Source organism: Lolium perenne, chromosome 6 (assembly GCF_019359855.2).
Source record: "Lolium perenne isolate Kyuss_39 chromosome 6, Kyuss_2.0, whole genome shotgun sequence".
In the NCBI taxonomy this organism is placed as follows: domain Eukaryota; kingdom Viridiplantae; phylum Streptophyta; class Magnoliopsida; order Poales; family Poaceae; genus Lolium; species Lolium perenne.
Genome location: NC_067249.2, coordinates 206,204,067 through 206,276,155, shown reverse-complemented (window position 1 = coordinate 206,276,155; position 72,089 = coordinate 206,204,067). Strand labels below are relative to the sequence as shown.

General features: G+C 45.0%; 1 long non-coding RNA gene across 2 annotated transcripts; it reads right to left on the bottom strand.

Moving 5' to 3' along the window:
• Positions 1–37,821: 37,821 nt before the first annotated feature.
• Positions 37,822–41,336, bottom strand: LOC127306283 (uncharacterized). 2 transcript variants are annotated; one of them, XR_007854587.1, is made up of 3 exons: positions 40,781–41,336; positions 39,150–39,813; positions 37,822–38,076 (listed from the first exon to the last, which is right to left on the bottom strand). It is a non-coding gene; the product is annotated as an uncharacterized lncRNA (long non-coding RNA). The 2 variants fall into 2 exon arrangements; XR_007854586.1 differs by having other exon boundaries at positions 39,150–41,336.
• Positions 41,337–72,089: the final 30,753 nt, after the last annotated feature.

Genomic DNA, 72,089 nt, shown 5'->3' with positions numbered 1-72,089 from the left:
AATACGGAATATCTTCCCTAGTAAAGCGTTGAAGAGAATTTACCTCAATCATGGATGAAGGGGGAATTATCTTGCATAAATCTTCTATGGGAGGTAAGTTCTTCACATCTTCAGATTTAATACCTTTCTCCTTAAGAGATTTCTTGGCTTCCCTCATATCTTCATCATTTAATTTAATTAAACCCCTCTTCTTCAATATCGGTGTCGGGACTGGTTCTGGTGTAGTCTAATCATCATGATTCCGGCCTATTTTAGCCAATAATTCTTCAGCTTCGTCTGGAGTTCTTTTCCTGAAAACACAACCAGCACAACTATCCAAATATGCTCTAGACTCAATGGTTACTCCACTATAAAATATATCAAGTAAATCATGCTTTTCCAAATCATGTCCAGGTCGAGCTCTGATAAGAGAGCAAAATCTTGCCCAAGCTTCAGGCAATTTCTCTCCATCTTCCTGGTCAAAGCTATAAATTTTCTGCAAAGCAATATGTTGAGCACTAGCAGGAAAGTATTTCCGAAAGAAAACATCAAGCAAACCACTTGGACTATCAATAGAACCAGGAGGCAAACTATTATACCAAGTTTTAGCATCATCCTTTAATGAGAAAGGAAAAATTTTAGCAACAAAATAAGTACGCATCTTGACATCATCAGAAAACAAGCTACTCAAAGTAGAAAGTTCATTCATGTGTTCTACAGCACTTTCTTTTTCAGTACCACAAAAGGGTGTTTTCTCTACAATAGCTATATGAGATAGATCAAGAGAAAAATCATAATCCCTATCCTTAATGTTTATAGGAGATGTGGCAAATTTAGGATCAGGAGATAGCTTATATCCAACAGTATGTTGTGCAAGCAACTTTTTAATTTTTCTTGCATCAGTAGTAGCATTGCATTTATCAATAAAATCATCATCAAGTTCCACATAATCCTCATCAGGATCATCACTAGAATATTCAACAGACTCAGATGAGTTAATAGGTGTAGCAGCATTTTCATTAGGAGTTTCAGTATTTTCAATTTGTCTAGACCTAGCAATTGTAGCATCTAGAAAAGATCCCAATGAACCACTATCATCAAGCACAGCTGAAGCATCATCAAAATTATAAGAATTTTCAGATTCAGCAGAAGTACCAGCATGTGAAGCTTGTGGTGGTGAAACAAGTTGACTTATCACAGATGGCGAATCAAGAGCAGCAGAGGTACTCAGAGTTGTACCTTTTCTTGTAGTGGATTGTAATATGGCGACTTTAGGATCGCGAGATTTACCCATGATGGAGAATTTGCAGCGAACAATATCAATCCAAGTGAACTTCCAAATAAAGCTATGCTCCCCGGCAACGGTGCCAGAAAATAGTCTTGATGACCCACAAATATAGGGGATCGCAACAGTCTTCGCGGGAAGTAAAACCCAATTTATTGATTCGACACAAGGGGAGACAAAGATTACTTGAAAGCCTTAACAGCGGAGTTCTCAATTCAGCTGCACCTGGAAACAGACTTGCTCGCAAGAGTTTATCAGTAGTAACAGTTTTATAGCAGTAGCAGTGGTGAAATATCAGCAGCAGTGTAACAAAGACAGCAGTAGTGATTATAGTAAACAGCAGGATTAAAATACTGTAGGCACATGGATGGATGAACGGGCGTTGCATGGATGAGGGAAACTCATGTAACAATCAAGGCAGGGCATTTGCAGATAGTAATAAAACGGTATCCAAGTACTAATCAATCCATAGGCATGTGTTCCATATTTAGTCATACGTGCTCGCAATGAGAAACTTGCACAACATCTTTTGTCCTACCAGCCGGTGGCAGCCGGGCCTCTAGGGAATCTACTGGAAATTAAGGTACTCCTTTTGATAGAGCACCGGGGCAAAGCATTAACAATCCATGAATACATGTGATCCTCACATCACCGCCTTCCCCTCCGGTTGTCCCAATTTCTGTCACTTTGGGGCCTCGGGTTCCGGACAGCGACATGTGTATACAACTTGCAGGTAAGATCATAAAACAATGAATATCATCATGAAACAATAACATGTTCAGATCTGAGATCATGGCACTCGGGCCCTAGTGACAAGCATTAAGCATAACAAGTTGCAACAGTATCATCAAAGTACCAATTACGGACACTAGGCACTATGCCCTAACAATCTTATGCTATTACATGACCAATCTCATCCAATCCCTACCATCCCCTTCAGCCTACAGCGGGGGAATTACTCACACATGGATGGGGGAAACATGGCTGGTCGATGGAGAGGCGTCGGTGGTGATGATGGTGATGATCTCCTCCAATTCCCCGTCCCGGCAGAGTGCCAGAACGGAGTTTCTGGTCCCGAGACGGAGTTTCGCGATGGTGGCGGCGTTCTGGATGGTTTCTGGCGACTTCGACTTCCCGTCTCGCGTTTTTAGATCGAAACCCTTAAATAGTCCAAAGGGGGGCGTCAGAGGCTGGCCGAGGCGGCCTCACCATAGGGCGGCGCCCCCCCCTAGGCCGCGCCGGCCGATGGTTTGGGGGCCCTGGGCCTCCCCCAGGCCCGCCCTTCTGGCTCCGTGAAACTTCTGGGAAAATAGGCCCTTTGACATTAATTCCGGGGATTTTCCTGAAAGTTGAATTTCTGCACAAAAACTAGACACCAGGGAAATTCTGCTGAAAACAGCGTTAGTCCGTGTTAGTTGTATCCAAAATACACAAATTAGAGGCAAAACAATAGCAAAAGTGTTCGGGAAAGTAGATACGTTTTGGACGTATTAATAATCTATTGCTTGCAACTTAATACCAGAAGGGGTTCAAACGATAACCGGAAGGTGAATTATTAGTCATAGACGCAGTTGGATTACGGTTTATGTATTATGTTGTAATGCCCAAGCGAATCTCATAGTAATCATCTTGTCATGTATGGTCGTTATTTTGTCAATTGCCCAGCTGTAATGCTCACCCAACATGGTATTTATCTTTATGGAGAGACACCTCTAGTGAACTGTGGACCCCGGTCCTTTCCTTTACACTGATAAATTCAACCACAACAATCATGTTCTATTTACTTTCTGCAAGTACTATTCTCTTTAATTACTGCAAACATCTCCTTCCACTCGATACATTTAATCCTTTGTGGTCAGCAAAACCGGTGAGATTGACAACCTCACAGTAAGTTAGGGCAAAATAATTTTGTTGTGTTGTGTGCAGGTTCCACGTTGTTGCTGATGCCGATAGCGCGTCCTGCCACTAGTCAGGTAGCAACACCTTCAGAAGTCACGCCTTTCTCCTACTGGTCGATTAAATCTTGGTTTCTTACTGAGGGAAAACTTGCTTTTCTACTCATCATACCGTCCTCTTAGGGTTCCCCAACGATGTGAAGTCTACACTACGAGCACCATCACCCATCCTTGAGCAATAACTGCTTAGGATGCATCTTCAGCTCATCCATGTACAGGTTGACGACGTTCACGAAGGAGTTCTCTTTGGGTGATCCATAAGAAGGCATGGTGTTCTAAATCTGAAAACAAATTCTGACAGAAACAGATCGAAACAAAAACACGATGAGAACACGATATACAGACCTCGGGGGATCCAGGGGATTATATAGCCAAAAGTTTCGTAACAAAAGGAAGGTACTTGGAGAAACCGGGTCGAAGAGGAGCTCTGGGGCTCCCACACCATGCCTAGGCGCAGCCTGGGTCTGGCCCGTGCCTAGGGGTGGTGTGGTGCCCTCGGACACCTTCTCCTACCCGTTTTCGTCTCACATTTTCTCATATTTAAGAAAAACAACAAAAATATAAGCTGGAAAGTCTAACGCGAACTTTTTCTTACTAAAACTATTACCTATTAGAAAATAGACTCTGCAGATTCATGGATTTGCTCCTTAATAAATTCTTCCGGAGTCACCACTTGAATAATGTCAATATCTTCATTATAAGAATCTCCAGAAATATAATGTTTGAGTCTTTGTCCATTCACACTTGCATAGTATTATCCTTCAATGAGGAAATTTTTATTGCACTGGAACGATACACCTCTTCAATAATAAAAGGTCCTTCCCATTTTTAGAGTAATTTTCCTGCAAAAAATCTAAGATGAGACCTATACAATAGAACTTTCTCACCAACATGGAACTCTCTCTTAAGAATTTTCCTATCATGCCATTTCTTAATCTTCTCATTAAACAGTCATATCTAGCAAGAGTCTTCCTAAAACCACCATGAATAAAATGAGAACCTCCATCAGTCATAAGATATCTAGACACACCAAACCTAGGGAAAATAACATCCTTAAGCATTTTTAATGAGGTCTCACCATCAACACTCTTTGTAGGTATAGGTTCTACCCACTAAGTAACATAATCAACATCAACAATTATATGAGTATAACCCTTTGAAGGAGGAAAATGACCCATAAAGTCAAATCCCCAATAGTCAAATGGTTCAATAACAAGAGAATAATTCATAGGCATTTCATTGCTTCTAGAAATATTACCAACTCTTTGGCATTCATCACTACATAAAATAAACTTTCTTGCATCTTTAAAATGGGTAGGCCAATAAAAACCTGAGTGTAGAACGTTTTGTGCAGTTCTATCTCCAGCATGTTGTCCTCCATAGGCACTACCATGACATTTTCTCGATCAATATCTTTTGTTGTTCATATTCTGGAACACATCTTCGCATAATAACATCCACTCCTTCTTTATATAAGTGTGGGTCATCCCAAAAATAATGCCTCAAATCATAAAAAATTCCTTCTTTGCTGAGCTATAAATATTGGAGGCAAGTACTTGGAAACAGTAAAGTTAGCATAATCAACATACCAAGGACTCTCTAGCGAAGTTACTTTTATTGTAGCCAATTGTTCATTTGAAAAACTATCATTAATAGGAATAAGATCATAAGAAATGTTTTCCAATCTAGAAAAATTATCAGCAATAGGATTTTCATCACCCTTCCTATCTACAATATGCAAATCAAACTCTTGTAAAAATAACACCCATCTAATAAGCCTAGACTTAGCGTCTTTCTTTTCCATATGGTACCTAATAGCAGCATGATCAGTATGAATAGTAACTTCCAAATCAACAATATAAGGTCTAAACTTATCACAAGCAAATACTACAGCTAGGAATTCACAACAAGACTTAGCTTCTTCTTTCATACGTGTAAATGATCTAGAACAACAAGCATCCAATAAATCCTTGCATAGAAGTTATTAATAACAATATTACTGAGGAGCTCATGAATGGGACATTTGAGCATTAGTGACTTCAATCTCCCCCACTCTTGGGCAATACTCTCTCCATCTTGAGGCCAAAAATTATATATTTCTTCCGATCTTTATGAATCTCACTAGGAACATCTTATACCATTCCGCATATCTGCCCTTTGGTGATAAAGAGAATAGCTTCCTATTAACTTGGTCCAGTGAAATACATGCACAATTGAACAATCCACATAATTCATGTATAAAGAGTAAATGATCACCCGGATGGACAGTTCCATCTCCTAAATAGCAGTTATTCATAACACATTCAACAATTTTCATAGGTATTTTAAAAGGATCCAATTGAGCATGCGGTGCTTCATCTACTACCGTAACAGTGGTAGTAGTAATCCCAAATAGGGAGTCAAATGGAGACTTCTCCATAATAAAATAAAGTAGAAGACATAAATAAAAGCATCACTTACAGTAAAAGTTTCCTTTACTAATTCCACTCTTCAATAGCGCTTCACTCCACGGCAATGGCGCCAGAAAATAGTCTTGATGACCCACAAGTATAGGGGGTGTATCATAGTACTTTTGATAAATAAAAGTGTCGAACCCAACGAGGAACAGAAGGTGTTGACAAGCAGTTTTGATTAAGGATTTACTGTAAACACTAGCAAACAGGTTTTCAGGGGTATTTGATATTGCAAATAAATAAAGTACGAGTAAATAAAAGATAGTAATAATGATTGCAATGAGTGTCCCAATCCTTTCTAGAGCGAGGGACAAGCCGGTTGTTTTACTTATGATGACTAAACGTTCCTGAGGACACACGAGAATTTCGTCAAGTGCTTTCGCTTCACACAACTGAATAATCTTTATCGGTTTGGTAAGTGTTGCGTGGGTGAACCAATGCTAATGCACTACCCCTACCTGGACTAATTCATACTTGTGATTATACCCCTTGCAAGCATCCACAACTACAAGAAAGTAATTAAGATAAATCTAACCGCAACCTCAAACTTTGAGATCCTACACTCCCTCATGCACTGGTTTCCTAATGGGGGTTTAGGTTTCTATCAATCCTGCAACCCCACAATTAGTAGCCAAATACACGATGCATTCCCCTAGACCCTCACTTTCTTTTTCTGCTTTGCTTGTTGAGGAGGGGAGAGTAGAGTGAGAACTGTTGCGTTCCATCTATGATGTCGATGGCTGTGTCTGCTGGAGGTAGTTGGCAATGCGAGGGTACTTATGTCCTTCCTCTCTCCGTGGAGATCCAGCAAGTAATCGATCGACCCTCTTTTTTGTTGCTTTATTTGATTTCATGATATGATTCTTCCCGAATGAATGGATTTGTTTGCTTACTCAGGTTTTTGATTCTCGGGTGTACGTACTCAACAGTTCTTTCAAGGGTTTCATTTTTTATTCATGACAGCGGCATGGCCGAGCTGCGAAAGATCGGATATGGCTCTCTTTTTCCCCGTGATCAGTTTGTTTCCAATAAATGTATTTGGCTAGTAAAAAAAAGGAAACTTAGCTAGATAGGAAAATTGATTGAGTATAAAAAATCAATGAAGCTAGCTCAAGGGGAACTTGTGTAATTTTTTCCTAATGGAGCACCCCATGAAAAAAAATCAATTTGTAGTCAAAATGTTAGGTAACATATGTGCATGGACTATATTGACTTGACCCATAATTGGAGGCTAAAATTGGGCCATGTGGGCCTTCTTTCACTTCGAACCAATTCACATTTCTCCTCTTAGGGATAATGTAGATATGACTGCTCGCACGTTTAAAAAAATGCCCACATCATGTACAATTGGCTTGGGCCGTATTTGGGCTACATAAAGGCTACAAATGTTGTTGTTGGCCCACATTACACAAACGATCCTCTTCCTAGCTATTTATATCTCTCCATTCCTTGTCCTTAGGGTTTCCCCTCACCGCCGCCGTCCATCTTTGTCAAATTCTTTCACACAACGCTCCTTCTACGTACCTCGCCGAAATTTTCCACAAATCCCTCACCGTTGCTATGAAGAAGGAAAGGTTTGTTCACCCCTTTGAATTTTATTTTCATCTAGATCTAAGAGATTTGTGGATCAATGATTTCCATGTTTATTTTTTAGTTACATGTTTCCGCAATTTTGAGGTAAATAATCAGAAATTCCAAGTTTACATGCTCGAATCTTAACAATTAAAATAGGAAATCTTTGAATTTTCAAATCAAGATCATAAGTGGATATATGCAATAAAATATAGGGATTTCTATTTTCGTGCCCCTGGTTCGTTAGTTGTACTCAGTTTTCCCCAGCCTCTTAACTTTTCCTCAGTTTTCCCCTCCCTCTAGTTTGAAACCCCTCGCAGAGGCTCGGACGGGAGGGTTGCCGTCTGGTCAGAGGCCTTCCGTTACCAGTGACGGCTAGGGAGCCGCGGTGGTTTTGACTTGACCGTTGCTTTCGAAATGTGTTGACTATTGACCGGAAGAGCTGACCCAAAGCTTTCCCCTCCGCCCGAGACTGGAGGAGCTCACACACCGCCCCTCCGCCGCCACGCCATCCTGCCCACCTACCTTATGGCGTCGTCCGCCGCCGAGCCGGCCCCGCCCCCACCACCACCCCTCGGGCTCCGCCTCCACCAGATCTGGATCTACCCCTGTCCTCTTTGAAATTCCGTCTGGTGTGCCGCCTATTCCCGTCAGCCGTGGAGAAGATTGGGAATCAGAGGGATCTAACGCATGGATTCCATCTGGGTAAGCATCGTCTGCCTATGTGAATTAACATTAGGCAGTTTTTGAGCGCCAATCGTTGTTGCTCAACTAACTGCGTTGCTTTTCGAATAGGATGGATCCAGCGCTGGCTTTTCGGCTGGTGGTTAGGCTGGATTCTAGCTTTACGCGTGATTCTAAACACTGTAAGACTGGGTTTGACTTCCCTGCGGTGGTTGCAACCACCATCTCGTTAAGGGATTTCAAAGCTAACATCTACGATGAGTACCCCTGGAGCTCTTTCGATGCAGTTCATTTTGAATATTTCAACAGCCCGGAGGGAAGATTTGTTCCACTAATTTCCGAAGACAATCTGGGAATTCTTTTTGCTTTGAATGCTTCTTGCCGGTTCGGTAAAATTCGTATCCACGTGGACAGGGGCTAGGCATCATCTGGTGCTGGGGCATCATCAGGTGGTCGGGCATCATGTCTCTTTACTGCTGCTGCCTCTGCCAATAGTGTGCGCCGTGGCGCTCCTTGTAGGTCCACAGCAGCACCATCTGTCCCCAGTGCTAGTGGTAGCCAGATCGTTCGTACGGTCGATGTGGAGGACGATGCAGACATTGAGGATCAGTCTCCTCAAGATGATGATGATGAGTTGATGTTTCATGAATTGGTAGATCGATGCAGTAAGCAAGCAATGGAGGATCAATACATGGAAGATATTGCTTTTGGTGCCAGATTTGATGACAGTGATGATGAAGAGAAGAATGAGAATGATGACAGCCTCGTTTTAGCCGATTACGAAGGTGAAGACTTGCCAACAATTGAGTGGAACACGGAGAATACCCAGCTTGCAGAAGGCACCGTGTTTCAAACGATGATGGACTGCCGTAATGCAATTACTACATATCACATTCTCACTAAGAATAATTATGAGGTTATTGTTGGAGATATGCCCAAGAGGCAATAATAAAAGTGGTTATTATATATCTTTATGTGATAAATGTTTATATACCATGCTATAATTGTATTAACCGAAACATTAATACATGTGTGATATGTAAACAACAAAGAGTCCCTAGTATGCCTCTTAAACTAGCTTGTTGATTAATGGATGATTAGTTTCATAATCATGAACATTGGATGTTATTAATAACAAGATTATATCATTGTATGAATGATGTAATGGACACACCCAATTAAGCGTAGCATAAGATCACGTCATTAAGTTATTTTCTATAAGCTTTCGATACATAGTTACCTAGTCCTTATGACCATGAGATCATGTAAATCACTTATACCGGAAAGGTACTTTGATTACATCAAACGCCACTGCGTAAATGGGTGGTTATAAAGGTGGGATTAATTATCCGGAAAGTATGAGTTGAGGCATATGGATCAACAGTGGGATTTGTCCATCCCGATGACGGATATATATACTCTAGGCCCTCTCGGTGGAATGTCGTCTAATGTCTTGCAAGAATATGAATAAGTTCATAAGAGACCACATACCACGGTACGAGTAAAGAGTACTTGTCAGGAGACGAGGTTGAACAAGGTATAGAGTGATACCGATGATCAAACCTCGAACAAGTAAAATATCGCGTGACAAAGGGAATTGGTATCGTATGTGAATGGTTCATTCGATCACTGAAGTCATCGTTGAATATGTGGGAGCCATTATGGATCTCCAGATCCCGCTATTGGTTATTGGCCGGAGAGAGTACTCAACCATGTCCACATAGTTCGCGAACCGTAGGGTGACACACTTAAGGTTTGATGTTGAAATGGTAGAACTTGAATATGGAATGGAGTTCGAAGTATTGTTCGAAGTCCCGGATGGGATCCCGGACATCACGAGGAGTTCCGGAATGGTCCGGAGAATAAGATTCATATATAGGAAGTCATTTTATAAGATTTAAAATGATCCGGAAGATTTTACGGAAGGTTCTAGAAGGTTCTAGAAAAGTCTGGAAGAAATCACTAAGGAAGGAGGAGTCCCGGAGGGACTCCACCTCCCCATGGCCGGCCAACCCTAGAGGGGGGAGTCCACCTTGGACTCCACCAAGGGGGCCGGCCACCCCCCACATGGAAGGGGGGAATCCCACCCCAAGTGGGATTCCCACCTTGGGTAGGTTTCCCTACTACATGGAAGGTTTCGGGTTGGGGTCTTATTCGAAGACTTGTAGTCCAACACTTAGGGGTTCCACCTATATAATGAGGGGCCAAGGGGAGGGGGCCGGCCACCCCAAGACCACAAGGTGGCCGCACCCCTTAGTGGTCGGCGCCCCCCTATCTCAAACCCTAGCCGCCCCCTCTCTCCTCCACCACTCCCGCACGCTTAGCGAAGCTCCGCCGGAGTTCTCCACCACCACCGCCACCACGCCGTCGTGCTGCCGGATTCAAGGAGAAGCTACTACTTCCGCTGCCTGCTGGAACGGGGAGGTGGACGTCGACTTCATCAACACCGAACGTGTGACCGAGTACGGAGGTGCTGCCCGATCGTGGCACCGTGATCAAGATCTTCTACGCGCTTTTGCAAGCGGCAAGTGATCGTCTACCGCAGCAACAAGAGCCTCATCTTGTAGGCTTTGGAAATCTTCAAGGGTGAGTCTCGATCATCCCCTCGTTGCTACCGTCTTCTAGATTGCATCTTGGCTTGGATTGCGTTCTCGCGGTAGGAATTTTTTTGTTTTCTATGCAACGAATCCCTACAGTGGTATCAGAGCCGTGTCTATGCATAGATGGTTGCACGAGTAGAACACAATGGTTTTGTGGGCGTTGATGCTCTTGTTGTCTTTAGTTTGAGTACTTTGCATCTTTGTGGCACAGTGGGATGAAGCGGCTCGGACTAACTTTACATGATAGCGTTCATTAGACTTATTCCTCGTTCGACATGCAACTTGTATTGCATAAGAGGCTTTGCGGGTGTCTGTCTCTCCTACTATAGTGAAGATTCAATTTACTCTTCTATTGACAACATTAGTATCACTGTTGTGGTTCATGTTCGTAGGTAGATTAGATCTCTCTCGAAAACCCTAAACCACGTAAAATATGCAAACCAAATTAGAGACGTCTAACTTGTTTTTGCAGGGTTTGGTGATGTGGTATGGCCATAATGTGATGATGAATGTGTATGAGATGATCATTATTGTATTGTGGCAACCGGCAGGAGCCTTATGGTTGTCTTTAAAATTCATGTTGAGTAGTATTTCAAAGTAGTTGTAATAGTTGCTACATGAGGTGAACAACCATGAAGACGGCGCCATTGACCTTGACGCTACGCCGATGATGATGGAGATCATGCCCGAAGATGATGGAGATCATGTCCGTGCTTTGAAGATGAAGATCAAAGGCACAAAGACAAAAGGGCCATATCATATCACATATGAACTGCATGTGATGTTAATCCTTTTATGCATCTTATTTTGCTTAGATCGCGACGGTAGCATTATAAGATGATCCCTCACTAAAATATCAAGATAATAAAGTGTTCATCCTTAGTAGTACTGTTGCCAAGACTTGTCGTTTCGAAGCATCTCGTGATGATCGGGTGTGATAGAATCAACAAGTGCATACAACGGGTGCAAGCCACTTTTGCACATGCGGATACTAAGGTGGCCTTGACGAGCCTAGCATGTACAGACATGGTCTCGGAACACGTGATACCGAAAGGTAGAGCATGAATCATATGATTGATATGATGAACACTTTGAGTGGTGTTCGTGATGATCGGACTTAGGTGTGGTGGATTTGGTTCGTGTGATCACTAAGAAAATGCGAGGGATATTGTTTTGAGTGGGAGTTTACCTAGATTTTTAATTATGTTGAATTAAAATTTGAACTCAATTTATCATAAACTTAGTCTAAACTATTGCAAATATATGTTGTAGAGATGGCGTCCCCAATCAATTTTAACTAGTTCCTAGAGAAAGAAAAGCTTAAGAGCAATGGTAGCAACTTCACCGACTGGTTCTGTCATGTGAGGATCTTCCTCGCTGGCGGAAATCTGCAATATGTGCTTGATGCACCGCTAGGTGACCCTCCTGCAGAAACTGAAACCGAGGAAGTAAAGAATGTTTACGCAACTCGGAAAGCTCGGTACTCTCAAGTACAGTGTGCCATCCTGTGCAGTCTGGAATCCGATCTCCAAAAACGTTTTGAGCACCACGATCCTCATGAGTTGGTCAATGAGCTAAAAGCTATATTTGAGACTCATACGGCCATGGAATGCTATGAAGCATCGAAACACTTCTTCAGCTGTATGATGGAAGAAGGAAGCTCCGTTAGTGAGCACATGCTCGTTATGACCGGGCATGCGAAGAAACTCAGTAACGTGGGAATAGTGATTCCTAATAGACTGGGATTAATCGTGTCCTTCAATCACTGCCACCAAGTTACAAGAACTTTGTGATGAACTACAATATGTAGAACATGAACAAAGAGTTACCTGAACTCTTTGGCATGCTAAAAGCTGCTGAGATTGAGATCAAGAAAGAGCACCAAGTGTTGATGGTCAATAAGACCACCAGTTTCAAGAAACAGGGCAAGTCTAAGGGAAAATTCAAGAAGGGTGGCAAGAAAGCTGCCACGCCTCCTATGAAACCTAAGAACGGCCCTAAGCCTGATGCTGAGTGCTATTACTGCAAGGAGAAGGGACACTGGAAGCGTAATTGCTCCAAGTATCTGGCTGATCTGAAGAGCGGCCTTGTCAAGAAGAAGAAAGAAGGTATACCTGATATACATGTTATAGATGTTTATCTCACTGGTTCTCGTTCTAGTACCTGGGTATTTGATACTGGTTCGGTTGCTCATATTTGTAACTTGAAACAGGAACTAAAGAATAAACGAAGACTACTGAAAGATGAAGTGACGATGCGCGTTGGAAACGGATCCAAAGTCGATGTGATCGCTGTCAGCACACTTCCTCTACATCTACCTTCGGGATTAGTTTTAAGCCTAAATAATTGTTATTTTGTACCCGCGTTGAGCATGAACATTATATCTGGATCTTGTTTAATGCAAGACGGTTATTCATTCAAGTCTGAGAATAATGGTTGTTCTATTTTTATGAACAATATCTTTTATGGTCGAGCACCTGAAAAGAATGGCTTATTTCTGTTAGATCTCGATAGTAGTGATACACATATACATAACATTGATGCTAAGCGAATTAAATTGAATGATAATTCTACTTATATGTGGCAATGTCGTCTTGGTCATATTGGAGTGAAACGCATGAAGAAACTCCATACCGATGGATTACTTGAATCACTTGACTTTGAGTCACTTGATAGATGCGAAGCATGTCTAATGGGAAAAATGACTAAGACTCCATTTTCTGGTATGATGGAGCGAGCTACTGATGTGTGCGGACCAATGAGTGTAGCATCGCACGGTGGTTATCGTTATGTTCTAACCTTCACAGATGATCTGAGTAGATATGGGTATATCTATTTCATAAAACATAAATCCAAAACTTTCGAGAAGTTTAAGAAATTCCAAAGTGAAGTAGAAAATCAACGTAACAAGAAGATTAAATTTCTACGATCTGATCGCGGAGGTGAATATCTGAGTTATGAGTTTGGCATGCATTTAAAGAAATGCGGAATACTTTCACAATTGACACCGCCGGGAACACCACAACGAAACAGTGTGTCCAAACGTCGTAATCGAACTCTCTTAGATATCGTTCGTTCTATGATGTCTCTTACTGATTTGCCGTTATCATTTTGAAGTTATGCATTAGAGACGGCCGCATTCACTTTAAATAGATTACCATCAAAATCCGTAGAAACGACACCGTATGAATTATGGTTTAATAAGAAACCTAAGCTGTCGTTCCTTAAAGTTTGGGGTTGCGAAGCCTATGTAAAGAAGTTACAACCGGACAAGCTAGAACCCAAAGCGGAGAAATGCGTCTTCATAGGATACCCTAAGGAAACTATAGGGTATACTTTCTATCACAGATCCGAAGGCAAAATCTTTGTTGCTAAGAACGGAACCTTTCTTGAGAAAAATTTCTCACTAAAGAAGTGACTGGAAGAAAAGTAGAACTCGATGAGATTGATGAATCTTTACTCGTTGATCAGAGTAGCGCAGTACCGGAAGCTGTTCCTGTACCGCATACACCAGCAACAGAGGAAGCTAATGATAATGATCATGAAACTTCGAACGAGGAAACTACTGAACCTCGCAGATCGACAAGGGAACGTGCCACTCCTGATTGGTATGATCCTTGTCTAAATGTCATGATTGTGGACAACAATCATGAGGACCCTGTGACGTATGAAGAAGCGATGATGAGCCCAGATTCCAACAAATGGCAAGAAGCCATGAAATCCGAAATGGGATCCATGTATAATAACAAAGTATGGACTTTGGTAGACTTACCTGATAGCCGCAAGGCTGTCGAGAATAAACGGATCTTCAAGAGAAAAACATATGCTGATGGTAATATTACTGTCTATAAAGCTCGACTTGTCGCAAAGGGTTTCCGACAAATTCAAGGTGTTGACTACGATGAGACTTTCTCACCTGTAGCGAAGCTAAAATCTGTGAGGATTTTGTTAGCAATAGCTGCATTTTTCGATTATGAGATTTGGCAGATGGATGTCAAAACGGCGTTCCTTAATGGAGACATTGAGGAAGAGTTGTATATGGTACAACCCAAAGGTTTTGTCGATCCTAAAAATGCTGACAAAGTATGCAAACTTCAGCGTTCAATCTATGGACTGAAGCAAGCATCAAGAAGTTGGAATCGACGCTTTGATAAGGTGATCAAAGACTTCGGGTTTATACAGTGTCATGGAGAGGCCTGTATTTACAAGAAAGTGAGTGGGAGCTCTGTAGCATTCCAGATATTATATGTAGATGACATATTATTGATTGGGAATGATATAGAACTATTAAGCAGTGTAAAAGGTTATTTAAATAATAGTTTTTCAATGAAAGACCTTGGTGAAGCATCATATATATTAGGCATCAAGATTTATAGAGATAGATCAAGACGCCTAATAGGGCTATCACAGAGTACATATCTGGACAAGATTCTAAAGAAGTTTAGAATGGATGAAAGTAAGAAAGGGTTCTTACCTATGTTACTAGGCAAGATCTTGAGTAAGACTCAAGGACCGGCTACTGCAGAAGAAAGAGAAAGGATGAGTAATATCCCCTATGCCTCGGCAGTAGGATCTATCATGTATGCCATGCTATGTACTAGACCGGATATAGCACAAGCTGTTAGTTTGACTAGCAGATATCAAAGTGATCCAGGAATGGAACACTGGATAGCGGTCAAGAATATCCTGAAGTACTTGAAAAGAACTAAGGATATGTTTCTTTGTTATGGAGGTGACCAAGAACTCGTTGTAAGCGGTTACACCGATGCAAGTTGGAACACTGATCCTGATGACTCTAAGTCACAGTCTGGGTACGTGTTTATATTGAATGGTGCTGCAGTAAGCTGGGCAAGCTCGAAGCAGTGCACGGTGGCGAAGTCTTCAACAGAATCAGAGTACATAGCGGCTTCAGAGGCTTCATCAGAAGCGGTATGGATGAAGAGGTTCATTATAGAGCTCGGTGTGGTTCCTAGTGCATTGGACCCACTAGTCATCTAATGTGACAACATGGGTGCCATCGCCAATGCATAAGAACCAAGGTCACACAAGAGGCTGAAGCTGTTATCACCAGAATTTGACCGGATCAGAGGTGGGCCGTGATTAAGATGGGCTTGAAGAATATACACGGAAGATATACATGAATCGGCCTTGTACACGAAGTTTGGGCTAGTTTGCCCGTGTATCTGTAAATATAGTACGATACGTGTCGGTTAGGTAGAATTTGGCTCGTACACGGTTGGGATTATTCCCACGTTAGAAAGTCTACGGACTATAAATATGTATCTAGGGTTATTGAGAAAGACAACAATCACGTTCACAACAAACCAATCTAGGCGCATCGCCAACCCCTTGTTTCGAGGGTCTCTTCCGGGTAAGCATCATGCTGCCTAGATCGCATCTTGCGATCTAGGCAGTATACGTTTATTCGTTGTTCATGCGTTGCTCGTGCTGAAGCCTTGTTGATGGCGAGCAACGTAGTTATCATAGATGTGTTAGGGTTAGCATTGCTTTACCACGATATATGCTTTTATCCATGCTATCCCTAGACGTCTAGCCGCCTTTACACCTATCTTAGGTGTAAGGGCGGCACCTTGCTTGATCCGTGTTTAGTAGATCCGATCTGTTATGATTGCTCCTTGTTCTTCAAGGATTAGTTTAATATCTGCATAGTTAGGCCTTGCAAACGGGTTGAAGGATCCAGTAGCACGTAGGGTGTAGTTTGCTAGCCCTAGATAAGATGTTCCGGGAATCAACTCCATGTTGGTTTTTAGGCCTTATCTAGGGCTGGTTTATTATCATCTTGCGTGGCTGCCAGGCTCAATCACGTGTAGGATGTTCCGATTATGTGGTGAAAACCCTAAATCGTCGTAGGTCGTTTTAGCTTTATATTGATCAAGCAGGACCACCATGTTATCGTAGACCTCATACGAATCATGGGTGGATCGGCTCCTTGAGCCGATTCACAGGACAACCTGAGAGCCGATCGAGGCTCATATTTAATGTTTACGTGTATGCCATGCAGGAAACTAAGCGAAGCAATCCATCACCTTCCTGACCAGGTATAGGTCAGGTGGCACGCCCTTGACCAGCATCGGGACGTGCGTGCCGGAGCTTTGCGGGCCGTCGCTCGAGGGACCCAGGGCCAGCCGCAGTTCTGGGAGCCTCCCGGCTCTACGTGTTGCCCGTCGCTACTCGCCGGTGGGTTTCGGACGCCAACACATTCTGGCACGCCCGGTGGGACAGTCTTCGACATCAACCGCATCGCCATCTGCATCTGAGATGGCGGAAGATCCAGTCACGTACGAAGATCTGACTGAGGAGCTCAAGAAGAAGTATGACGATGTCAAAGCTATCTTCGAAGCCGACCTCATCGGCTCTTTCCAGAGGACCCGCTCACACGGCATCAGGTGGAAAGGGTTCTCACCTGAAGGCGCGCTCGATGGAGTGGATCTGTCTACCCCTTCAGAAGAACGCACCAGGTCTCTGCGTCAGGAGGTTAATCACATGGTAGCTCATTCGCTACACCGCCATTCTGAGAGCCTGGTGAACGCTTTGGAGCGTGTTGCGCTTCGGGTGATCCAGGAAATCATGAGACATCAGTACTCTCCATCAGGACCTGCTCTAGGGACTCACCAACGAGAGATACCGCTCCAGACCCGACCACCGCTGCCGTTCGCGCTGGCAGCACCAGAAGTGCCGAGTTCACCGGCATTCATCGTCTACAAGATCGGTGGCAATCCTAGTGATTACCAGTTCTTGTATGAGGCGCCTAAGGAGATCCCGCACGGATACACGTGCACATATGTGCTGCATCGGTGATCGGGCACTCACGAACCGCCCGCAACAAAGAGGATTGGGAACAGCAGGAGGGGCTTCTGGATCAGATCTTGAGAAGCAGGCGTGGCTAGCTAAGTATGCCACTCCAACAAATCTTCAAAGCTCAACTCCTACAGCTAGCTCAGATCTTGAGAAGCAAGCGTGGCTAGTTAAGTATGCCACTCCAACAAATCTTCAAAGCTCGACTCCTGCAGCTAGCACCGCGGATCAGATCAGTACAATCTTGAGAGACCAGTTCGGCATGGTGCCGAAAAGGAGGGCAATCGGCTATTCCAAGCCGTACCCCAATGAGTACGATTTGATCCCACTACCACCCAAATATCGGCTCCCTGAATTCTCCAAGTTTAATGGGTCAGATGGCTCCAGTTCAATCGAGCATGTGAGCCGATATTTGGCGCAGTTGGGCACGATCTCAGCATCAGACGCACTACGCGTGAGGTTCTTCGCACAGTCCCTCACAGGATCGGCTTTCGGGTGGTACACCTCGCTGCCACCAGATTCAATCCGGACTTGGAAGCAGATGGAAGAGCAGTTCCACATGCAGTATCACTCAGAGGCTTCCGAGGCTGGCATTGCCGATCTAGCACAAGTACGACAAAAGCGCGGAGAAACAGTGTCAGAATACATCCAGCGCTTCAGGACCATCAGGAACCGATGCTATTCGGCCCGTTTGACTGAAAAAGAAGCAGTCGAGTTAGCGGTGGTGGGTCTCGCATCGCCGATCAAGGATATGGCTTCCCAAGCAGAGTACGCTTCATTGGCGCATATGGTTCAGAAGCTGTCATTATATGAACATCGCCACCCAGAGTTGTACCAGGACAAGTTCAAGCGTGCGGTAGTCCTGGTTGAGACAGAGGAAGATGAAGGCTCTGCAGGAGATCAAGAGGTAGCAGTGGCTGAATGGGCTCGGGGGGCAAGCCCCGTGTCCTGCAAGTGGGTTAAGCCACAAGGTCCTCCAAGAGGGTTTGACTTCGACGTGACCAAAGCTGAGCAAATTTTCGACCTCTTACTCAAGGAGAAGCAGCTAAAGTTACCCGAAGGCCACAAGACCCCCACGGCACAGGAACTGAACGGAAAGCCATACTGCAAGTGGCATAACACGTTCACCCATACCACCAACGACTGCAGGGTGTGGCGTCAGCAGATCCAAATGGCGATAGAACAAGGGCGTCTAATTTTCAGCCAGTACGCCATGAAAGTCGACACGCACCCCTTCCCCGTCATTAACATAGTGGAGTTCGCTTACCCCGAGAGGTGCCAGCCAGGTTTCTCGTTCAGCATTAACATGGCCGGGCCTGTGCACCACCCTGGTAAGGACAGAGACGAGGGCAGCCGCTCTCGTGGTAAGGACAAAGAGGAGGCCGTTCCACGCGATCGGTCCCGGCACGATGGCAAGCGCTACATCACAGAGGGAGAAGTGAAGAATGTGCGATATCAGCGACCTCTCTCTGATCATCTCCTCAACAAATATGAGCGTCAGTACGACCAACGCCGGCGATACAATGACGACGACGAAAGAGATCGTCGGGCTAGCAGGGACGCCAGGAAAAATCGTCGGCATGATCGGGACGATGAAAAATATGAGCGCCATGCCAAGGAAAAGCCAAGAGAGCAAGATGACGTGGACAGGCACTGGGACTGTCCCTTCTTCAAACACTGCTGGGATTCAGGAATGAGCCGATTGCCCACAATCGGCAACTGCCCAGAATGTAGACAGAAGAAGAAGGGCACAGGAGACGTGTCAGTGTTCAAGCGTCTAGGACCTCTCCCATCTCGGAACAAGCAAGCTGAGTCCTCTCGGGTGGAAGATCTCGAGGAATTAGAAGACGAAGAAGAAGAATAAGAAGAAGATAAATACCACCGTCCAAGGTGGTGCCCTGATGGACTCAGCCACTCCCAAAAACGTAGGGTTCAGCTACTCCGTTGCTTGGAGGAAGCCGAAAGGTTATACCTGCATACGTTGAGGAAAGCGCGGCCTGATCTGGCCGCGAAAATTCAGCGAACTCTGGACGAGGAGGGTCGACCACAGAAGAAAGAGTGGCGCCCCAAACAGAAGAAAGCCGATGATGAGACATCGGCTGGCACAAACATGGTGTTCATCCTTCTAGCGGAGTTTTGTGCTCCTGGAACCGAAGAGGCACCTGTGGCACAACTTGACTGCGGCCCAAGGCTGGTTATCTTTGAGAAGCCACGAGAAAGAAGTTACAGACACCTGAAGGCCCTGTACTTACGAGGTTATATCAATGGGCAGCCGGTCAACAAGATGCTGGTCGACACCGGAGCGGCAGTCAACATCATGCCATACTCCATGCTACGTCGTCTGGGACGCTCTAGCTCGGATCTGATCAAGACCAACGTCACATTGAGTGACTTCAACGGCCAAGCATCAGAGGCACAAGGTGTTCTGAACGTGGATCTGACCGTAGGAAGGAAAACCATCCCTACGACATTCTTCATTGTCGATAGCAAGAGCACCTACGCTGTCCTGCTAGGGAGAGATTGGATCCACGCCAACTGTTGCATTCCATCCACGATGCATCAATGCTTAATACAGTGGGATGGAGATGAAGTAGAAATCGTCCACACAGATGACTCAGCCGAGATCTCAACGGCTGGCATGAACGTTTGGGAGACGGCAGGCCAAGAGCCACTCTCCGGCATCACTTTGGACGACTGTGAGCGCATCGACGTGACAAAAAACGGGGTGAGGCTGGTCTTATCCACCGGCCTGACCGTGTAACAAGAGCAAAGGCTATGGACCTACGTGGCAAGGCCGATCCCAGCGATCGGCCCCAAAAAATGAAAAGTGATGATCTTGTCTCAAGCATGCCACGTAGTCGTAGTGACGCACGAACAAGATGTAAACCTTCATTGAGCAATGCAATCAAAATGGGGGCCGATTCCAGCAATCGGCCCATATTATTATCCTCGCCATACGTTTTGCCTGTGTTCAGCGTCGATCTAATAGGTGACGGAAAGCTAGGGTATGGGTTTACATCGGCTGATGAGCTAGAAGAAGTCGACATTGGTCCTGGGGATAAGCCACGACCAACTTTCATCAGCAAAAAGTTAGATCCACATCTCATGAGCCAGATGATAGCTCTGTTAAAAGAATACCCAGATTGCTTTGCGTGGGATTACACAGAGATGCCTGGGTTAGACAGGAGCATCATTGGGCATCGGCTCCCTCTCAAGAAAGGATTTCGGCCATTCCAACAACGAGCACGTCCGATGAAGGCCGAAATTCTCGAAGAAGTCAAGAAGGAGATCGAGAAAATGTTAGCCGCCGGGTTCATCAGGCCATGCAGGTACGCTTAATGGATCTCCAGTATCGTACTTGTAGAGAAAAAGGACGGCCGATGGCGTGTGGCCATAGATTTCCGAGATCTCAACAGAGCCACTCCAAAGGATGAATATCCAATGCCTCTGGCAGAAACATTGATCAATGCAGCTGCTGGCCACAAGGTGTTAAGCTTCATGGATGGCAATGCCGGCTACAACCAAATCTTCATGGCTCCAGAAGATATACACAAGACTGCATTCAGAGTACCAGGATCGGTTGGCTTGTTTGAATATGTGGTCATGACTTTTGGGCTGAAGAATGCCGGTGCAACATACCAACGAGCCATGAATTACATTTTTCATGATCTGATCGGCAAGTTGGTGGAAATTTACATCGACGACGTGGTGGTTAAGTCTATCTCCGTGGAAGGACACTTGGATGATTTGCGACGCATCCTAGACTGAACACGAAAATTCGGGCTGAGAATGAATCCAAAGAAGTGTGCCTTTGGTGTGACGGCCGGTCAGTTCCTAGGTTTTTTGGTTCATGAACGAGGAATTGAGATCGGCCTGAAAAGTCAGGAGGCAGTACGTACCATGCAGCCGCCTACCACGAAGAAGGAACTCCAACGTCTTATCGGCAAGATCAACTTCGTCCGACGGTTCATCTCTAATCTGTCAGGACGAATCGAGCCGTTCATGGCATTGGTGAAGATCAAATCTGATGACGAGTTTCACTGGGGGGCAGAACAGCAGCGAGCGTTTGACGAGATTAAGCAGTATCTAACAACGCCGCCTGTGCTAGTTCCACCTCAGCAAGACAGGCCGTTCTATATCTACTTATCAGTAGCTGACACATCCATTGCTTCAGTGGTGGTGCAACTCTATGAGGGTGTTGAAAAGGTCGTTTTCTACCTCAGCAGAAGGATGTTGGATGCAGAGACAAGGTACCCTGAGGTCGAGAAGTTATGCCTCTGCCTATTCTTCACCTGCACCAAGCTTCATTACATCCTTTTGATGGCAGAAATCATCATCATATGCAAGTCAGACGTTGTCAAGCACATGCTGTCGGCTCCTATTTTGAAAGGCCGACTTGGTAAGTGGATGTTTGCGTTATCGGAATTCGATCTCCGGTATCAGCCTGCGAAAGCAGTCAAGGGACAAGCGTTGGCCGATCTCATAGCTGAACGGATCAATACTAATATAGCAGCACTATCTGTACGTGCATGGGCTATGTTCTTCGGTGGATCGGCTTGTGACGATGGTTGTGGCATCGGCATTCTGCTCGTGTCGCCTCGGGGGGCAACATATTCCTTCTCCATCAGGCTATCTACCCCTTGCACCAACAATGTCGCTGAGTATGAGGCGATACGCAAGGGAATGGAGTTGCTTTTGGAAGCCGGGGCAGAAGCGGTGGAACTTTTTGGAGACTCGAAGTTGGTGATCTCCCGGCTCACGGATGAATACAAGTGCGAGAGTGAGTCACTCCTCCCTTATTGGATGGAATACCGCGAGCTGATGGCAAAATTTCGGTACATCAACTTCAATTGGGTCCCAAGATCTCAAAATACCGAGGCCAACGAGCTCGCACAGATGGCGTCAGGCTACAAGGACATACCAGACGGGTCAGAAGTTCAGGTGCAGTTCCTGGAACAGGATGACTGGAGAGCCGATATCTTCAATTACTTGAAGGATTCGGCTCGGGGGGCACCTAAACGGATAAGGTACAAGGCCATGAAATATGTCCTTATAGGAGATGACATGTTCTACAGGACGTTGGAAGGGTTACTGCTCAAGTGCCTGGGACCAACTGAGTCTAATCGGCTCTTACACGAGGTGCATGAAGGCGCCTGTGGAACTCACCAATTGGCTCATAAGATGAAGTGGCTGATCAGGAGATCAGGGTTTTATTGGCCCACCATGCTTGAGGACTGCTTCAACTACTACAAAGGGTGCCAAGCGTGTCAGATGTTCGGGAAGATTCAGATGGTACCCGCATCAGCAATGAATCCCATCATCAAACCTTGGCCGTTTCGAGGTTGGGGCATGGATATGATCGGCAAAATTCATCCTGCGTCGAGCAAAGGCCACGAGTGGATTTTGGCTATTACGGATTACTTCACTAAATGGGTGGAGGCCGTCCCTATGAAGAAGGTAAAATCAGAAGATGTTATCAAATTTGTGAAAGAACATGTCATTCATAGGTTCTGGATTCCTCAAACCATCACGACCGATGGAGGTTCGGTCTTCATCTCTAAAGAATTCAGAAAGTTCTGCGATGACATGGGAATTAAGCTGATCCGATCATCTCCATACTATGCTCAAGCCAACGGGCAAGCTGAAGCGTCCAATCAGAGCCTGATCAAGCTGATTAAGAGGAAAATTGACGAGAACCCTAGGGTTTGGCATGAAACATTGTCAGAAGCTTTGTGGGCCTATCGCATGTCATGCCATGGAGCTATAAAAACTTCGCCATACCAGCTCGTCTATGGGCAGGAAGTCGTATTGCCTTGGGAAATTTCGGCTGGATCGAGACGTGTCACGTTTCAGAATGATCTAACAGCTGAAGAATATGCAGCCCTGATGAGTGATACTATTGAGGATGCAACGGAACTTAGACTTTGGTCCTTGGAGAAGATTAAAGAGAACAAAGCCAGGGTGGCTCGCGCATACAATAAGAAGGTGAGACCAAAGGAGTTTCAAGTTGGTGATCTAGTATGGGAAGCCGTGTTGCCATTAGGAACCAAGGATAAAGCATATGGCAAATGGTCTCCTAATTGGCACGGTCCGTACAAAGTCGATCAGGTATTGAAGGGCAATGCATACATGCTCGAGCAGCTGGACGGTGTTAAATTCCCAGTAGCCGTCAATGGTCAACACCTCAAGAAATATTTCCCAAGCATGTGGGACGATGGACAGTGAAACATGGGGGCCGATGTATAAAATCGGCCAGTAAAAAAAAATTATATGCAAATCACAGCCGATGCATAGCCATCGACTCTAGAGGAATAAGCTCAATGGAGCAGGTTAACAAATCAGTTTCAGGCCAGAGTCCATGGCATTTGAGATGATTCTCCCATTGGATTTGCTGAGGAGTTGAATCTGTGCGTTTAAGATTGGAGGATGGTGTGGACACGGATTGGACCTGTTGTGGCCTTAAATCACGTTTTTGAGTAAAAGCCGATGCCTTGCCATCGGCTCTTTGAGCGTTGACTTCGTTTGGCAATCGGCAAATTGGACGAGAGAACAAAATCAATGGAGGAATATTTTCTTCATTAATAAGGGAGATTTCTTACAAAGAAAGAGCCGATTGCTCAAAGGAGGAAGAACAAAAGAAAGGTCTATTGACCAATCTGCTACTACTACTAGACCTATACTAGTAGACGCTACCCTGCGGGCCGTCGCTGCCCTCGTCGTCGCCATCGGAGCTCTCGTCGGCGCTGCTGCCGGCGGGCTCCTCGTCGCTGCTCCCATAGCCCTCTATGGGAGCTTCCTCCTCGTCGTCGTCGTTGTCGTCGTCGTCATCCGATCCGGCGCGGAAGCGCTTCGCCGGCGGATAGTCCTCGAGGGAGTCGTCGTCGTCTTCTTCTTCCTCCTCCTCGGAGGAAGTGTAGCCGTCCCAGGAGAACGAGTCGTCCTCACTCGTCGCTTCCAGTTCCCCATCGGCAAGGAACTGGAGGTCATCGTCGCCGCTGGTCAAGGACTTGTCGTCCTCGGACCAGACGAAGGGCTCGTGGTCCTCGTTGTCCCACTCCGTTGGGGCGAGGATGTCGTGCGCCGCCAGCGAGCCCCACTCCGGCGTCGGCTCACGAGATGAAGAAGATTGGGAGGAAAGATCCGACGAGGTGGAGGAGGACGAAGAGGAGAAGGACTGGGAAGAAAGATCCGACGAGGCGGAGGAGGAAGAAGAGGAAGACATTGCCACAGGAGATGGGGAATTTTTGGGTGCCGATGGCTAGAACAGAGCAAGGGGATGAAGAGGCGAACTGTTCGGCGCGGTTAAATAAAAGGGTGTATAGTGGATGTAATGCCACAGCAGTTTCCGAGGAAGTGGTGCCAAAAGAAAAAAAACAACGGTCAAGTCACGCGGAGAAGTTGACAAGGCAAGGCATCATGATGAAGGATACTACGGCGGTTTTACCCTGCCACGACGTGACCCAACGAAGGAAAGGCAGAGTGGTTTTGGAATTATCACTTCCAAAACCAGGGGGGCATGTGTTATCACCAGAATTTGACCGGATCAGAGGTGGGCCGTGATTAAGATGGGCTTGAAGAATATACACGGAAGATATACATGAATTGGCCTTGTACACGAAGTTTGGGCTAGTTTGCCCGTGTATCTGTAAATATAGTAGGATACGTGTCGGTTAGGTAGAATTTGGCTCGTACACGGTTGGGATTATTCCCACATTAGAAAGTCTACGGACTATAAATATGTATCTAGGGTTATTGAGAAAGACAACAATCACATTCACAACAAACCAATCTAGGCGCATCGCCAACCCCTTGTTTCGAGGGTCTCTTCCGGGTAAGCATCATGCTGCCTAGATCGCATCTTGCGATCTAGGCAGTATACGTTTATTCGTTGTTCATGCGTTGCTCGTGCTGAAGCCTTGTTGATGGCGAGCAACGTAGTTATCATAGATGTGTTAGGGTTAGCATTGCTTTACCACGATATATGCTTTTATCCATGCTATCCCTAGACGTCTAGCCGCCTTTACACCTATCTTAGGTGTAAGGGCGGCACCTTGCTTGATCCGTGTTTAGTAGATCCGATCTGTTATGATTGCTCCTTGTTCTTCAAGGATTAGTTTAATATCTGCATAGTTAGGCCTTGCAAACGGGTTGAAGGATCCAGTAGCACGTAGGGTGTAGTTTGCTAGCCCTAGATAAGATGTTCCGGGAATCAACTCCATGTTGGTTTTTAGGCCTTATCTAGGGCTGGTTTATTATCATCTTGCGTGGCTGCCAGGCTCAATCACGTGTAGGATGTTCCGATTATGTGGTGAAAACCCTAAATCGTCGTAGGTCGTTTTAGCTTTATATTGATCAAGCAGGACCACCATGTTATCGTAGACCTCATACGAATCATGGGTGGATCGGCTCCTTGAGCCGATTCACAGGACAACCTGAGAGCCGATCGAGGCTCGTATTTAATGTTTACGTGTATGCCATGCAGGAAACTAAGCGAAGCAATCCATCACCTTCCTGACCAGGTATAGGTCAGGTGGCACGCCCTTGCACCAGCATCGGGACGTGCGTGCCGGAGCTTTGCGGGCCGTCGCTCGAGGGACCAGGGCCAGCCGCAGTTCTGGGAGCCTCCCGGCTCTACGTGTTGCCCGTCGCTATTAGCCGGTGGGTTTCGGACGCCAACAGAAGCATATCAAGCTGCGTTACCACTCGATTCGCGAGTACATCGAAGATGGAGAAGTAAAGATTTGCAAAGTACACACTGATCTGAATGTAGCAGATCCGTTGACTAAAGCTCTCCCTAGGGCAAAGCATGACCAACACCAGAATGCCATGGGTGTTAGGTACATTACAATGTAATCTAGATTATTGACTCTAGTGCAAGTGGGAGACTGTTGGAGATATGCCCAAGAGGCAATAATAAAAGTGGTTATTACATATCTTTATGTTTATGATAAATGTTTATATACCATGCTATAATTGTATTAACCGAAACATTAATACATGTGTGATATGTAAACAACAAAGAGTCCCTAGTATGCCTCTTAAACTAGCTTGTTGATTAATGGATGATTAGTTTCATAATCATGAACATTGGATGTTATTAATAACAAGGTTATATCATTGTATGAATGATGTAATGGACACACCCAATTAAGCGTAGCATAAGATCACGTCATTAAGTTATTTGCTATAAGCTTTCGATACATAGTTACCTAGTCCCTATGACCATGAGATAATGTAAATCACTTATACCGGAAAGGTACTTTGATTACATCAAACGCCACTGCGTAAATGGGTGGTTATAAAGGTGGGATTAAGTATCCGGAAAGTATGAGTTGAGGCATATGGATCAACAGTGGGATTTGTCCATCCCGATGACGGATAGATATACTCTGGGCCCTCTCGGTGGAATGTCGTCTAATGTCTTGCAAGCATATGAATAAGTTCATAAGAGACCACATACCACGGTACGAGTAAAGAGTACTTGTCAGGAGACGAGGTTGAACAAGGTATAGAGTGATACCGATGATCAAACCTCGAACAAGTAAAATATCGCGTGACAAAGGGAATTGGTATCGTATGTGAATGGTTCATTCGATCACTGAAATCATCGTTGAATATGTGGGAGCCATTATGGATCTCTAGATCCCGCTATTGGTTATTGGTCGGAGAGAGTACTCAACCATGTCCACATAGTTCGCGAACCGTAGGGTGACACACTTAAGGTTTGATGTTGAAATGGTAGAACTTGAATATGGAATGGAGTTCGAAGTATTGTTAGAAGTCCCGGATGGGATCCCGGACATCACGAGGAGTTCCGGAATGGTCCGGAGAATAAGATTCATATATATGAAGTCATTTTATAAGATTTAAAATGATCCGGAAGATTTTACGGAAGGTTCTAGAAGGTTCTAGAAAAGTCCAGAAGAAATCACTAAGTAAGGAGGAGTCCCGGAGGGACTCCACCTCCCCATGGCCAGCCAACCCTAGAGGGGGGAGTCCACCTTGGACTCCACCAAGGGGGCCGGCCACCCCCCCACATGGAAGGGGGGAATCCCACCCCAAGTGGGATTCCCACCTTGGGTAGGTTTCCCTACTACATGGAAGGTTTTGGGTTGGGGTCTTATTCGAAGACTTGTAGTCCAACACTTAGGGGTTCCACCTATATAATGAGGGGCCAAGGGGAGGGGGCCGGCCACCCCAAGACCACAAGGTGGCCGCACCCCTTAGTGGCCGGCGCCCCCCTCTCCCAAACCCTAGCCGCCCCCTCTCTCCTCCACCACTCCCGCACGCTTAGCGAAGCTCCACCGGAGTTCTCCACCACCACCGCCACCACGCCGTCGTGCTGCCGGATTCAAGGAGAAGCTACTACTTCCGCTGCCCGCTGGAACGGGGAGTTGGACGTCGACTTCATCAACACCGAACGTGTGACCGAGTACGGAGGTGCTTCCCGATCGTGGCACCGTGATCAAGATCTTCTACGCGCTTTTGCAAGCGGCAAGTGATCGTCTACCGCAGCAACAAGAGCCTCATCTTGTAGGCTTTGGAAATCTTCAAGGGTGAGTCTCGATCATCCCCTCGTTGCTACCGTCTTCAAGATTGCATCTTGGCTTGGATTGCGTTCTCGCGGTAGGAAATTTTTTGTTTTCTATGCAACGAATCCCTACAGTTATTAAAAGTGAGCCAGGTAGGTTCACAATTAAATGCCCATACCAAAGGTGTAGGTTTAGGCTGCATGCATCCACAATGCGCAGAAGCAGCTTGGTTCAGGTACTACGCCAACCAGTTGTGTATTTAGATCACGGTGTAAAATTTGTTATCTATTACTGACATCCCTTATCATTATGTTTCAGATAAATAAGAATAAGGAGATCCATAGGTGTCCACCTCTAGGGGGAGAGCCAGAGCTGAAAACAAAGCTAGCGAAGACTAGGTGGTTGGCAGATATAATCCTAGATTGGCTGAGCGAAAATCCTTCACTTGGTCCAACAGCACTCGTAAAAAAGGTGGTTGAGAAGTATAAAATGAAAGTACCTTACATCAGGATGTTCTATGCAAAGGAAATGGCTCTTGACAAGATCAATGGTCCATGGAATGAAAGCTTTCAGTTGCTTTACACTTTCAAAGCTGAAGTGGAGATGGCTAGTCCAGGCAGTGTTGTAGCGATAGACAAGCATACAGTTCCCTACAAATTGAAAAGAGGGAAGGTAATGCACAAGGAATGTTTTAGAAGGGCTTTTGTTTGTTTCAAAGCTTGCTGGAAAGGCTTTTTGGACGGTTGCAGGCCTTATTTGGCCATGGATGCATCAGCTCTTCATGGCAGGTTTAAAGGACAGCTAGTTGCTGCCATCAGCTTGATGGACCTAATTGGATGTTCCCTGTTGCTTATGGGGTTTTGGAGGTTGAGTCACGGAAAGTTGGACTTGGTTTCTGCAGAATTTGCGTGACCTTATAGGTCATCCACCAGGACTTGTTATCCACACAGATGCTTGCAAAGGTTTGGAGAGTGCGGTAGAAGCAGTATTCCCTGGAGTGGAGCATAGGGAATGTATGCGACACTTGGTACAGAATTTTACAAAGAAATTCAAGGGTAAAGTTTTTACTGACAACCTATGGCCAGCTTCATACACATGCAGCTCTAGGAAGCATCTGTTTCATTTGGATGTGTTGTATAAACAAAAACCTGGGGTGAAGGAGTACTTGGATGAACATCATGGTAGGGTGTGGTCAAGAAGCCAATTCAATGAAATTTGCAAGGTAGACTATGTAACAAGTAACCTTGCGGAGATTTTCAATTCAAAGGTCAAGTCATTGAAAGGGCTTATGCTGTGGCAAATATTTGATAAGATTAGGCAGATGATCATGATAAAGATCGATCTGTGTCAAAGAATTGCATCCACAAAATATGCTGGCCAGCTGATGCTCCCATCTTTGATTAAGTCTTTGCATGACAGGGCAAAACAATTGAGGATGCAATGCGTCAGAAAAGGAATGGAGGCTGAGGTAACCTACATTGATAGTCAAAACAGGCAGTGGAGGTATCCAGTGAGTTTGGTTGATAGGACATGCCATTGTAGGGGATGGTAGATCCGTGGGATACCCTGCATACACGCATTGTTTTTCATGAGTGTTATAGGGGGTGAAGATGGTGAAGTTGATCAGTATGTGTCAGAGTATTTCTCTGTTGCCAAATTTAGGGCTGCATATGCTATGAATGTTCCTACCTTGTTGGGAAAAGACCAATGGATGAAAGTCGATCCAGGCTTCAAACTGTACTCTCCAGTATTGACTAGACCGGCAGGTAGGCCGAGGAAGAATAGGATCAGAGCTAGTGCAGAGGGTGGTGCACCGATTCGAAAATGTAAGTGCAAAGGTTGTGGAATCCCTGGACACATTGCTAGGCTTTGTAAAAATGGAGTTGACCCAGCTTTTGGAATGGAAGATCAAAGTGGAGCAAAGAATGCAGAGGAGAATGAAGCAGCAATTCAACTTGAGATTGAAGCAGCAGTTCAACATGAGGAGATTGAAGCAGCAAATGCAGAGGAGATTGAAGCAGCAATTGAACATGAGGTTGAACCGATGGATCGAGAGCAGAGGGAACAGATGGATGTAGAGCTGCTTCAACCGATGAGTCTAGAGGAGAAGGAACAGTATAGTCGAGAGTGCACCGAAAGTGCTATGGCCCAGATTATTGCTAACTTCGAAGAGCAGATGGTAGAAGAAAAAGCACAAGCTTCGCAGAAGAAGAAGAACAAGAAAGAGGGCAAAAGGAAGGTAGACATCGGTAATATCCCTGGTAGGGTTACCCGGAGTAAGGTGGTGGCCCCAGCGAGTAACACCAGGAGCAAGAGAAAGATTTTATTCTGAACAACTAATTTGAATTTGTATGAACAATTTGTATTGGGGTTCCCTTTGTATTGGGGATGCCTTTGTGTTGAACAATTTTAATTTGTATGAACAATTTGAATTAGTATGAACAATTTGAATTTGTATGAACAATTTGTATTGGGGATCCCTTTGTGTTCAACAATTTGAATTTGTGTGAACAATTTGTATGCCACATTTAAGCCACATTTATCATTTTCTCTAGGGTTTAGGGTTTTAGGGTTTTAGGGTTTTAGGGTTTAGGGTTTAATTCAAAATAATTCAAAACATGGTGGAACCTTCCCATGGAGTCTTGTTATGTTACCTACAACCTAGAGAAATAATAATGGAAAAGGAAATATAGAGATATGAAGTTTTTATGCCAAAAGCTTCAAAACCACTTCCTAGTCCATGAGCTACTAGCTATGAAGATGCAGGGTTTTCTGCTCAATACACCTCCCAAATACCCACTATGCCTACAAACTTTGTCCAAATGAGTCAAAATTCGTCACACTTGTGTATCTTTGAATTGCAAACAATATTTAGTCGGCCAAAATGTAATATATTGTTCAAATAACACAATTTTACAATTTTTATGCCAAAAGCTTCAATTTTTCTTAGTCCATTTGTTATTTGGGTGCCCCTGTTTTACTTAGTGTTACTCAGTTTTCCCCCTCCGGGCCCACTTGTTTTACTCAGTCCTACTCAGTTTTGCCCTTCCGATAAACATTTCCTCACTTTTCCCCCTGTTAGTTCTACTCAGTTTTCCTAACTTGTACTCACTGGCTGATCTCTGATTGGTCGAGATGTATGTCACACGGATCTTGGTTGGTTGAAAGCTCAATGAACGCTTGCACCGTACGATCATTTATGATCGGATAGCCTGTATATCTCTCTCTACCACGATGGACGCATACGGAGACAAGAGCAGAGCACATACCTACCAACCCTGGCAGTCGCATATTCCAGTCGCATCTTCCTCTCTCCTCTTTCCTCTCTTACTCCGGCGGTCGCGGCGGCGCGGATCTAACCGTGCGTGCGGTGGCGTGCGGCGGCGCGGATCTAAGAGTGCCGGTGAAATGTCTCTCTCTGTCTCACTTTCATTTCTCTTCTTAGATCTGTTGAATGATGAAGGACAACAAGATGGCGGCCGTGCCGACAGTGGTCATCGATGCCACGAACATTGAAGCCATCACCTACAACATCGCTTTGATGGCGCAGATCCAGCATTCAATGTCGAAGGCTGTTGATGTCGCACTTCCGTTGCCCTCCTCAGATCCTTTGCTGATGAAGGACAACAAGACGGCGGCCGTGCCGACAATGGTCATCGATGCCACGAACATTGAAGCCATCGCCTACAACATCGCTTCGACGGCGCAGATCCAGCATTCAATGTCGGAGGCTGTTGATGTCTCACCTCCGGTGCCGAGAGTGCGAATCGATGCCAAGACGATTGAAGCCATCGTCTACAACCGCGCTGCAAAGCCGCCGTTCCAGCCCTCCGCAGATCCGTCGCTGATGAAGTACACCAAGACAGCGGCGGTTCCGACAGTGGTCATCGATGCCACGAACATTGAAGCCATCGCCGATAACATCGCTTCAACGGCGGATGGCGCAGATGACCACCCTCAGCCGCCCGTCGTCCCGGCCTTTCTTGCCCATCGCTGCGCGGCCGTGTTCGACGTCGCAAATTGAGATAAATTATGATAAATTTGTATTTTTCAATTTCCAATTGGGATAAAATTGTTCGAACTACTACCACCGTCTCAAAAAAAAAAGCTTCTCCACGTTCTTGATGTGTCCATGTACATCGGTATCCATGATTTGAATTCTATCCCAACTTGATTGGGAAGATATTGATATGTATTTGATCCGGAGGCTGGTACATGCTTTCACTTTTGGGATCCCTTCACTTTTATAAAATGTTCATGCATGCTAAAATTATCGCGCGCATTACATAACACAACTAGGAAATTGTACGCCAAAATACAGTGCTTAAAGCCACAACAAAATACAGTGGTTAGAGCCATCTACTGAATAACAATTCTATACTAAATCGTCTACCAGAACCACATAACTGCTAGGACAGGGATGACACCTAATAAAACTGCCCAGATGAATCTACTTTTCTCCTCTCCCATCACTTTAAGTTCATGTTCTAGATTTTCTACCACTTGATCAAATACGGCAAGATCTGTCTCAACTTTCAACTTCTCCTTGCGAATAAGCTCTGAATTCTTCTTTTCTTCCTCCACAATACGCTTCAGCTCGAATATCATCAGGTTTTTACGGGCCAATTCATCACCTAAATTGGCCACCTTCTCCTCCAAATCCATCCTCTGGCTACACCACTGGGTTGATTCATCTTGGTATGCAATGTACCATGGATCATCGGCTTGTCTGGCTAACTGTAACAATAATGGAAAAAAGAACAACTGAAATCACTCCAACAGGCCATGGCGGAACTTTCAACGGTAGTACAGAGAGCTGAAGCTAGATACCTGCACTTCCGACGAGGTAGGAGAAGTGGAACGTGGCCACGACATGATCGAATCCCCACCCTCGCCGGTGTACCCACTACGACCAGACATTGAGGACTATTTCGTACCTGCAAACTCCAATAAATTATGGGAACCGAATCGATTAGGGGGCGGGGGAGGCAGAAGCGGAGGTCTTACCAAGCTATACTACCAATTGGTGCGCGGAACAAATCCCGGTCGTCATGGGCGGTGGATCTGCTTGCGGCGGACTTTCCTGCGGTGGGTACAATGTGTGCGGATGAAACAAGTGCTAGAGCCGTGGTTGACGTGCAGCGCCGCAGTCCGTCTGACGCCGCCGGGGGACAGAGCCGGTGGCGCGACGAGGCGCCGGCGATGGCTGCTCCGTCCGACGGTGGGGAACGAGCTGCCAGCGGTTCTCCGGTCCAGCTTAAGAATAATTAATTAGCGAACTTGTTGCTTCTCTCTATGATATTCTCTAAAGACATATATCAGAGCGGCAATATGTGTATTTCCCTGAAAAATAGACGACCCCACTGGTCATTGGCTGCGGAGGCCCCATAGAGCGGCAATATATGATTTTCTCTAAATAAATAGACGACCCCACTGGTCATTGGCTGCGGCAGCCCCACAGAGCGGCAATATGTCTTTTCCTGAAAAATATACGACCCCACTGGTCATTGGCTGCGGCGGCCCCACATAATGGCAATATATGATTTTCTCTAAATAAATAGACGACCCCACTGGTCATTGGCTGCGGCAGCCCCACAGAGCGGCAATATATGTCTTTTCCTGAAAAATATACGACCCCACTGGTCATTGGCTGCGGAGGCTCCACAGAGCGGCAATATATAATTTTCTCTAAATAAATAGACGACCCCACTGGTTATTGGCTGCGGCAGCCCCACAGAGCGGCAATATATGTCTTTTCCTGAAAAATATACGACCCCACTGGTCATTGACTGCGGCAGCCTATAGAGTGGCCCCATTTGTCATTGGCAGCAACGCGTATAAAATCATGACATAAAACGGCCCACACGTCAGCGATAGATGGATGGCTGCTCCGACGTGTCTCCTGACCCTACCCGTCAGCACAAGACGGTCAGGGAGGAGCTGCCCTTGTGCGGCCCCACCCGATCAGACTAACGGTCAAGGCCTCTGACCTGACGGCTACCGGCCGTTCCAGCACTTGTGCGTGTTTCAAACTAGAGGAGAGGAAAACTGAGGAAAAACTATGGGACTGGGGAAAACTGAGTACAACTAACGAACCAGAGGCACGAAAATAGAAATCCCCAAAATATAAACCATACAGAGCGTAGTTCAATGGTAAAAATCTCCTTGCCAAGGAAAATATATGGGTTCGATTTCCTTCTGTCGCCCACTTTTAGTAAAGTATTATGATAAAGAAAAGTTTAGTTTAGTTGATCGTTCAACTACTTATTCTAAATTAAGTATTAATTAGAACTAGGTATTAGACTAGTGCAATATCACTTACTATTCTTACCCTTCTATTGCACCCACTCAAAAAAAGGGGCACTACAAAGGCGGAAAGGGTTACCTAAATCAGGTATTTACTAAGACAAACAAATTGCCTATTCACTTGAACAAACAACCGGGGGATTGTGCCTGTAATTTTATTTTATTTTTCTTTTGATTGAAAGAAAAGATGGAGAAGTGCATCATCGACAAATGGTACAATTAGGCCAGGTAATCAGATGGCCACATGATGGTTGTTTCAACTATTGGATTGCAAGCTACGCTCTGTATCAAAAACAAAACTTAAGATACTCTTCATATCATCTTGGTTGCATATAATAGAACCCTATATTAGTTGGATTTGCCGGTGTGTATTGCATCAATCTATATTTGCAGATGTGCATTGTATGCATGGGCGGGCCTAGGACTTTGACAATGGGTATTCAAAATAGAAAAATACAAATAAAATTCAAAAAAATAGGGACAAAACCAGGGCTTGAACCCAAGACTTGCTTGTGCAGGCCCACTTACTCTTTCCAACAAATAAACAGCTAGTTTGTATCAACAACTGGATTAGATTTTACACAGTATAAACGAAAATTGATAGCTCTATCGTATGATTTGAAAAAAATTGACAATTTTTTTGAGTATTCACCTGCATACCCATGAATACATGTATGCCCGCCCATGATTTCCTGTAGATGGTCGCTTGTTGTACTAATAGTGATGCTACTTTTTTGTGTGTGAGCAGATAGAATTCAATAATCATCAATGGCCACAATGGAAGGATGGAATATCCCATATGATTTGATCTTCAATGAGATCTTAATACGACTTCCCTTGAAATCATTGTTGAGATTCCGGTGTGTGTGCAAGGCTTGGCGATGTGCCATCTCTAACCGACACTTAATCGAGTCGCATAGACATCATTCTCGCTCAAAAGTTCATATAATGCGTGGTGTTTACAACATCCAAGATGGTGGTGTCTCTATCATTATCAATATAGGGAGTCTCAATGAAGAGGGTCAACTGCAGTACTACTTCAAACTACCAGCGCTGAAACATTTTGCTCCGATAAGTTCCTCCCATGATCTAATTGTCCTTATTTACGTTGACGGATACATTTTGTCTAATCCGGTAATGCAAGACTTAGTCTATCTCCCCCGTCCTACTTCTTGGGATGGTGATGATTACTTCCCACTGACAGGAGTTGGTTTTGTGTCCTCACATGGAAAATATAAAGTGATGAGCATAACACGTGACAGTGACGCTCAACATTCATGTGAGGTGTTCACCGTGGGCAAAGACAACTCATGGAGGAAAGGAAAATCACCTCCATCATCTATATGTTTTTATAGCAATACACCTTATGTTGATGGAAATTTGCATATGTTATCGGTGGATTCTAAAGAATCATGGAATGTGATGGCCATACTACAATTCAATCTTGAGAAAGAAGCATGGGATGTGATGACACTGCCAGATGAGACTAGGTGTATACAGTGGGATGTTTACCTTAGAGAAATTCAGAGTCTGCTAAGCTGCAGTTATTACGCCGAGGACAAGAGCATTGAGATATGGATGCTAAGAGATTATGCAAACAAAATCTGGTCAAAAGATTTTGTAATTGATGTCACACTCTTACAGCCAATAATGAACAGTTTCGCGAGCGTACATTTTGTGTTCCCCTTGGACGTGATGACTGATGGAAGAATCTTGCTACAGCTGAACAGTCATGATGGCCGCCGATGGTTCTACTTTGATCCGCGGGACCGAAGCTGCCAACTTGTAGACGAAAAAGCCTTATCGGCGGTTAGCTATGCGGAGAACCTTGTGCCGGTTTGTGGCTTCTAAGGTTAGCATTATAATTACGGATATGCATATTTAGTGTACTTTGTTTAAAAAACTATCTTACATCTGCTCCATTTTACAGGACTGTACCTGCTGGTGTGAAGACCTCTTCTGATGGTATTGTGAACATTGAAACCTGTGGTCTCTTGACTAAGCTTTGTTGCTATCTAAAATTTTACTAGTATTTATAGCTTTTCTGGACATGGATGTATTCATGTATTCCATGCTAATTAGTGAACTAAGTTTCTTGTACCGTTACAAATTCAATCTCAAAACAGTGGTATATTTTTCTTGTCAACTGGGTCCTTCCAGCATTAATTTCTGATTTCCCAGTAATTGCTATATGCATCGACAATTGATAAGTTTCCACTGATTGCTATATGCATTCGATAATTGATAATTAATTATCTTCCGTGGATGTTTATAGCTAAGCGGTTTACAGCACTAGGATCGCCCAAGTTACAAAACAAATGAATTTATAGGATAAGACTTGGAACTTGAATGAACTGGATATCGAAATTTTATGCCACACTGGCAGGAAGAAGCTTGCGAGTGGTCTGTGAGGGAGTTAGACGCCACGAACTGATCACCGGCTGCCGGAATCACCTGCAACGGCTTCGCGACTTGGACCACGGAGGGGTTGTAGGACTCCGTTCCGAGGCAGCTGGAGAAGCCGCGGAGGAAACAGAGGTGGTGTGGCTGCTCCGATGTGAGGACGTAAGAGAGGAAAGAGAAGGATACTACGGCAGGGAGATGAGTTTGTTCTTGGCGTCGGAGGGGAGCTGCGGCACGCCGTCAGGCCGTCTTTTCCCTTGTCCTTCTCGCTCCTCCCGTCGATTAGAACGCAATCTTGGGAGGTGACGAAGTATAGAGCTTGAGCTGGGCTCGACTCAGGTCGCCTTTGTAGCCGCGTAGGCCCAGTGAGCATGCCGGCGGCAGGAGCAGGTACGCGATTAACGTGGCTCCGGTGGCCACCACATAGTCCGCGGAGGCGATCGGCTTCGCAGCCCCGATGGCCGGCTGCGCCGCATCTGCGAAGGTCTATTGAACAGAGCAGGGTCGTCGAATCAACAACGGACCGAGCAGCCGCTGATCAATCAGGGGGTTGTCTGTGAGAACTGTTGTCAATGAAGGAAACAGAGGTGGTGTGGCTGCTTCTATTTGAGGTTGTTAGGGAGGAAATGAAATGGTGCGTACGGCACAGACATGAGCTTGTTTTCTTCGCATTGGATGGGAGCTGAGACAGGCCGTCTTTACCCTTGTCCTTAATCGAGCTCCGAACCGACGGAGGGAACCGTACCGCTAATGGGAGGACCTGGCTATGGAGGGTGCCGGAGTGAGACTACGGTTGCGATGGGGGGCAGCAGCGCGGATTTGGGTGGGCAGAAGGGTGGGGAAAAATTATACTCGACCGCCTCGATCGATAAGTAAAAATTGGAAACAGACCAGCTGAGAAGTTAAAAGTTACTCATCTAAACTGTTATGGAGTTTGTCTAGGTGCAGGTTAGAGAAGTAAAACTATTCTTTTTGGACACGTCTAGCCAGCAACCGGTGGCTGGTTAAGGAAAGGCCCAACAACACGGTAACTATTTCCGGTCCCCACCTGCCTCTCGTTATTTTCAAAAGTACGGACAGAGCCTACCCTTGGTCCCCTTTCGCCTCATAATTTTAGGCTATCCTAGGTGTAAAATTGGTACTTCGTCCAGTTGTTTTCACTTGTACTATACTAGCGTGATTTTCTCCAACAAAATTACCGCAAAATGGTACATAGCCTCCAAATCGGCAAGGAAATAGAAAAGGAAACTGCGATTAATAGTTCTCCTTTGTCGTTGTTCAAAATATCAACAATACAGAGCTATATACAAATATGCAACTTGACAATTAGTTGACAAATAACAAAGTTGGTTGAAAAATAAAAGAGAACTCTAACAATGAAGAAAGTAAAGCTCCACAATTGGCTGTTAATTGCTTCAAGAAGATCAAGCACCATCCTTGTTCTTATACAGATATCTCCTGGTCCAAAAAGCAACTACTTCCTCCTTGCTCCTATCCAGATTCATCCCAGTTCAAAAAATCAAAAGAATATGTTATGAGCATACAAAAATAAACTAAGATCTCTGGATATGCAATTTAATGAGCAAACAAGAGATCTCTGGATACTTAATAAGCATTCAAAAAAGAATCAGACATCCAAAAACACAAGTGAGATCCCTAGACATGCAACTTAATAAACAAACAAGAAACAACTAAAATCCCTAGCTTTGCAACTTACTGAGCAAAAAAAGGGACTAAGATCCTTGGATATGCAACTTATTAGTAAGCATACAAAAAAGAATCAGACATCCCAAAACACAACTAAGGTCCCTATTTTTGTAACTCAATAAGCAACAAGAAACAACTCAGATCCCAGGATATGCAACTTAATTAGCAGAAAAACACAACTAAGGTCCCTATGAATGCAACTTAATAAGCAACAAGAAACAACTCACATCCATGGATATGCAACTTAATTAGCAGAAAAACACAACTAAATTCCCTATATATGCAACTTAATAAGCAACAAGAAACAACTCAGATCCCTGCCCACCAAAATCAAAAATTACAAAATTGACATTAGTAACTTGTTTGTCCCTTGTTGAACATATAAACGCCAAAAAAAGCAAAAAAAAATGTCTTATCGTATGGTACATCTATCTAGATTAGCAATTTCATGACCAGTGTATATCACTTAGACATTACCCATAGACAACTTAGCATCAATGTTTAGACAACTCATCATCATTATTTACGCAACTTAAACATTACCTAGAAAGCAACTTAGCATCATTATTTATGCAACTTAAACATTAAACAGAAAGCAACTTCGCATCAATGTTCATGTAACTTTACATTATCTAGAAATCAACTTATTATCAGTGTTTACACAACTTAAACATTACCCAAAAAGCAACTTAGCATCAATGTTACATCAACTTTACCAGAAAACAACTTAGCATCAATGTTACATCAACTTTAGCAGAAAGCAAGTTAGCATCAATGTTTAGTCAAGTTAAACACTACTAGAAAGCAACTTAACAAAGTAGTTGCCAATAAGTTAGTTAAAATGGTAAACAACTTACGTTGGTCAGGGGCCGCGACTGGCTCGAGCTAGTGCTCGCGCTAGGTATCGGGACCGCCGCGACCGGCTCAAGCTATGCGTTGTGCTTGCTGCCACCGCCTCGAGCTAGTTGTTGTGCTCTCCCACCGCCTTACTCGAGATGGTACCAGCTGCATCACCCGGGATCCACCGCTTCTACGTACAGGATGCCAAGCTCGATCGCTCCACCAGGAACCATCTCGTCTAGGTCTTCCTGCCGTGCTTGAGCCACCATTTTCAACCAAACCATGGTGAAGTGGAAACAACATAGTCTTAAAACGATGGAATCCAAGCCATTCAACACATTACCACCGCTATCAAAGAAAATAGAAAATTAAGGACAACCAGTAGACAACTTAAGAACTAGTAGACATATTGACATTAAAGTTGAGCATCATTAGAAGGATATACTATCATGTTCGAGTGCATTCATTTTCACACAAAAGGACTGTGATACCTCACTAGATCAGCAACTTAACAATTTTCAGCGGACAACTTAGCAACAACCTATACACAACTTTACATTAAATTTCAGGTATTTTCATGGCACGCCCTGCACCAACTCAATGATAACGGGATAGGCGCATTAGATAGACTCGGAAGGACGGGGCTTGCCTGTTCCCACGAACTGCTCCCATCGGTGTTCCCTGCATACGTGGCGACCATCCAGGCAGTACATATAAGTTACAGTACAGCCCAATCATAAATGCTCCAATGCAGCCATCAGTTGGTACCATCCCCATGTCAACACAAAACCAAAGATTGTGTGCAGAATTACAGCCTTACAATACACTAATGGTACATCAGTATACAATCAACCATGTTAAGCTTTATCATCTTAAAACTACGGTGACACTGAGCTTTCATATTTCTTTTTATAGGGTCAAGGCGCTGCAGGAGTCTACCATCCCAATGGATTACATCCATACAATACATTAATGGTATACCAGCCTACAATCAATAATTTCAGTGCTAAAATCTTAAAACTTTGGTGACGCTGAGATTTGCTACTTCTGTTTATAGGGTCAAGGCACTCTAGGAGTGTACCATCCCAATGAATCGCAATCATACAGTGCACTAATGGTACAGCAGTTCAAATTCAACAATGTTAAGTTTTATCATCTTAAAACTTAAGACTTACTAAGCTTTGTTACATATTTTCATAGGGACAAAGTGATCCAGGAGTTCCGACAAATCAGAACTATACCTATTTGCAACAGACACAGTTCAACTCAGCTATGCATCCCTTAATGCAGCCAGCCATTGGTACCTCGAGGGCTAGTACAATGACAGGACAAAATCAAGCCTACTTCTATCAACAGAAGCCAACTTAATCAATGTGTTACGAGATTCATACTCTTTATGTTTTGACTTGCTAGTTCCAAGTACTTTTATAAAAACTTGTAACGAAAGGTATTCAATTGAAATTCATTGTCTTTCACCACTCTTATTGTTAATTCTGAACAAGCACATTTGTAGCATGTACACTGTACACACATCGACGGTCAGATACAGGAGCAAAATTGGTCTAAACTACTTGCATCATCAACAAAGATGAGAAGTACATATAAATCAACTATGCCCCAATCGTAATAATCAACAAAAGAAAATTACCTATGTTGTCTCCTGTGGAGGTACCGAGGTGGAGACGAAACAATTAGACGAACGCCGGCGCCGGTTCGCTTCCGGACGGAAGGAGGCACCGAACCACGGCCTGGACCGACGACGCAAGCTGGCGCCACCTCCGTTGCGCGTCTACGACCTCCATCTCCTTACTCGAAGACGGGCGCTGCTGCCGCCAGTGCAACCCCAAGAGGTTCCAGAGCAGGGGATGGATGGAGGTACGCTAGTAGGGGAAGTGTGCGGGAGGAGAGGCTGTCGAAGAGATAGAGCAAGGGCGGCGGCTGAGGGAGGGAACGGGGCCGCCGGCTGGAATAGTGAGGCGGCGACCGGAGGACATGAACGGACCAAGCTACAGAAAGGGGATGGGGGACTACAGCAATAGAAAGTAAGGGAAGGGGAACGACGCCGGAGGGAGGGAAGGAGGGCGGGGTGGGGGAGAAGGACGGTAGCCGTGACCGGAGACCATGGGATTCATCGTCTTGTCCTAGCTCGAAGGTGAAGAAAGCCGAAGCTGTTCTCGGCGTGTGGTCGGCATTGCCATGGCGTTATCGCCTCAACTGGTACTAGATGTATTATGGTTGTATTTGTCTTTTTTTTCAGGTCAGAAAACTAGCGCTAGGGAGAGGCAAAGGTAGGTACGCCTGGATGGTCGCCACGTATGCAGGGAACACCGATGGGAGCAGTTCGTGGGAACAGGGAAGCCCCATCCGACTCGGAAGAACACCACCCAAGATCATAAAACGTAGACGCACACAACTCTTGCAGCAACTTAGGAGATATGTACCTGCAACTTAGTAGACTGAAAGCTACAACTTAGATAGTTATGGAAAACACCAGGAGATGTCTACAGCTGCAACTTAGTAAGATTCACAGACCCTTCAAACCCCACTCCCATGAGCAAATTTGGGAAAGACACCACCTGAACGTGGCTACTTTTATGGGCTCGAAATAACACCACCCAAAGATCTTAAACATAGCGGTTGGCGGCGCTGATCCAGAACGGGCTGAGCGCGATGCCTCGCTCTCCGCCGCCGATCTCCCAAACATAGCGCGTGGCTAGCTCTCCGACGACGAGATCGACACCCTCCAGCGCGCGCCCGAGTTCTCCGACGACGAGCTCGGGGTGCCTCTCGTCTCAGTGAGCAAATCACCTCCTGAAACCCTATCGGCACAGCGGGGGAGAGGATGGGGAACCGAATGGGAGAAGAGAAAGATAGAGCGGCGCGTCTCCTCCTCACCCGACCCTTGCTAGGTGGGACCCTAGGTAGAAACTGTCGGGACGCGGAGCGATGCAGACGATGATGGAAACCATCCAACGGCCAGGAACCGAGGGCTCGCTGGAGCAAAATAGCACCCGTGCACTTTTTAGCATTTGGGTTCTTTTTTTACTTCTCTAACTAATTTAAGGGAATCAGCTCGAGATGTTCTCCCATGATGTAGGACACTACTAAGAAACAGGACACGCGCTCTCACATGATGTAGGACACTACTAAGAAACAGGACACACGTTGAACACTTGGGCAACTGTACCGGCTAATTAGCGCTACCCACTTGTTGATCTGAATTAATAGTTCCAACTGCGTACAAATATCCGATTGCAAATTTTAAAGGAAATGACATGCCACCATCAAGCAATGAGAGCCATCTTAAATTTCAAGGACACGAGATAGTTGGATAGGTAAGAAAGAAACCACTCTAGTCCTGGCCTCTCCACACACCCACTAGTAGAAATATGGCCTTTTGCACCGGTTGGTAATGGCCATATGCACCGGATGGCCAACCGGTGCAAACCATCCGGTGCAAAAGGCCCCCCCTTTTGCACCGGTTCGCTTACGAACCGGTGCTAAAGGGGTCTCCACGTGGCCGGCTGTGGGGCGCTCGGCGGGGGAGCTTTTGCACCGGTTCGTAATACGAACCGGTGCTAAAGGGTCTGCCGCGGCAGAAAAACGTCTCAAAACGCTGCCGCGGCAGAAAAACACTTTTTTCGAATTATTTTCTACTCCCTTTTTTTTTTTTCGGAATTTCTAATATTTTAGTTATTTCACAAGTTTAGTCTCTAACTACCCTTATCTCTAGTCCAATTACTTACTCATGCTCAAACTTCCCGCTCGGTCACCCATCCTCCCACTACTCTAGCACTAGCACGCTTAACTTCCAAGTTCCTTTCCATCCCGCATCCAAGTGCTTCGCGCGCATGTATGTGATAGTATTATCATATCAATCCTATTAACATGTCATTCGATGTCATATTTCTTTATTGTTCGAATTTCAAATAATTATTTTAATAAACCAAAGTAATGTTGTAATAATAATCTTGAATAAATAAATAAACATTAACTTTATAATTTGTATTATTTTTAATTATTTTCAATTTTTAATTTTTAATTTTTTTTTTGCCAAACCTAAAACCTAAAAATTTGAAAATCTTATAATTTGCTAAAAGTAATAGCAATCTTTATGCAGGATGCAATTATTAATTTTAATTTTAAAAAATAAAAAAATATATAATCCTAAATTTCTGGGAAAAAAGTAAAATCTTCCTGCTTTCATATTTTTATTTGGAATTTTCAAAATCTAAAAATTAGCTAACCGGGTAAACCCCGGTGAATTCGGATGTAATTTTTTCCCACGATGATTTTGATATATTATACGTTTTTTTTCGACGTCGTATGCAAAAGTTAATGCGGTTTTACCATTTTTCAAACATTTTTTGCAATAAATGTGAAAATTCAAATTTGTTAATTTTCCCTAATAGTAGGTTGCATAACATACATGAATCTCAAAAGATTTTATTTTTTGAATAATCTACCATTTTCTTTTCTATTTTACAGTGTTAAAAAAGGCGATCCAGGGGGGGGGGGTGGGGGGTGTGGAGGTGCGTGAGGAGCAGAAAAAGCCAACCCTTTTGCACCGGTTCGTGTTACGAACCGGTGCAAAAGGTCCCGCACGAACCGGTGCTAATGCCCCCTGGACGTGCAGACCGCACGAACCGGTGCTAATGACCCCTTTAGCACCGGTTCGTGCCAAATCCGGTGCAAAAGCACTTTCGAGGACAGGATAAAAGCCCTTGTTTCTACTAGTGACCGGAAGACATATCGTGATGCAGCTCTATATATTGCAGAGTACGTGCTGGTATGAGATAACCTAGAGCAGCTGTAGAGGCATCTCCTTTTCTAGTGATCCATTTCTTAGGATTTGCCTACTTGATGAACGTAGCTACGAATTATATCGTATCTGCTTAATTTCCCATGCTGGGAACGGCACGGCAGTAGAGTATTTTTCTCTAGATAGCTACGCTTGGGAGGCAGCATGAAACAAAGGCACGCCAAGATGAACAGGGGTGTTCCGTCTGCTCATGCATGGATGGCCTCTTGACTCATTCTAACGCCAAGATTAGAAGAGAAATAATTTGAAGACCTCGAAGATTTGTTAGTATTTTTTAGATTTTATTTTGTAACCGTTGGAGTCAGCTCATGTATCTCTACCATGGACTATTTGTTACTACTATGAATATATGTGGTATTGATTGTCAAAAACAAGTGTACAAATCTTCTTCTGCATACACCTGTTGCTGCCAAAACCCACCGGCGGGCAGCGACGGGCAACACCGTAGAGCCGGGAACAACCTAGCGCTGCGGCTGGCCGAGGTCCCTCCGAGCGACGGCCCGCAAAGTCTCTGGTACACACGTCCGATGCTGATGCAAGGGCGTGCCACCTGACCTATACCTGGTCAGGAAGGTTATGGAGATGCCTCGCTTAGTTTCCTGCATGGCATACACGTAAACATTAAATACGAGTCTCGATCGGCTCTCAGGTTATCCTGTGAATCGGCTCAGGGAGCCGATCCACCCATGATTCATACGAGGTGCACGAATATATGGTGGTCCTGCTTGATCAAGATAAAGCTAATGCGATCTACGACGATTTAGGGTTTTCACCGCATAATCGGATCATCCTACTCACGATTGGGCCTCGCGGCCATGCACGGTGATCGTAAGCCGATCCTAGATAGGGCCTAAAAACCAACACGAGGTTGATCCCCGGAACATCCTGCCTAGGACTAACGAACGACACCCTACGTGCCGCTGGATCCTCCAACCCTTTGTAAGGCCTAACTATTGCAGATATTAAACTAATCCTTGTCGAACAAGGAGCAACCGTAACGGATCAGATCTACTAAATAATGATCAAGCGGGGTGCCGCCCCTACACCTAAGATAGGTGTAAGGGCGGCTAGACATGCAAGGGTTGCACTACGATAGCATGTTATACGAGGAACTATGCTAACCCTAACACATCTATGATAACTACGTTGCTCGCCATCAAAAAGGCTTCAGTACGAGCAACGCATGAACAACATAAAGCCCGTGCTGCCTAGATCGCAAGATGCGATCTAGGCAGCATGTTGCTTACCGGTAGAAACCCTCGAGACGAAGGAGTTGGCGATGCGCCGAGATTGATTTGTTGGTTGAACGTTGGTTGTTTTTTATTCCATAAACCCTAGATACATATTTATAGTCCAGGGGACTTTCTAATTAGGCGTGCACCTAACCGTGCACGGGTAAAACTCCATCTAAGATACGATCTACTAAATTACAAATATATGGGCAATCTAGCCCATTTTGCATATAAGGCCGATCCACGTATTTCTTCCGTATATAACCTTTAAGCTCATCCTGATCGCGGCCCACCTCTGACTCGGTCAAATTCTGGTGATAACACATGCCCCCCTGGTTTTGGAATTGATAATTCCAAAATCACTCTGTTTTCTTTTTTCTCGTCAGGTCATGTTGTAGCAAAGCAGAACCGTCGCAGCATTTTTCATCATAATGCCCTATCCTCTCAACTTTTCTGAAAAATTTGATAGCTTCAGCACTACTTCCTTGGAGACTGCAAAGGCATTAAATCCCCATCAGGCTCCTCCTTATTTAACTGTGCCGACTGACTCGCTTTTCATTCCCCTCCTTGGGTCTTGCTATCGGCACCAAAAAACCCTCTTCCCCTGTAGCAATGTCTTCTTCTTCATCCATCTCCTCTGGCCTCTCTTTCCAATCTTCTTCCTTGAGCGAGCCGATGTCGGAGTCCGAGTGGGATTTTGACTTCCTGTCAGATGGCGACATGCCCCTGACTGATGAGGATGGCAACCTCCAGTTCCTCATGGAAAGGGAACTGAAGAGCGAAAGCGAGGATGACCTCCACTCATGGAGGAACTCCACTTCCTCTGATAATGGGGAGGAAGAGGAGGAAGAGGAGGTAAAAGAAGAAGAAGCAGAAGACAATTCCTCTTCCTCCGCTGGGTACCCGCCGGCGAAGCGCCTCCGTGCTTGGGCAGTCAGTGAAGACGATGATGACGACGAGAAGGAAGAAGCTCCGGTCGAAAGTTGGGGCAGCGGCGACGAGGAGTTCTCCGGAAGTAGCGTCGGCGGCAGCTACGACGCCGACGACGAGGGCGGCGAGGATTAGTGACATAGGATCTGTAGTATGCGAGCAATCAGCTCTTCTCTTGTTCCTCTTTCCTTGAGCAATCGGCTCTTCATTGTAAAAACTCTCCTTTATTAATGAAGAAGTATTTCCAGTCAACTTTTTCGCCGATCGTCAAAGTCAAATAATTTCCGAAAAGAGCCGATGGCATCGCACCAGTCTCTATCATAAAAACACGAGTAAGGTCGACCTAGCCGCCCCTCCAAACGGTAACTTGCAACCTCCATCTGAGAAAGCAAACTCAGATCCCCAAATCGCCGCCTGAGCAGTTCCAACTCAAGACCGACTACATCACAGATCTCAACCGCGCCGCCCCCAACTCCTTCAACGCATCCCATGGCGGAATCATCCAACACCGACGCCACGGCTTCCGGTCTGAAGGTAATCCTCAACCTCCTCTCGTCATTCGACTTGACATGGGATTAATGGCAAACACCTGGATTAATGTTCCATTCCGCTATTAATTTAGGTTTCAGACATTCTTCTGCCACATCCTTCTCTCGCAAATTCGATGTGCCTCGGTCCTCGTTCTTCCGAGAGCCCCGCCCTGTTAATTTCGTGCGAAGCTAACAGAATCCCCTTCGTGAGTCAGAACCTAGATCTGACTTCCTGGGCCGACTGCCTGCGAGCCTGGCCTAATCCTCCTGAGGGTTGGGTGGCATGGTACAATAGAGTATCCAAAACCCATTATGCCACTTGGGAAACCATAGGGATAGCCGATGCCTTGTCATTATCATTGTCTCCTCTTGAGAAGAATGAGAACATCCTGAAAACCATCGGCTACTTCGGTCCGATGCAATCGAATCTGCTTCATGTTTGGTCATGGCCCTATGACACCGACTCTGCTGGATGTGGCCATGATCACAAAGCCTAGACATTGCATCCCCCAGCCCTTCTCGCATTCAAACCGCCAAAGTCCCTTTCACTCTTTCCTCTAAAAAAGAGTGTACCAGCTGGGGCGCCTATCTCAATCGTTATATGAAAAACAAAGGGCCCGTGACAGAGAGGGAACACACAGCCTTCCTGAACTTCTGGCTGGAGCACTTCATATTCTGTGCCCCATCACTTGCCCCTACCAAGAATTACCTCTCCCTGGCCTATGAACTTGCTAAAGGCACCCAACTTGGCCTAGGCAAACTGTTTCTTGGAGAGGTCTATCGATCTCTTCAACTGATGTCTGTAAAACTATTCTCTCAAAAGACAGTCAAAACTGGCGGCCCCTGGTGGTTCATTCAGTTGTGGGCCCAACTATACTTCCAAAACCAAATCCCAGACTTCCCACCGCTGACCACCTGCACCTTTCCAGATGCTAATGGAAAGGAAATTCGATGTACCAGCTATGGCCAAGCCCTGTATGGTCTCCCAGGCAGCAGGCTGATCCCTAAGGAAGCAGCAGGGTGGTTTAAGATTTCCTTCCAAGGTTTGGACAACCCCCTGTTCCACCCTTATACTGAATCGGCAAATTTTGAAAACCCAGTCTCTTTCCGATTGGATGACTTTGCCGATGACGCCAAAGACTCCAAAGCATTTGTACTCCATCATGATTCGTCCTTGCTTCCTCCCTGTTGGCATGAGTACCTCGAACCGGATCATCAAGCCCGGTTATGAGTGTTATCAACCGGTAGTAGCAGCCCGACAGCTTGGTCTCGGACAGGTGCCTCCACACTTCTTCTTGCATCACCTGACAGCAAGTAGAGCTAAACTGCCTGACATCCTTACTGCTCAAAGGTGTTATACCTTCTTTGACGCTTTGGCCATTCCGATTCCCCGCGACCTCCGTTTCTCCTTCACTACCGACGGTTTCGAAACTTGGTGGTCTATGTGGAAGACCCACGTTTTCAGGAGGGCTCTAGGACCGTTGCTGAGAGAACTTGATGCCGAGTATGACATCCCTGCAGACCAGGTACCATCACTTAAACATTTCTTGTAACAGCATTATGGTGATTGTTTGTGACCTGACTCCATCTCCTGGCAGCAACAAGATGGTCCGGCTCCCACACAAGCCGACGGTTCCCCTTTCGAATTCCTTCCTCCGGCTGGTCGTTCTCTTACGCGAGCTCGCCACCCCTGAAGAAAGTCATAATGCAAAGTCAGCCGATTTCACCGAAATCGGCTCCCAAAAGTAAAGCATCTTCGGGGCCAGTTGCCCCCCGAGCCCTCGACTCAGGCGCGGATGGCAGTGAGGAAGGTGGCTGCCAGGAAAACCCTGAAGCGTAAAGCTCCTGCACAAGAAAGCTTGCGTGTAAGTTGGTTCAGACCCTGTCCACATTTATCCACTTTCCAAATCCTTTACAATACGCTCGTATTCTTTCCTACAGACTTCCATCGAAGAAACCTCCAGCGGGGCCGAAGAATCCAGTCAGGGGGACTCGAGCTCGGGCAATTCCGAGAGGTCTACCACCCAGAGCCAGACGGCTTCACCAGCGCCGGCTTCTAAGAAAAGGTCGATCCCTAAACCTCCGGCTCCCCAAGCCCCGACCAGATCGGGGTCACGCACGAAGCGCCGCTGCGTCAAAAGGGCTCGTAAGAACCCACGAGCCTCTCCATCAAGCCAGGAGGTCTCAAATGTAATCATCTCCCTGGTCACACTTCATGCTAACCCGTTGTCATTTGGATCGGCTAATCACTTCCTCCTGCAGACCGAAGAAACTTCTAGCGGAGATGTTGAGGAGGTACCGATGCCGTCCGCCACCCTGGACCTAGCCACCTCGACGATCGCGGCTGCCCAAGTGGCTGACCTATCCAAGTCCACAGAAAAGCCGATCGTTACTACATCGGCTGTTCCTCCTACCTTGGGAGAGGTATGCCCCTCCTCCTTGGCTCCATCAATTTCTTCATTGCATGCTAAACTCACTTTGTTTGCCTTATCAGGGTTGTGATCTCTCGAGCTTGCTGACGTTCGATCCAGAATCCATCGAACCAACTTCTTCCAAGGCAAGTGGAGAGCCGAGTCCTAGTACGGTCCATGGTCCACTCCAGCGTCTCAAAGACTTGCTTTCTTCCTCAACTGAGACCCTGATTGAAAATTCCGAGGAAGTCAAAGGCATCCTCGAGGATATCCAGCCCCATCTCCCTATGACACTGCAAGTGAAGCTCTGGCCCGCTATTACCCTGTCGGTCTTTAAGTCAAGGGTGCAATCGGCTCGACAAAGGATTACTCTTCGCCACACCCAGCTTCCACTGAGAGCCGATATTGCCGAAAAGTGTCGACGGCTCAACGAGAAGAAGGCTGCTCTGGACGCCAAGACGGACACTTCTGCCAATCGCGCCGAACTCGAGACCTTGCGCAAGGAGCTGGAGAGCCTTGAAGAGAGGGTAAGGGTGACCAAGCAACTCATCCACGACAAGGAAGCCCTTATTGCCCGTTCTCAAGATGAAGCAAAAGGCCTCACAGCCGATCTGAAGACCGATCTGGCTGAAATTGCACTCGAGCAGCCGGTGGTGACGGGTAAAGACGAGGACGACGAGGCTGAGATTGCTGAGGTAGATCGCATCCGTGTTGACGCCCTTCACGCCCTCGACGCATTTCTTCAGTAGGGCCCCCAGAGACAAATGTTCCGTTGAACTTGAGAAGTACCGATGAATCTTCGACTGTACTTGCTACATTTTTTTTTACTGGCCGATTTTCCATCAGCTCCTAATATTTCATTGCCTATGCATTTGTCTGCCTGATCATGTGCCCCCCCGAGCCGAATCTGTCAGATCACTGCAGATATCGGTTCTGCGGTTATCGGTAGGATTATTCCTGAACATCGGCTCTGCAGTCAGGACCAATGCTGATTTCCCTGAACTTGCCAGCCGATGTAACCCCCATACTCCAGTCTTCCGTCACCCGCTAGATCGACGCTGAATGCAGGCGAAGCGTATGGCTCAAAAGAGGCTTACATCTCGTCGTGTCAGCCGATGTCTCATCACCGGCTTTCCTTCGTTTGGGGTGTCATACTCCCCTTTTGCGGTCGACGCTCGTATGTGACAGGAGTGCCGTCCGCCATCTCAGATGTAGATGGCGATGTGGTTGATGTAGACGCTTGTCCCACCGGGCGTGCCAGAATGTGTTGCTGCCAAAACCCACCGGCGGGCAGCGACGGGCAACACCGTAGAGCCGGGAACAACCTAGGGCTGCGGCTGGCCGAGGTCCCTCCGAGCGACGGCCCGCAAAGCCTCTGGTACACACGTCCGATGCTGATGCAAGGGCGTGCCACCTGACCTATACCTGGTCAGGAAGGTTATGGAGATGCCTCGCTTAGTTTCCTGCATGGCATACACGTAAACATTAAATACGAGCCTCGATCGGCTCTCAGGTTATCCTGTGAATCGGCTCAGGGAGCCGATCCACCCATGATTCGTACGAGGTGCACGAATATATGGTGGTCCTGCTTGATCAAGATAAAGCTAATGCGATCTACGACGATTTAGGGTTTTCACCGCATAATCGGATCATCCTACTCACGATTGGGCCTCGCGGCCACGCACGGTGATCGTAAGCCGATCCTAGATAGGGCCTAAAAACCAACACGAGGTTGATCCCCGGAACATCCTGCCTAGGACTAACGAACGACACCCTACGTGCCGCTGGATCCTCCAACCCTTTGTAAGGCCTAACTATTGCAGATATTAAACTAATCCTTGTTGAACAAGGAGCAACCGTAACGGATCAGATCTACTAAATAATGATCAAGCGGGGTGCCGCCCCTACACCTAAGATAGGTGTAAGGGCGGCTAGACATGCAAGGGTTGCACTACGATAGCATGTTATACGAGGAACTATGCTAACCCTAACACATCTATGATAACTACGTTGCTCGCCATCAAAAAGGCTTCAGTACGAGCAACGCATGAACAACATAAAGCCCGTGCTGCCTAGATCGCAAGATGCGATGCGATCTAGGCAGCATGTTGCTTACCGGTAGAAACCCTCGAGACGAAGGAGTTGGCGATGCGCCGAGATTGATTTGTTGGTTGAACGTTGGTTGTTTTTTATTCCATAAACCCTAGATACATATTTATAGTCCAGGGGACTTTCTAATTAGGCGTGCACCTAACCGTGCACGGGTAAAACTCCATCTAAGATACGATCTACTAAATTACAGATATATGGGCAATCTAGCCCATTTTGCATATAAGGCCGATCCACGTATTTCTTCCGTATATAACCTTTAAGCTCATCCTGATCGCGGCCCACCTCTGACTCGGTCAAATTCTGGTGATAACAACACCTCAACAACATAAAGTGCTTACGAGAACAATGTGGGAAATCTTGCACACAAGGACAAAACCATCTTTTTTCGAAAATGGGCACTTTACTTTAAGTAATAGACCCGGTCTCTGCATAGCTAGGATTCACACAGCCGTATAAATATCTGTTACAAACACCAAGAAATTCGACAACAAGAATCCAAAGATCACAAAAACAAAAATAGGTAGGTGGATCCAGGCGAAGATCACGCTGCCACCCATGTTGGGAAAAAAAATCCCTCGCCGTATCCTCTAACTGTGAAGACATCTCCGTAAAGAGGTTTCAATGCTCCATCCGCTGAAGTGGCACCCATGAGCGAAGCGTAGCTGTGCACCGTTATATGACCTGCATAAGAGAGGAAAAAATATTATTGAAAATCTTGTCATTTATACATAGCCAGAGCGACCAAATAATGGCAATCGCTCCCATCCTAATAAGACGCTTAAACCTAACCTCCACACCATTGAGGCAATTACCAAATATATTGGCAAAACTACACGGTGGGTATAAGGTAGACCCTATTTGGACAGCTGACCATATAGATCTAGCAAACTTACACTGAAAGAACAAGTGTTTAATAGTCTCGTCTTGGTGGCAGAAGACACACTTCTTACTTCCATGCCAGTTGCGTTTGGAAAGATTATCTTTAGTGAGTATGACCCCACGGCGAAGATACCATGCTGAATCAAAGCATTGTACATGGAAGCCACCGAAAATGCACCATTCCTGGTGAGATTCCAACGAAACTCATCTGACCCCTGCGTCAATTGAACTATAGCAATTCATGACAGGAGGTTTGTCTAGGACCGATGAGACTTCTTTTGAACGACACATTCGGTGGGAAAGTTTCCAACATCTTAGCGATAGTATCACTTTTGTGTCGCACAATATTGTACAAATGCCGGGTATTGTTCTCGGAGCGTGGCATTACCAAGCCATCTATCCTTCCAAAAACGAATCTCCGATCCATCCTTAATAGAGAAAGATCCATATGAACTAGACTTGTCCAATTCTCTGCTTCTTTTTCTTTTAGAAGCTTGATTCTCTCTCTGTGAGCACACTGGCAAAAATGGTAAACTGGTTTGGGCGGTCGAAAAACCACACATATGGTTTCTTACATTTGTGATGACATATAGATTCCTGACAGCAAGTTGACCTGTACTATGTGAAGTGTAGTATGCTTCTTTTAATTTGAACCAATGTCAGGAGTAAGGGATATCAATTCGAAGAGGCTCTTTGATGGACCTGCCTATGAAAGAGACAAATCACGGCGATTAAGGGCCAGTGAATGTTTTACAGAGGATTGACCAACCTCATGGTAGGTTTTGGTCCTCGTATCCCTGGCACACAACAATAAACATAGCGAAGTTTTATGTTCATTATGTTTTGAGAAAGGACCTCTCCAGGACATGCCTCTTGACTCGCACACGCGACTCATGAGGCGACCAGCCAAGCGGCAAAATCTTCTCCCCACCGCAACTCATCTCAAAATTTCTCCCCACCACAGCCACAAGATATGAATTTTTGTACCAAAGTAAGTTGATTTCTCCTGAAGTTTTTGTGGGGAAGTAATTTTTTGTAGAATTTTTTTATTAATATTTTCAAATCAGGAAATCAATAATGTGTACGTACATGTACATGTGAACATAATTTAGTAGAAATCACCTATTTAGGAAAAATACATCGATCTACCGGAAAGAGCTTATGTATATTAGTAAAGACTAGCAAAAGTGCCCGTACGTTGCACTGGGAGAGAAATATAAAATGCAGGGCTACAACTAAAAACTCATTGGTGAAAAATAAAAGTTCATATGTTCCCTCGTCGTCGCTCCATGACCGTTGAGGAGCAACGACATTACAAAAAAGAAATATACTACTACATGAAACAGTTTCTATATTCATAGATCCGATATAAGATGATGTGACAACTTTAATATTCTACTTTAGAAAATTTATATCACAATTAAACAACAATTTGGGGAAATGAAAAACATGGAGCATAAAAAAAGTGACGTGCAAGGTAGCCACTTGACAGATTGAGAACGATAGACAGATTGAGAACTGTTGAAAGTAGGCTTCACCTCTCTACAACAGGAACATTGCAAAACTCAGGCATAACATGAGAGGAGATCTGCACTGCAGCAGCTTGCCACCTTCCACGATTGCAGTTGCACGCGTCGCCGGCGTCCCCCCCGGATAGCCGTGTGTGTACTGTTTCCTTCAAATGTCTGCTCTCCCCCGCGGCTAGTTGCATGTTGTGATGCTAGCTGCTGCTTTGTCAGATGCTAGTCCTATGAATATATGATCATGAAATCTGAATATCAGCTTCTTTCCCGTGTTCAGCTATAGTGGTGTCTTCCTCAGTTCACCTCGACCTCGTCCGAATCGTCGTCATATCTGATCGGGCTGGCCGGCTGGGCGAATTAGAGGCGATTCTTCTCCTTTCTCTGAACTTTCCCTCTGCCATGTAGGAAAATACACCGATCAGACATGTCAGAATCCTCTCCCAAATCTTTTAATCACGATTGAATCCCGAACCAACTTCATGTCATTGTCGTCGCCCAGCGGGGCAGCCCAAGAAGCCAGTGAATCCTCGTCCAAACTGCCTCCACCGAATCCTCGCCCAAATCTTTCAATCTCGATTGAATCCCGACCACGAAGGGGAAAAGTCCATCTTGAAGGTTACTGCGTGCGTGGAGGTCTGGAGGAGCGGGCAAAACAGGGAGAGGGCTCGGGCGCGGCCCTCCGGCGCAGTCCCCTGCAGTTCTCAGGTCATCCATCGACTGTGGCATCCACGCCGCTGCCCCTCACTACGGCTTTGCCTCCACCCGCCAGCGCAGCGCCACCCGGGAGCTCGACGCGCCGCTTCACCCAGCCTCTGCCCCGCCTGGCTCGCCTCTAGACGCGCTCGAGCAAGCCTGCGCGTCGTCGCCTTGTTACTCCTCACGGGTCGCGGCCCTCCTCCCGAGCTCTGCGTCCACCCGTCAGCATAGCCTACCCAGGGATCTCCATGAGCGCCGCCTCGCCCTGCCTCCGCCCCGCCCGTGTCCCCTTTAGCCGCGCCCGCGCGACCCCGTATAGCAGTGGACGCTGCGAGGCGGCGCTTGCCTGTCGGACGGACTTCGATCATACATCGATCTGAAGCACGGCTACCGATCCGGTTGCCTTACCGGGATCGTTCGCGAGCGGAGACTCGTCGGAATAAAAGGAGCCAACCGCGGTAAGGGCAACCTGCTGTATCAGGGGATTTGATGGGAGAGTAAATTCATCAATACAAAGTTGTACGAAAATTTTAGCAGAAACCTTAGGGCATTTTTGACGCGGCGATCCATCCCGCGCCTGCGCGTTCGGATGAGTTCAACCGGATAAAAAGCGCGCGGACCCATCCCAAAAACGGATGGCCGCGGCGTCCGGGACGACCCAAACCCGGCCTAAATCTGGGACGAGTTTGCGTGGCCGTGGACGCCGATGGTTGGTCACTCGCGTCCTCCCCTTGTCCGCCCCTGGCCCGCCTGTCTGTCTCCCAAAACACAACCCCCTCGCACACATCTCCCGTCGCTCCGCCGCCACCCAAGGACCGGTGACTTGGGAGCGGCGTCGACGCCGGCCACCGGCGTCGAGACGCCGGCAAGCGGGGCGGAACCGTAGGTCGCGGCTCCGCGCTGCTTTCGTGGCATCGTACCAGAGTCGGAGGACGCCGTCGCTGTCACTATTGTCCTGTCACCATCGCGAGACCTCCCGCCGTCAGCTGCGCCGTTGCCGCCGGAGGTGAGCTCTCGTCCACCATGTTTGCCAGACCGCAAGTCGGCCGGGACGACCATTGCCTGCAGGTCCCTACGGACGGATTGGATGGCATCCGCCTGCGGGGTGTTCGATGAAATGGGCGATCTAAAAATTGTCCCTTTCCATCTGTAGATCATGGTGGACATCGACGACGACTAGTTCTTCAAGAACTTCATCGACACGTCGTCAGACAAGGAGTCCGACGACGATTTTTTCACGGACGCTGCGCTGATCATCCACGACCACATTGTCTTGCAGATCCCCGTGTACCGGGGGTCCTTGACGGGGGGGGCGCGGCCCCCTTGGACCGCAAAAGTGAACGCGGCCACAACCAGCTCTTCACCGACTACTTCCAACCCAAGGCATTGTTCACGTCGGCCATGTTTCGATGTCGTTTTCGGATGTCCAGACCGTTGTTCTGCCGGATTATGGATGGCGTCAAGCTCTACGACGACTACTTCTGCGCGAAAGTGGATGCAATTGGCAAGGTAGGTCTCTCTTCGTACCAGAAATGCACGACAGCGATTAGGATGCTCGCATATGGTGTTGCCGGTGATTTCGTAGATGAGTACACGCGCATGAGTGAGTCCACCTGTTTGGAAGCGATGTACAGGTTCTGCAGAGCAGTGATCGGTTCGTTCGGAGAACAGTATCTCCGGCAACCTACTGCAGAGGACACAGCTCGTCTGTTGTCAATCAACGCTTCCATGGGGTTTCCTGGGATGTTTGGCGGCATAGACTGCATGCACTGGGAGTGGAAGAACTGCCCCTTTGGTTGGCAGGGGCATACAACGGGCATTCTGGGGGGTGCACAGTGATTCTTGAAGCTGTTGCTTCACATGACACATGGATTTGTCACTCATTCTTCGGAATGGCTGGCTCGCACAATGACATCAATGTGCTGCAGCACTCTCCGGTGTTTGATGGGCTAGCGTACGGTCAGTCCCCTGATGTGGATTTTGAGATCAATGGCCACCACTACACCAAGGGGTACTACCTTACTGATGGTATCTATCCACCTTGGGCTACACTCGTGAAGACAATCCGAAAACCCAACTCAGAGCAGGAGGCAAGGTTTGTCAAAGAGCAGGAGGCAGCCCGGAAAGATGTCGAGCGGGCGTTTGGCATCCTCCAAGCTCGTTGGCCTATCGTCAGACACCCTGCCAGAGCCTGGAATGTGCAAACTCTGTGGGAGGTGATGACCACTTGTGTAATCATGCATAACACGATTGTTGAGGTAGAGCGGGATGATTCACTCTTTGATAATGAGTGGGATGGCCAGGGAGAGTTGGTTACTCCTCAAGGTGGTCCGGCATCATTCCAGGATATCCTCCATGCGCACCATGAAATTCGGGATCTAGCTGTACACAACCAGCTGCAGGCTGATTTGGTCGAGCACATGTGGCAGCACGTAGGCAACAATGCTGCAAACAACAATGATGAAAAAAAATCCCGAAGCCTAGAGCATTTATATCGTTTTTACATTTTATTTGAATAATACTTTGTCATTGATTACGTGGACAATGTACTTTATGTAATAAATTTTGAGCATTTGAACTATTTTATATATTTTTTATAATATATTATGCGTTTATAGTGAATTTAGAAGCAAATACCTACTATACGGCGCCGCGACCCAAATCTGCCACGTTGGGCACAGCGCGCGACCCAAACGGACGCGCGGACAGGGGCTCCATCCGCGCGACCACCCAAACGGCCCAAAACAGACGGCCCAGCGCGTCCGTTTGGGTCGTCGGGTTGGAGATGCTCTTAGCTCCTTTATTATTAGGTATAGACTTGAGGAGATGGTTGTACTTGAGGTAGACACTCCCAACAAGAGTCCATCTCGTTAAATATTGGTTCCAAATATGGAAGTCCGTCAAAACCACATTTCAAAAAAATCATAGTTCTGTATAAGCTAGGCACTGTTTTATGCGAAATGAAGTACCCGGTGTAAATTCTTGAAAAAATGGTATTATGTGTAATTGTGTACATTGTGACTACTTCCTTATATAAGATATAGGGATTTCTATTTTCGTGCCCCTGGTTCGTTAGTTGTACTCAGTTTTCCCCAGCCCCTTAGTTTTTCCTCAGTTTTCCCCTCCCTCTAGTTTGAAACCCCTCGCAGACGCTTAGACGGGAGGGTTGCCGTCTGGTCAGAGGCCTTCACCGTTACCGGTGACGGCTAGGGAGCCGCATTGGTGTTGAATTGACAGTTTCTTTCGAACTGTGTTGACTGTTGACTGGAGGAGCTCACCCAAAGCTTTCCACTCCGCCCGAGACTGGAGGAGCTCACACACCGCCCCTCCGCCGCCACGCCGTCCTGCCCTCCTACCTTATGGCGTCGTCCGCCGCCGAGCCGCCCCCGCCCCCACCACCACCCCCGGGAGGCGGACCGCCTCCACCAGATCTAGATCTACCCCTTTCGCGGAGTTTGTATGTCCATCAGGTGTGCCAACTGTTCCCGTCAGCCGCGGAGAAGATTGGGACTCGGAGGGATCTAACGCATGGATTCCATCTGGGTAAGCATCGTCTGCCTATGTGAATTAACAGTAGGCAGTTTTTGAGCGACAATCGTTGTTGCTCAACTAACTGCGTTGCTTTTCGAATAGGATTGATCCAGCGCTGGCTTTTCGGCTGGTGGTTAGGCTGGATTCTAGCTTTACGCGTGATTCTAAACGCTATAAGAATGGGTTTTACTTCCCTGCGGTGTTTGCAACCACCATCTCGTTGAGGAATTTGAAAGCTAACATCTGCGCTAAGTACAGCTGGAGCTCTAACGACGCAGTTCATTTCGAATATTTGCACAACAAGGAGGGAAGATTTGTTCCACTAATTTCCGACGATGATCTGGGAATTCTTTTTTGCTTTGAATGCTTCTTGCCGGTTCGGTAAAATTGGTATCCATGTGGACAGGGGCCGGGCATCATCTCTCTCTGGTACTGGGGCATCATCAGGTGGTCGGGCATCATGTCTCTCTACTGCTGCTGCCTCTTCTAATAGTGTGCGCCGCGGCGCTCCTTGTAGGTCCACAGCAGCACCATCTGTCCCCAGTGCTAGTGGTAGCCAGATCGTTCGTACGGTCGATGTGGAGGACGATGCAGACATTGAGGATCAGTCTCCTCAAGATGATGAGGATGAGTTGATGTTTCCTGAATTGGTAGATCGATGCAGTAAGCAGACAATGGAGGATCAATACATGGAAGACATTGCTTTTGGTGCCAGATTTGATGAGACTGATGATGAAGAGAAGAATGAGAATGATGACAACCTCATTTTAGCCGATTACGTAGGTGAAGACTTGCCAACAATTGAGTGGAACAGGGAGGATCCCCAGCTTGCAGAAGGCACCGTGTTTCAAACGATGATGGACTGCTGTAATGCAATTACTACATATCACATTCTCACTAAGAATAATTATGAGGTTATTAAAAGTGAGCCAGGTAGGTTCACAGTTAAATGCCCATACCTAAGGTGTAGGTGGAGGCTGCATGCATCCACAATGCGCAGAAACAGCTTGGTTCAGGTACTACGCCAACCAGTTGTGTATTTAGATCACGGTGTAAAATTTGTTATCTATTACTGACATCCCTTATCATTATGTTTCAGATAAAGAAGAATAAGGAGATCCATAGGTGTCCACCTCTAGGGGGAGAGCCAGAGCTGAAAACAAAGCTAGCGAAGACTAGGTGGTTGGCAGATATAATCCTAGATTGGCTGAGAGAAAATCCTTCACTTGGTCCAACAACACTCGTAAAAAAGGTGGTTGAGAAGTATAAAATAGAAGTACCTTACATGAGGATGTTCTATGCAAAGGAAATGGCTCTTGACAAGATCAATGGTCCATGGAATGAAAGCTTTCAGTTGCTTTACACTTTCAAAGCTGAAGTGGAGATGGCTAGTCCAGGCAGTGTTGTAGCGATAGACAAGCATACAGTTCCCTACAAATTGAAAAGCGGGAAGGTAATGCACAAGGAATGTTTTAGAAGGGCTTTTGTTCGTTTCAAAGCTTGCTGGAAAGGCTTTTTGGACGGTTGCAGACCTTATTTGGCCGTGGATGCATCAGCTCTTCATGGCAGGTTTAAAGGACAGCTAGTTGCTGCTACTGCAGTTGATGGACATAATTGGATGTTCCCTGTTGCTTATGGAGTTTTGGAGGTTGAGTCACAGGAAAGTTGGACTTGGTTTCTACAGAATTTGCGCGACCTTATAGGTCATCCACCAGGACTTTTTATCCACACAGACGCTTGCAAAGGTTTGGAGAGTGCGGTAGAAGCAGTATTCCCTGGAGTGGAGCATAGGGAATGTATGCGACACTTGGTACAGAATTTTACAAAGAAATTTAAGGGTAAAGTTTTTACTAACAACCTATGGCCAGCTTCATACACATGCAGCTCTAGGAAGCATCTGTTTCATTTGGATGTGTTGTATAAACAAAAACCTGGGGTGAAGAAGTACTTGGATGAACATCATGGTAGGGTGTGGTCAAGAAGCCAATTCAATGAAATTTGCAAGGTAGACTATGTAACAAGTAACCTTGCGTAGAGTTTCAATTCAAATGTCAAGTCATTGAAAGGGCTTATGATGTGGCAAATATTTGATAAGATTAGGCAGATGATCATGATAAAGATCGATCTGCGTCAAAGAATTGCATCCACAAAATATGCTGGCCATCTCATGCTCCCATCTTTGATTAAGTCTTTGCATGACAGGGCAAAACAATTGAGGATGCAATGCGTCAGAAAAGGAATGGAGGCTGAGGTAACCTACACTGACAGTAAAAACATGCAGTGGAGGTATCCAGTGAGTTTGGTTGATAGGACATGCCATTGTAGGGGATGGCAGATCCGTGGGATACCCTGCATACACGCATTGTTTTTCATGAGTGTTATAGGGGTGAAGATGGTGAAGTTGATCAGTATGTGTTAGAGTATTTCTCTGTTGCCAAATTTAGGGCTGCATATGCTATGAATGTTCCTACCTTGTTGGGAAAATACCAATGGATGAAAGTCGATCCAGGCTTCAAACTGTACTCTCCACTATTGACAAGACCGGCAGGTAGGCCGAGGAAGAATAGGATCAGAGCTAGTGCAGAGGGTGGTGCACCGATTCGAAAACATAAGTGCAAACGTTGTGGAATCCCTGGACACATTGCTAGGCTTTGTAAAAATGAAGTTGACCCAGCTTTTGGAATGGAAGATCAGGCGGGAGCAGGAAATGCAGAGGAGAATGAAGCAGCAATTCAACTTGAGATTGAAGCAGCAGTTCAACATGAGGAGATTGAAGCAGCAAATGCAGAGGAGATTGAAGCATCAATTGAACATGAGGAGATTGAACCGATGGATCGAGAGCAGAGGGAACAGATGGATGTAGAGCTGCTTGAACCGATGGATCGAGAGAAGAGGGAACATATGGATGTAGAATGGCTTCAACCAATGAGTCCAGAGGAGAGGGAACAGTATGATCGACGTTGCCTCGAAAGTGGTAAGGCCCTGTTAGATGCTAACTTCGAAGAGCAGATGGCAGAAGAAAAAGCACAAGCTTCGCAGAAGAAGAATAAGAAAGAGGGCAAAAGGAAGGTAGACACCGGTAATATCCCTGGTAGGGTTACCCGGAGTAAGGTGGTGGCCCCGGCGAGTCACACCAGGAGCAAGATAAAGATTTTATTCTGAACAACTAATTTGAATTTGTATGAACAATTTGTATTGGGGTTCCCTTTGTATTGGGGATCCCTTTGTGTTGAACAATTTGTATTGGGGTTCCCTTTGTATTGGGGATGCCTTTGTGTTGGACAATTTGAATTTGTATGAACAATTTGTATTGGGGTTCCCTTTGTAATGGGGATCCCTTTGTGTTGAACAATTTGTATTGCGGTTCCCTTTGTATTGGGGATGCCTTTGTGTTGAACAATTTGAATTTGTATGAACAATTTGTATTGGGGTTCCCTTTGTATTGGGGATCCCTTTGTGTTCAACAATTTGAATTTGTATGAATAATTTGTATGCCACATTTAAGCCACATTTATCATTTTCTCTAGGGTTTTAGGGTTTTAGGGTTCAATTCAAAATAATTCAAAACATGGTGGAACCTTCCCATGGAGCCTTGTTATGTTACCTACAACCTAGAGAAATAATAATGGAAAAGGAAATATAGAGATATGAAGTTTTTATGCCAAAAGCTTCAAAACCACTTCCTAGTCCATGAGCTACTAGATATGAAGATGCAGGGCTTTCTGCTCAATACACTTCCCAAATATCCATTATGCTTACAAATTTTGTCCAAATGAGTCCAAATTCGTCACACTTGTGTATCTTTGAATTGCAAACAATATCTAGTCGGCCAAAATGTAATATATCTATTATATACTAAAAGCAAAATAAGGATGACTAATAGAGCCACCATATTAAGCCACACCATCTAAATTATTTTAACAGTTAGATCTAAATTAAGTGGCTATGATTTAAGGAAAGATCATTATTTACGTAACAATATGTAGTCGCGCTTGACACGTTTAATATATAGAGAAGATCCGTCTCCGTATATTTTTTGGCCGGTCCATAGATTCCTTTAACCAAGGTGGGCCCTTCTAATTGATTAACCATACTAATTTTATTTGCCTGACCATACGGGTTAGACACGGATTAGAAAAGTTGGTTCACGCAAAAATAAAAGCTACGTAACTAGCTCCATCGGAGATATCTAAGATGATGCAAAAAAAAATGACGCACACGTGCTTTGTTAGCTAGAAGTGGAATGCATGATTTTGTATAACTGTACGTGAGAGTATAGATCTATGGTGCATGATCATCTGTATTACTCCCTCCGTTTAACAAAGGATGTCTCAACCTTATCTATACTAGATATATCTAGATGTGACTTAGTGTATAAGTAGATCTAAATTTTATATATACGTAGACGTAACTTAGTGTATAGGTAGATCTGAATTTAGACAAAATTAAGACATCAGTTGTTCGATGGAAACAATATTTACTAAAAATAAATGTTAAAGTGTTTTTCGAGGCATCAGGTTAATACTCATAAGCTATAAAAAAATAAACTAATAATTTTAATCTTAACATCTAAAATTATACATGTCCAAAGCGAACGGCTAAAACCAACATCGGGCGTCGGTAAGCAGTTCGGTCGCTCATCGACTCATTGGTTGAAGATTATACGAATTAAGAAGCCCGGATATTACACATATGTGAAATTAGGCCAACTCATATTTTATAAAATCTTTTTGCTACGTGCCGTGTCAGTTGAGCTAGCTAGGTAGCTTAAAGAACTCCATGAAGAATACACTAAATGGTAATTTTTTTAAAGAATACGCTCATGGCACATCAGCCGGGATGAGTTTAATCTATATAGAAGCTTAAAGAACTGGGCTGAGTTTTAATCTATATATAATTTACTTTGTCTAACACACTTTCGTTTTGTTAGTTAATTAGTAGATCTTTGATTCTATAACGTATATAAAATTTTAGTGTCATGCATACTCGATTCCTCCCTAACTTAATTTGTACCAACAAAATATTCTCTTGGATAGATTGAGTGTGATGAAAAATGAATTTTTAAAACTATAGAGAAGATAAATTGGTAGGGAAAAACCTACTCCAGTCCTCCAAAAAAATAAAAGAAAACACTATGAAAGAAATAGTCCCTAGAAATATAAGCATACTACCTATGCCACAAAAATAAGAGCAACCCACATGATTATATATTTGAACGTTAAATTTTAAAAGGACAACCATCCATAGGAAGAATACATCACATATGCATAAAATACTTAAACCATAACTGATCATGTGCATCCGAGTGACGATCTTAAAGCTTACATGAATTATGGACTCAAGGTAGCACCAAACTCAATATTCTAGAACTATGTTCTAGACCATTATTTTGTTAACTTAAGATAGCGGTGTCGATCGGTTAATTCTACAAGACTGCAACGTTAAAATATACCATGTTTATCAACGTGTATTGTTAGAATGGCTTAATGTGTCGCGAAAGTGACATAACCGAGGGAAAAAATCAAAGATTGTGTGTCTAGAATAAGTTAATAAATTTCTTATGATAAAATAAATACAATGTCAACATTCTAAAAAAAATAAAGATAGTGCCCTCGCATTTGCGAGGGCCACCTTGCTAGTTATTCAAATAACACAATTTTACAATTTTTATGCCAAAAGCTTCAATTTCTCTTAGTCCCTTTATTATTTGGGTGCCCCTGTTTTACTTAGTGTTACTCAGTTTCCCCCTCCGGACCCACTTGTTTTACTCAGTCCTACTCAGTTTTGCCCTTCTGATAAACATTTCCTCACTTTTCCCCCTCTTAGTTCTACTCAGTTTTCCTAACTTGTACTCACTGGCTGATCTCTGATTGGTCGAGATGTATGTCACATGGATCTTGGTTGGTTGAAAGCTCAACGAACGCTTGCACCGTTCGATCATTTATGATCGGACGGCCTGTATATCTCTCTCTACCACGATGGACGCATACGGAGACAAGAGCAGAGCACATACCTACCAACCCTGGCAGTCGCATATTCCAGTCGCATCTTCCTCTCTCCTATTTCCTCTCTTACTCCGGCGGTCGCGGCGGCGCGGATATAACCGTGCGTGCGGCGGCGTGCGGCGGCGCGGATCTAACCGTGCGTGCGGTGGCGTGCGGCGGCGCGGATCTAACCGTGCGTGCGGCGGCGCGGATCTAACCGTGCGTGCGGCGGCGTGCGGCGGCGTGGATCTAACCGTGCGTGCTGCAGCGCGGATCTAACCGTGCGTGCGGCGGCGTACGGCGGCGCGGATCTAACCGTGCGTGCGGCATGGATCTAAGAGTGCCGGTGAGGATCTAACCGTCAGAAATAGTTGAAATGTCTCTCTCTGTCTCACTTTCGTTTCTCTTCTCAGATATGTTGAATGATGAAGAACACCAAGACGGCGGCCGTGCCGACAGTGGTCATCGATGCCACGAACATTGAAGTCATCGCCTACAACATCGCTTCGACGGCGCAGACCTAGCCTTCAATGTCGGAGCCTGTTGATGTCTCACTTCCGGTGCCGAGAGTGCGAATCGATGCCAAGACGATTGAAGCCATCGTCTACAACCGCGCTGCAAAGCCGCCGATCCAGCCCTCCGCAGATCCGTCGCTGATGAAGTACACCAAGACAGCGGCGGTTCCGACACTGGTGATCGATGCCACGAACATTGAAGCCATCGCCGATAACATCGCTTCAACGGCGGATGGCGCAGATGACCACCCCTCAGCCGCCCGTCGTCCCGGCCTTTCTTGCCCATCGCTGCGCGGCCGTGTTCGACGCCGCAAATTGGGATAAATTATGATAAATTTGTATTTTTCAATTTCCAATTGGGATAAAATTGTTCGAACTACTACCTCCGTCTCAAAAAAAGCTTCTCCACGTTCTTGATGTGTCCATGTACATCCGTATGTATGATTTGAATTCTATCCCAACTTGATTGGGAAGATATTGATATGTATTTGATCCGGAGGCTGGTACATGCTTTCACTTTTGGGATCCCTTCACTTTTATAAAATGTTCATGCATGCTAAAATTATCGTGCGCATTACTTAGCACAAGGAGGAAATTGTACGCCAAAATACAGTGCTTAGAGCCACAACAAAATACAGTGGTTAGAGCCATCTACCGAATAACAATTCTATACTAAATCATCTACCAGAACCACATAACTGCTAGGACAGGGATGACACCTAATAAAACTGCACAGATGAATCTACTTTTCTCCTCTCCCATCATTTTAAGTTTATGTTCTAGATTTTCTACCACTTGATCAAATACGGCAAGATCTGTCTCAACTCTCAACTTCTCCTTGCGAATAAGCTCTGAATTCTTCTTTTCTTCCTCCACAATACGCTTCAGCTCGAATATCATCAGGTTTTTACGGGCCAATTCATCACCTAAATTGGCCACCTTCTCCTCCAAATCCATCCTCTGGCTACACCACTGGGTTGATTCATCTTGGTATGCAATGTACCATGGATCATCGACTTGCCTGGTGATACGTCTCCGACGTATCGATAATTTCTTATGTTCCATGCCACATTATTGATGTTATCTACATGTTTTATGCACACTTTATGTCATATTTGTGCATTTTCTGGAACTAACCTATTAACAAGATGCCGAAGTGCCAGTTGCTGTTATCTGCTGTTTTTGGTTTCAGAAATCCTAGTAACGAAATATTCTCGGAATTGGACGAAATCAACGCCCAGGGGCCTATTTTGCCACGAAGCTTCCAGAAGTCCGAAGAGGAGACGAAGTGGGGCCACGAGGGGGCCACACCCTAGGGCGGCGCGGCCCCCCCTTGGCCGCGCGGCCCTGTGGTGTGGGGCCCTCGTGCCGCCTCCTGACCTGCCCTTCCGCCTACTTAAAGCCTCCGTCGCGAAACCCCCAGTACCGAGAGCCACGATACGGAAAACCTTCCAGAGACGCCGCCGCCACCGATCCCATCTCGGGGGATCCAGGAGATCGCCTCCGGCACCCTGCCGGAGAGGGGAATCATCTCCCGGAGGACTCTACGCCGCCATGGTCGCCTCCGGAGTGATGAGTGAGTAGTCTACCCCTGGACTATGGGTCCATAGCAGTAGCTAGATGGTTGTCTTCTCCCCATTGTGCTTATTGTCGGATCTTGTGAGGTGCCTAACATGATCAAGATCATCTATCTGTAATTCTATATGTTGCGTTTGTTGGGATCCGATGAATAGAGAATACTTGTTATGTTGATTATCAAAGTTATGTCTATGTGTTGTTTATGATCTTGCATGCTCTCCGTTACTAGTAGATGCTCTGGCCAAGTAGATGCTTGTAACTCCAAGAGGGAGTATTTATGCTCGATAGTGGGTTCATGCCTGCATTGACACCGGGACAAGTGACAAAGTTCTAAGGTTGTGTTGTGCTGTTGCCACTAGGGATAAAACATTGATGCTATGTCTAAGGATGTAGTTGTTGATTACATTACGCACCATACTTAATGCAATTGTCTGTTGCTTTGCAACTTAATACTGGAGGGGGTTCGGATGATAACCTGAAGGTGGACTTTTTAGGCATAGATGCAGTTGGATGGCGGTCTATGTACTTTGTCGTAATGCCCAATTAAATCTCACTATACTCATCATAATATGTATGTGCATGGTCATGCCCTCTTTATTTGTCAATTGCCCAACTGTAATTTGTTCACCCAACATGCTGTTTATCTTATGGGAGAGACACCTCTAGTGAACTGTGGACCCCGGTCCAATTCTCTATACTGAAATACAATCATCTGCAACATCGTTTCTACTGTTTTCTGCAAACAATCATCTTCCACACAATACGGTTAATCCTTTGTTACAGCAAGCCGGTGAGATTGACAACCTCACTGTTTCGTTGGGGCAAAGTACTTTGGTTGTGTTGTGCAGGTTCCACGTTGGCGCCGGAATCCCTGGTGTTGCGCCGCACTACATCCCGCCGCCATCAACCTTCAACGTGCTTCTTGGCTCCTCCTGGTTCGATAAACCTTGGTTTCTTTCTGAGGGAAAACTTGCTGCTGTGCGCATCATACCTTCCTCTTGGGGTTCCCAACGAACGTGTGAGTTACACGCCATCAAGCTCTTTTTCTGGCGCCGTTGCCGGGGAGATCAAGACACGCTGCAAGGGGAGTCTCCGCTTCTCAATCTCTTTACTTTGTTTTTGTCTTGCTTAGTTTTATTTACTACTTTGTTTGCTGCACTAAATCAAAATACAAAAAAATTAGTTGCTAGTTTTACTTTATTTGCAATCTTGTTTGCTATATCAAAAACACAAAAAAAATTAGTTACTTGCATTTACTTTATCTAGTTTGCTTTATTTACTGTTGCTAAAATGGCCAACCCTAAAAATACTAAGTTGTGTGACTTCACAACCACAAATAATAATGATTTCTTATGCACACCTATTGCTCCACCTGCTACTACAGCAGAATTCTTTGAAATTAAACCTGCTTTACTGAATCTTGTTATGCGAGAGCAATTTTCTGGTGTTAGTTCTGATGATGCTGCTGCCCATCTTAATAATTTTGTTGAACTATGTAAAATGCAAAAATATAAAGATGTAGATGGTGACATTATAAAACTAAAATTGTTCCTTTTCTCATTAAGAGGAAGAGCTAAAGATTGGTTGCTATCTCTGCCTAAGAATAGTATTAATTCATGGACTAAATGCAAGGATGCTTTTATTGGTAGATATTATCCCCCTGCTAAAATTATATCTTTGAGGAGTAGCATAATGAATTTTAAACAATTAGATACTGAACATGTTGCACAAGCATGGGAAAGAATGAAATCTCTGGTTAAAAATTGCCCAACCCATGGACTGACTACTTGGATGATCATCCAAACCTTCTATGCAGGACTAAATTTTTTCTTCGCGGAATTTATTGGATTCAGCTGCTGGAGGTACCTTTATGTCCATCACTCTTGGTGAAGCAACAAAGCTTCTTGATAATATGATGATCAACTACTCTGAATGGCACACGAAAAGAGCTCCACAAGGTAAGAAGGTAAATTCTGTCGAAGAAACCTCTTCCTTGAGTGATAAGATTGATGCTATTATGTCTATGCTTGTGAATGATAGGACAAATGTTGATCCTAATAATGTTCCGTTAGCTTCATTGGTTGCACAAGAAGAACATGTTGATGTAAACTTCATTAAAATAATAATTTCAACAACAATGCTTACCGGAACAATTCTAGTAACAACAATAGGCCATATCCTTATAATAATGGCAACGGCTATGCTAATTCTTATGGGAATTCTTACAACAATAATAGGAGTTCACCCCTGGACTTGAAGCCATGCTTAAAGAATTTATTAGTACACAAACTGCTTTTAACAAATCTGTTGAAGAAAAGCTTGGGAAAATTGATATACTTGCTTCTAAAGTCGATAGTCTTGCTGCTGATGTTGATCTTTTGAAATCGAAAGTTATGCCTAATAGGGATATTGAAAATAAAATTGTTACTACAGCAAATGCCATCCAAGTTAGAATTAATGAGAATATAAGATTAATGGCTGAACTGCGTGCTAGGTGGGATAGAGAAGAAAATGAAAAACTAGCTAAAAAGAAGAATGTAGCTAAAGTTTGGACTATTACCACCACTAGTAATGCTAATGCTACACATGTTGCTGCACCTCCTACTATTAATAATAAAAGAATTGGTGTTAGCAATGTTTCCACTTCTAATGCAAAGCGCGAGAAACTGCCTGAAACTGCTAAAGCTGAAACCGCTCGTGATAAAACTCGCTGAAATTTTTTCCAACATTGGGGATGATGATCCCATTGCTTTAGATTATAATGGTTTGAATTTTGATGATTGCCACATCTCTGAAGTTATAAAGTTCTTGCAAAAACTTGCTAAAAGTCCTAATGCTAGTGCTATAAATTTGACTTTCACGCAACATATTACAAATGCTCTCATAAAAGCTAGAGAAGAGAAACTAGAGCGCGAAGCCTCTATTCCTAGAAAGCTAGAGGATGGTTGGGAGCCCATCATTAAAATGAAGGTTAAAGATTTTGATTGTAATGCTTTATGTGATCTTGGTGCAAGTATTTCTGTTATGCCTAAGAAAATCTATAATATGCTTGACTTGCCACCGCTGAAAAATTGTTATTTGGATGTTAATCTTGCTGATCATTCTACAAAGAAACCTTTGGAGAAAGTTGATAATGTTCGCATTACCATTAACAATAACCTTGTCCCCGTTGATTTTGTTGTCTTGGATATTGAATGCAATGCATCTTGTCCCATTATATTGGGAAGACCTTTTCTTCGAACTGTTGGTGCTATCATTGATATGAAGGAAGGTAATATAAAATATCAATTTCCTCTCAAGAAAGGTATGGAACACTTCCCTAGAAAGAGAATGAAGTTACCTTTTGATTCTATTATGAGAACAAATTATGATGTTGACACTTCGTCTCTTGATAATACTTGATACACACTTTCTGCGCCTAGCTGAAAGGCGTTAAAGAAAAGCGCTTATGGGAGACAACCCATGTTTTTACCTACATTACTTTGTTTTTATTTTGTGTCTTGGAAGTTGTTTACTACTGTAGCAACCTCTCCTTATCTTAGTTTAGTGTTTTGTTGTGCCAAGTAAAGTTGTTGATAGAAAAGTTCATACTAGATTTGGATTACTGCGCAGAAACAGATTTCTTTGCTGTCACGAATCTGGGCTGTTTTCCCTGTAGGTAACTCAGAAAATTATGCCAATTTACGTGAGTAATCCTCAGATATTTACGCAACTTTCATTCAATTTGAGCATTTTCATTTGAGCAAGTCTGGTGCCTCGATAAAATTCGTCAATACGAACTGTTCTGTTTTGACAGATTCTGCCTTTTATTTCGCATTGCCTCTTTTGCTATGTTGGATGAATTTCTTTGATCCATTAATGTCCAGTAGCTTTATGCAATGTCCAGAAGTGTTAAGAATGATTGTGTCACCTCTGAATATGTTAATTTTTATTGTCGCTAACCCTCTAATGAGTTGTTCTAAGTTTGGTGTGGAGGAAGTTTTCAAGGATCAAGAGAGGAGTATGATGCAACATGATCAAGGAGAGTGAAAGCTCTAAGCTTGGGGATGCCCCGGTGGTTCACCCCTGCACATATATTAAGAAGACTCAAGCGTCTAAGCTTGGGGATGCCCAAGGCATCCCCTTCTTCATCGACAACATTATCAGGTTCCTCCCCTGAAACTATATTTTTATTTCATCACATCTTATGTGCTTTTCTTGGAGCATCGGTTTGTTTTTGTTTTTTGCTTTGTTTGAATAAAATGGATCCTAGCATTCACTTTATGGGAGAGAGACACGCTCCGCTGTAGCATATGGACAAGTATGTCCTTAGTTTCTACTCATAGTATTCATGGCGAAGTTTCTTCTTCGTTAAATTGTTATATGGTTGGAATTGGAAAATGATACATGTAGTAATTGCTATAAATGTCTTGGGTAATGTGATACTTGGCAATTGTTGTGCTCATGTTTAAGCTTTTGCATCATATGCTTTGCACCCATTAATGAAGAAATACATAGAGCATGCTAAAATTTGGTTTGCATATTTGGTTTCTCTAAGGTCTAGATAATTTCTAGTATTGAGTTTGAACAACAAGGAAGACGGTGTAGAGTCTTATAATGTTTTCAATATGTCTTTTATGTGAGTTTTGCTGCACCGGTTCATCCTTGTGTTTGTTTCAAATAAGCCTTGCTAGCCTAAACCTTGTATCGAGAGGGAATACTTCTCATGCATCCAAATACTTGAGCCAACTACTATGCCATTTGTGTCCACCATACCTACCTACTACATGGTATTTCCCGCCATTCCAAAGTAAATTGCTTGAGTGCTACCTTTAAAATTCCATCATTCACCTTTGCAATATATAGCTCATGGGACAAATAGCTTAAAAACTATTGTGGTATTGAATATGTAATTATGCACTTTATCTCTTATTAAGTTGCTTGTTGTGCGATAACCATGTTTAATGGGGACGCAATCAACTACTCTTTGTTGAATTTCATGTGAGTTGCTATGCATGTTCGTCTTGTCTGAAGTAAGAGCGATCTACCACCTTATGGTTAAGCATGCATATTGTTAGAGAAGAACATTGGGCCGCTAACTAAAGCCATGATCCATGGTGAAAGTTTCAGTTTTGGACAAATATCCTCAATCTCATATGAGAAAATTATTAATTGTTGTTACATGCTTATGCATAAAAGAGGAGTCCATTATCTGTTGTCTATGTTGTCCCGGTATGGATGTCTAAGTTGAGAATAATCAATAGCAAGAAATCCAATGCGAGTTTTCTCCTTAGACCTTTGTACAGGCGGCATAGAGGTACCCCTTTGTGACACTTGGTTAAAACATGTGCATTGCGATGATCCGGTAGTCCAAGCTAATTAGGACAAGGTGCGGGCACTATTAGTACACTATGCATGAGGCTTGCAACTTGTAAGATATAATTTACATGATACATATGCTTTATTACTACCATTGACAAAATTGTTTCATGTTTTCAAAATCAAAGCTCTAGCACAAATATAGCAATCGATGCTTTTCCTCTATGGAGGACAATTCTTTTACTTTCAATGTTGAGTCAGTTCACCTATTTCTCTCCACCTCAAGAAGCAAACACTTGTGTGAACTGTGCATTGATTCCTACATACTTGCTTATTGCACTTATTATATTACTCTATGTTGACAATATCCATGAGATATACATGTTACAAGTTGAAAGCAACCGCTGAAACTTAATCTTCCTTTGTGTTGCTTCAATGCTTTTACTTTGAATTATTGCTTTATGAGTTAACTCTTATGCAAGACTTATTGATGCTTGTCTTGAAGTGCTATTCATGAAAAGTCTTTGCTTTATGATTCACTTGTTTACTCATGTCATATACATTGTTTTGATCGCTGCATTCACTACATATGCTTTACAAATAGTATGATCATGGTTATGATGGCATGTCACTCCAGAAATTATCTGTGTTATCGTTTTACCTGCTCGGGACGAGCAGAACTAAGCTTGGGGATGCTGATACGTCTCCGACGTATCGATAATTTCTTATGTTCCATGCCACATTATTGATGTTATCTACATGTTTTATGCACACTTTATGTCATATTTGTGCATTTTCTGGAACTAACATATTAACAAGATGCCGAAGTGCCAGTTGCTGTTTTCTGCTATTTTTGGTTTCAGAAATCCTAGTAACGAAATATTTGGACGAAATCAACGCCCAGGGGCCTATTTTG